This window comes from Xenopus laevis, chromosome 3L, assembly GCF_017654675.1.
Source record: "Xenopus laevis strain J_2021 chromosome 3L, Xenopus_laevis_v10.1, whole genome shotgun sequence".
NCBI lineage: Eukaryota > Metazoa > Chordata > Amphibia > Anura > Pipidae > Xenopus > Xenopus laevis.
In genome coordinates, this window is record NC_054375.1 from 114,882,326 (window position 1) to 114,944,660 (window position 62,335).

Genomic DNA, 62,335 nt, shown 5'->3' on the forward strand with positions numbered 1-62,335 from the left:
AAATCTATCGCCAAGTTGTTGGTGCCATACCATACTGATACAGAGGTATCCCCTCGTAGGAGATCGATGTATGGGTTGAGTTTCTCAGGAGGTAAATCCATCCTGGTTTCCTATATCATAGTTTCACGTGTCGTGCATACATAGTATACTTCATAAAGTAAAAGAGTCATGAATGCGTTAAACCTGTCCCTATGTGGATTCATTGTTCAGGTTTGTTGTCAGGATCACAGGTAAAACAATGTGGCGATAGATACGACTCGATGTTCCTTCATTGCTACGTTTACCGAGAGACAGTACATGCCATGGGACATGATAGGAACGACAAGCAATTACTGACATGATGGACCAGTCCAGGCCTGGGAGTCAAAATAGGCCCTGCTATTCCAAGTACACAGAGGCCCAAACAGCCCACTATATGGTAACTTTCTATGGAACCATACAGTAGCCCTTCTGGCATTTGCCAGAACCCACAGATTGCCAGTCCAGGCCTGGACCAGTCCCTATGTACACATGGCATGGCACCAGTAGATTTCAGACTGCCTTGATTACGCCTACATTAACCCCAGTAACGAAACAGCAATGGAATGCACTATTGATAATTGGTCCGGAATATACAACGGTTCCAGAACCATACTGACGAACCAGCCTCGATGACCAGAGGGTATCTTTGTGAAGAATGATACGGAAAGGGATGCGTGAGGAATGGAGTGTGAGGTAGAGCCCAGGACAAATACGGGTCTGATATTATTACGACGAACCAGTCCCTTTGAGTATGAGGCAGACGTATCAGTAAGAAGGCAGATATTCATTACGACCAACTACCTATGTCAGCCCTTTGAGTACGCAACAGGTGCATTGGTAAGAAGGCATTTTTGCAATAATACTTAAAACTACTCATTTCTGCAACTACAGTTTTTGCCACATATCGTACCAGAACATTAGATCCATGTAGGTACAGACAGAGTTAACAATCCTCGTTTTGCTTAATTTTTATTAATCACTGTATTGGGATGGATCACTATCCATATATAGACGCGTCACCTTTGACTTTTTCCAGGGTCTGTCATATAGATTTGATACACTACTTAACGCTATAAAGTTTCTAATGTGACATTTCCTGTCTTGATACACTATTTGCTACTTTGTCTTAAGGGCCACTTTAGTTGTTACACTGTGATTGATTGTTTCCACACAGTAGCTGTTGATGGAGCACCTTTATAATAAGCTTGTTTTCTCTTAATGTGTAACACATTTGGTAAAATACGTACAGTATGTACAAGTTTAATTTTTATTCTTTATTTTTATGTTTACACTATATCGTGTTTCTGTTACGTCACACCCTCTGCCTGTCAGTGTTCTTTCTGGCCACACCATGTATATATTCCACTTGTTGTATATCCGGTTCACTTTAAAAAAGGTTGCTGTTCCAACTGAAATGTTAGTCTTTGTCCCCAATCAACATTTTTTTTACCTAATTTAAGACCTGTGAGTGCGGTTTCTACAGCTTTCTTCTACTTCATCTTTTGAGGACTGCACCCAGGCAAAATCGATCCACTTTTTCATGAGTGCCGGCATTTAATTTGTTTATATATACTCACCAGTCCATAAAGTTTGGCTGAGTGCTAACCAAAATTATTTAGTAGTAGTCCATATTAGTCCATAAAAGCACTCAGGGCAGCAAAAGGTAAGCGTATATCAACGTGTCTTTAATTATGCATGGTGCATCATGCATAATTAAAGACACATTCATATAGGCTTACCTTTTGCTGCCGTGAGTCCTTTCATGGACTATATATATATATATATATATATATATATATATATATATATATATATATATATATGGGCCCCCACCTTTTTCTTAGAGTGATCTGCCACGAGAGGTGTGACAGCTTCCTGCTACACTGCACTATAGTGTGTGTAAGGAGTGGCCTCTTTCGCCTCTGGATGCTGATCCAGCTGGGTGTGCTCAGAGGGGCTGAGTACACCAGGCCCTGAAGAAGGCATGTGTCCAAGTCGGGGACCAGGAAACCCCGTGAATGAGGGATAGATATACTAGGGCAGACTTGTCATAGTCTCTCTAGGAGAAAAAGGCAGAGAGGTTAGAGAGAAAGAGCAGTTCTGAGCTCCAACATAGGAATGATGGATTGGAGGTATCTCTCCCATGCCATATTGCCTGTAGTATAGGGATACCAGTGGAGAGGGAATCAGGAGAGAATGATTGCCCTGAGGTTGATCCAGAGACCACTACTGGAATATGTTTGCAGAGGTGAAGTGGGATACCTGTCAAGTCTGTCCTCAGGGAGTGTCAGCCTGTGTCTGTTCTAGGTGAGCCTGCCTGCAGATCTGTGTATATGCTGTTGCCTCAACTCCTGCGTGAGTAGAAACCTGATGTCACTTGGCTAGTGCATAGTTCAATAAACCTTGTTCCTATTTTATTAAGAACCTCCTGGTGCCCAAGTCTTTTGTTATTGCACAGTAGCCTGTGGGAGTTGTAGTAACACTACACCACACCTTTAATCTTCCATAGAGCGAAGGCCCTAACCTGAAGTGTTAGAGTCACATGTAACCCATGCTCTATTGCACTAGCTGGTGAATTACATAGAGAGAGAGAGAGAGAGAGAGAGATGCCATATAGCTAACAGTAAAAACCATGGCTGTTTAATTTTTAAGTTTCAAGTAGCAGAGAATAAAATAGCTAGTATGCTTATGCTGTAGCCTTAAGGGTTCCCCTTTACAATGCTGAAAATCACAGTGTAAAGGGAAGTATGAAGATAACACACACACTACTTAAAATGTAAATGTTGTATTTGTGCTTGAAGACAGTACTAAAATTCTGATGAAATCCCACCATCAGTTACATTTTTTTCTCAGGTAAAACAATTTCCAAAATTACCAGAATTGACTAAATTATCATAGTCGATTAATGTGTCAGTTTGCACAGAACTAATTACACTTTTGTAGCATGCTAGAAATCTACAGAAGTCGAAAATATCAATTTACAGAATTGCAGATTGGACTTCAGATAACAATATAAAAGTGTCTTGCTAGAACACATGATGTGCAGACAAAACATCACCTAATGCGCTTATCCTGCTGGATTAAAGAAGACGCTTGTTTCCTTAGGAAATCCCAAGTCTCTGAAATATGTTTGCTTCTTTCTGGATACGTTTGCAACCTGTAGACAATAAAAATATAAAGAATGGTAATTTTATCAAGTCATAAACTAGTGAAGTGTATATATACTAGGGATGCACCGAATCCAGGATTCGGTTCGGGATTCGGCCTTTTTCAGCAGGATTCGGTTGAATCCTTCTGCCCAGCCGAACTGAATTTGCATATGCAAATAAGGGGTGGGGAGGGAAATTTTTGTCGCAAAACACGGAAGTAACATTTTTCCCCTTCCCATCCCTAATTTGCATATGCAAATTAGGGTTCGGATTCGGTTCGATATTCGGCTGAATCTTTCACCAAGGATTTGGGGGTTCGGCCGAATCCAAAAAATGGATTCGGTGCATCCCTAATATATACATACGTAGGTATGTGATCTGTTATCCAGAAATCCATTATCCAAAATGTCAAACAACCCTGATGTTTTTTTTTTTAAGTTTAAATATTTTTATTAAAGGGGTGGTTCACCTTAAAGTTAACTTTAAGTATGTTATAGAATGGCTAATTCTAAGCAACTTTTCATTATTGTTGACCCTAGCAACCAGATTGCTGAAACTGCAAACTAGTGAGTGGCTGAATAAAAAGCTAAATAACTCAAAAACCCTAAATAATAAAAAATTAAAACCTGTTGCAAATTGTCAAAGAATATCACTCTCTACATCATTCTAAAAGTTAATTTAAAGGTATAGTGACAGTGCTCCATATTAGTAACATCCACACCTAAGTTTGTAAAAAATGCACACATATTTGTGTAAAATTGCTTTTAAAGGAATAGTTCAGTGTAAAAATAAAAACTGGGTAAACAGATAGGCTGTGAAAAAAAATGGTTCTAATATAGTTAGTTAGCCAAAAATGTAATGTATAAAGGCTGAAGGGACTGGATATCTAACAAAATAGAACAAAACCCAACTGAGTTAATCAGCAACTTTAAGGGGGGTCACATGGGACATAACTGTTCAATAAGTTTGCAATTGATCTTTAGCATGCAGCTCAGATTCAAAAGCAACAATTATTACCCATGTGCCCCCCCCTCAAGTCACTGATTGGTTACTGCCTGGTAACCAATCAGTGGAATCCAAGAGAGCTGCAACGCAGGAAGTAGTGTTCTGGCAATTATGTTAGTCATCCAGTCACTCCAGCTTTTTTACATTACATTTTTGGCCCACAAGCTATTTTAGAAATATTTTTTATTTTGTACAGCTTATTTACCCAGTTTTTATTTTTAAACTGAACAATTATTTTAAGTATATTAAAAAATTTCCACAAAGGAGTTTTCTGATGGATTAAAGAGAAGTCTGCTCAGTAAATAAGCCTGCCTGGCTGATAGTATTGCCATCTGGCCTGTAATTCCCTGGACTAGCTGTTAAAATGCCTGATAATGCTGGCATTGATATTACATACTTACAAGCAATACTCTCAATCCACCCTTCCAGCTCATTTGTATCCATTCTGCCCCTGATCCATGCCAGATTTGCCTCTTTTATGTCATGCCTCTACTTAAACGTCATCAATCCACTCCCCCCCCCATACGGTGCTACCCCTGCCTTATTTGTGTGGCACTGGGTAAATGTTTGCCAAAAGGATGCCAACCTTACTGGCTGACTCATATTCCCTCCTAATGTTCACATTTCAGAAGTTTTATAAGCAGAGACAAGCACAAGGGAGACATGAAGCCAGTGACCAAATAACTATTAAAACATCCTACCTCCTCTGAAACAGTTGCAGGTGATTCTTATCCCACTGAATAATGTGTTTGGCAGGTGCTACAGATTGGTGTTTTTTAATGAAAGCATCCACTAGAGGGGCACAGTTCAGATTGAAAGCAAATAGAGAACAAGCCTCATTTCTGTTAGCCAGAATGTCACTTACAGTTACTTTCTCTTGCCCTGTCAGAAGATCACAAATACGTAAATTACCAAAGTGAAACGTTATTGGACAACACAAAGGAAAACATTTTCTAAGGAATAAAAATATTTTGAATGACAAAGAAAGGGAGATGGAGAAATATGTTAGACATTTCAGATGGACTGACAACATTTTAAGGGGCTATATGTGGAATTTAGAGGCCATTTTTAAATAGGCCCACATTCTACTTAGTTAACAGGGTCCAGGCGGTCAGTATGTAAGAGGTAAAAAGTTAAGCACCCCCATAACCCATAATAAAATTTGTGCAATAAAACAAGTTCAGCACTTACTTACATTTTGTTTCCTGTAAGACCATATTTGCCAGGAACACTTCCTGCTCTGCTACTGCAGCGGGAACTAATGTAAACAGCTGCAGTAGGAATTTTTACATGATGCACCAATTCCCATGTGCAGGATTAAGAGAATGTTCCTGTTGTCTTTCAGGTAGTTATCCATAGTCTAATATTTTACCAACTTATTGAAACTGTTTATATGCCACTGCAAACTAGTTCTATACTGTCTCCAATACATACAGCCTGCAGTGAGCTACAACAGACAGACAGTTACACCTGCAGTATCAGTGGACATGTTGCACAGTAATTAATACTGATTACAGATCCTTGATGCAGAAATATGTGTACTATTTTATCAAAACCACACTATCATATTTATATGCTATTTGTTATATGTTTTGCTAGAACAGCATTATGTTATATTACCTGTACACTGATTTACTTGTATATAAGTATGTATGTTTACAATGACAATACAACTTGTCGGGCTGCAGGTTACCCACCCCTGCATTAAATGGCTGAAGCATGAAATCATCATTAGTGATGGGGGAATTTGTGGTGAATTTCCGCGTTTCGACCCAATCGTAATCGACGCTGGCGACAATTTGGACGCCGGCAACGATTAACAGACGCCCATTTTGAAGCCAGCAAATTGCCACCGGCGTCAAATTCGCCCATAACTATTTATCATTTCTTGTCACACAGTTTTATAGCAGCCAGATTTGACTTTGAAGGCGGTTTCCAGGAAGAATATGTTACATACCTTTAAGAAAGAGACAGTATTGCTTTGGATCAAGAGCATACACTGGTTGCCAGGGATATGACAGCTGATGGTTCAGTGGAAGCCCAAACTGACAAACAGTTTCTTGTGTTAAAACATCCATGAGCTCCACTAAACCATTACGGAAAAATAGAAGGACCTACAAAAAAAAAATTAAAAATGTTTACAGTAAAAATTATACCCATATTACTATTATCACATAAATCTAGTGGTACATAGGGCACAGCAGCTTTTCTCTACCTGAATTTTCTACACAGGAGGAGAAAAGATGATGTGCTCCCATCTGTTCTTTCTAAAAAATGCATTTACAGGCATGGCATTAACCTTAGTGCACATGGACACGTTTTTGGCTAGAAGGCCCCACCTAACATTAGAGGTCTGGTCCAAGTTATGGCCATTGGATATTTCTTTAGTGATCTTACTATAAAGTCTGGGGTTAATGGAGTGCTCAATGACCATTTCTTTAGTGATCTTACAGGCAAGTCTGGGGTTAATGGAGTGCTAATTGGCCATTTCTTTAGTGATCTTCTTAGCAAGTCTGGGGTTAATGGAGTGCTTATGGCCATTTCTTTAGTGATCTTACAGACAAGTCTGGAGTTAATGGAGTGCTTATTGGCCATTTCTTTAGTGATCTTAATAGCAAGTCTGGGGTGCTCATTGACAATTTCTTTAGTGATCTTACAGGCAAGTCTGGGTGTCAGGGAGCCGGGAGCTCCCTCCAGGGAGGTTGTCAGGATCAAGGAGGAAGCCCTCTTGAGGGAACAAGGTCGCGGTGTCCAAAGGGTTAAACGAAGAATAGTCAGGATCAGGCAAGAGTTCACAGGCAGGCAGAATACAAACAAAGTCCAAAGTCCAGGCAAAGGGTCAAGAAACAGATCAGGAACAAGATTTGGCAATAAGGCACACAGGAAACCCAGGATACACTTTAGGGAAAGTATTCCTATTCTTGGGCGCCATTCTGGCGTCTAGTTGGCGCTTTTATTTTCAAATTTGGCGCCATTCTGACGTCATTGACGCTCTTGCGCCGACGTCGACGCGCTGACGTCATCGCGCCGGCGCCGCTACCCACGTGGCGGCCATGGGCGCCGCCATTTTGGGAGCGACGCCGGCAAGGAGGGACGCGCCGCCCGGAGCTCCGGGCGGCGATCGTGACAGTACCCCCCCCCTCACGGGGGGCCTCCGGACCACCAGGACTTGGCTTCTGGGGAAATTTGGAGTGGAACTCCCTCACCAGACGAGGAGCGTGAACATCACGGTGTCCTTCCCAGGAGCATTCTTCAGGGCCAAAGCCCCTCCACTGAATGAGGTACTGAAGGGACCCTCTGGAGATCCTGGAGTCTAGGATTTTCTCCACCTCGTACTCGAGTTGACCCTCCACAGAGATGGCAGGAGGAGGAGATTGACCGCCAGAGAACCGGTTGGTGATGGCGGGTTTCACCAGAGACACGTGGAACACGTTGGGGATTCTCATCTCTGGTGGAAGCTGGAGTCTGACAGCCACAGGGTTGATTATCTCCAAGATGGGAAATGGACCCACGAATTTTGGACCCAACTTGGGAGATGGTATCTTCAACCGGATATTTCTGGAAGAGAGCCAGACATTATCACCCACCTTGTAGGGAGGAGAGGATCTTCGACGACGATCCGCGAAAGTCTTATGAACAAGAGCGCTCTTCTCTAGGTTCAACTTGGTAGCAGCCCAAATAGCAGACATATGGGCTGCGGAATCGTCAGCAGCCGGGACGTCAGATAGCACAAAGTCTTGGGGAAAAGCTTGAGGATGCTGACCATACACCGACATGAACGGAGACCTCCCTGTAGAGGAATGACAAGCATTATTATGAGCGAATTCCGCCCATGGGAGGAGATCAGACCAGTCATCCTGGCAGAGGGATACGTGGTTCCTCAGGAACTGTTCCAGGGCTTGGTTCACACGTTCAGCTGCCCCATTCGTCTGCGGGTGGTAGGCAGACGAAAATTGAAGTGTTATTCCCAAGTCTTTACATAGGGAACGCCAGAACTTGGCGGTAAACTGGGTGCCTCTGTCGGAGACGATCTCCACCGGGAAACCATGCAGGCGGAAGATGTACTTAATAAAGAGTTGGGATAATTCCACCGCAGAGGGTAACTTCTTCAAAGGGATGAAATGGGCCATTTTGCTGAAGCGGTCTATGACAACCCAGATCACAGTATTCCCACCGGAGGGAGGAAGTTCGACAATAAAGTCCATAGAGAGGTGCGTCCACGGACGAGAGGGAACCGGCAAAGGCTGTAACAACCCGCTGGGGCGGGAATGGCTAGGCTTAGAAGTGGCACAGACATTACAAGCAGCCACAAAGTCCTTTACATCCTTGCGGATATCAGGCCACCAGACTAGGCGCCTCAAGAGTTCAAGGGTCTTGGCCGGACCAGGATGTCCAGCTTGCCTGGAGCAGTGGGTCTGTTGCAGGATGGCCAGGCGAAGTTCTGGAGGGACGAAGGCCATGCCAATCGGAGTATCTTGAGGAGCCGAGGACTGCCCAGCCAAGATCTGGTCGGCAAATTGGGGATACAGAGAGGCAATGATCTTGACTGGTGGAATGATTGGTTCCTGCCTCTCAGGGTCACGGTCCACCGGAGTGAAGCTACGAGACAAGGCGTCGGCCTTCAGATTCTTGGAACCTGGGCGATAAGTCAAAACAAAGTTAAATCGAGAAAAGAAAAGGGCCCACCTGGCTTGTCTGGGATTTAGCCTCTTGAGGGACTGTATAAACTCCAGATTCTTGTGATCTGTGTAAATCTGGACAGGAATTTCAGAGCCCTCCAGGAGGTGACGCCATTCTTCAAGGGCAAGCTTGACTGCCAAGAGTTCTCGATTTCCGACATCATAGTTCTGCTCTGCGGATGAGAACTTCTTGGAGAAATACGCACAGGGGTGCAATTTTCCATCAGTGGAGTGTCTCTGAGAAAGGATAGCTCCGGCTCCGACTTCTGAAGCATCAACCTCGATGCAGAAGGGTAGTGCGGGATTGGGATGTCGGAGAACAGGAGCGGACGTGAAGGCCTCTTTCAATGACTGAAAGGCTTCTAAGGCAGATGGAGGCCACAGGCTTGGTTTACCCCCTTTCCGGATGAGGGCCAGGATAGGTGCAATGCGGGAAGAGAACCCCCGGATGAACTGTCGATAATAATTAGCAAATCCGATGAATCTCTGGATTGCCTTGGTACTCAGTGGGAGAGGCCACTCCTGGATGGCCGACACTTTCACGGGGTCCATCTCAAATCCCTCTGGAGAGATAATGTACCCTAGGAAGGGGATCTTGGATACCTCGAAGACACACTTCTCCAACTTGGCGAAGAGAGAGTTCTTCCTCAGACGAGAGAGTACCTCCTTCACCTGGGAGCGATGACTTTCAAGGTCCTTGGAGAAGATCAGGATGTCGTCCAAGTATACGACTACGAACCTTCCTAGGAGATCTCGGAACACATCATTAACAAACTCCTGGAAGACGGCAGGAGCATTGCATAGGCCGAAGGGCATGACAAGATATTCATAGTGCCCATCCCGAGTGTTGAATGCCGTCTTCCATTCGTCACCCTCCCGGATGCGAATGAGGTTGTAGGCCCCCCGGAGATCCAACTTGGAGAAAATCTTTGCTCCTTTCAGCTGGTCAAAGAGCTCGGCAATCAGGGGCAGGGGGTACCTGTTTTTCACGGTGATCTTATTCAGGCCCCGATAGTCTATACAAGGCCGAAGGACTCCGTCCTTCTTCTCCACGAAGAAGAACCCAGCCCCTGCAGGAGAGGTAGAAGGGCGGATAAACCCTCGCTGGAGATTTTCTTGGATGTACTCCTTCATAGCGGTAGTCTCAGCAGGAGAGAGAGGGTAAGTGCGCCCTCTGGGGGGCATGGCTCCTGGCAGGAGTTCAACCGGACAGTCATAGGAGCGATGTGGGGGAAGGAACTCTGCAGACTTTTTACAAAAACACATCGGAAAATCCCTTGTAAGTGGAGGGCAAAGTCTTTAGTTCCGCAGTGGAGACATTCACCTTCTCGAGGGGTTTTGGCGGAAGGCAATGTTGCAGGCAAAATAAACTCCAACGAGAGATCTGCCCAGTGGACCAGTCTATGGTGGGGTTATGCAGACGTAACCATGGAAGACCCAATATTACTGGAGTAGAAGGACAGGGAATGATGAAGAATGAAAGTTTTTCTTGATGCAGCGCCCCAACTTGTACAGATAGTTCCGCCGTGAACATTGTGACGAATTCAAACTCCAGGGGTTTGTCATCTATGGCGGTAATTCGCAGGGGTGAAGACAATGGAAGCAGGGGAATCTTCATGCGTTCGGCAAAGAAGGCGTCCATGAAATTGCCATCTGCACCGGAGTCGAGGAAGGCCCTTTCGAAGATAGACTTACTTGCCAGATGAATCTGCAAAGGAAGGAGAAGTCTGCGTGAATTTTCTTGATACTTCTCCTGAGGACCTCGAGTGATGCCCCCTACATGAGAAACCTGAGACATACCTCGGGGTACAAAACTCTTGGCTTTGGCAGGACAGGCGTTGGCAAAATGGGAATGCCCACCACAGTACAAACAGAGCCCTGCCATACGTCTTCGGAGTCTTTCCTGCTCGGAGAGGCGAGCTTTTCCTACTTGCATAGGTTCCTCCAGGGGAGACGTGGACACATGAGTCACAGGGACAGCGGGTGCTTGCAGAATCGGCCTTTGAAAGCGCGATCAGTCCTTCCAGGGTGTCAGGAGTCTCTCTGGAGACGAGATCATCTTTGATGCGGATGGATAGGCCTTGGTAGTATACGGCCTTGTAAGCGTCATCACACCAGGAAGTCTCCGCCATCAGTGTTCGGAAGTCTATAGCGTACTCATTGACACTGCGGCTTCCCTGCCGGAGCTGCAAGAGACGGGCAGGGGCGTTCGTGACCCGACCTGGAGCATCAAAGACTATGCGAAAAGCTTGGAGAAAGTCTTTAACATCATAAGTCACCGGGGAATTCTTCTCCCAAAGAGACGTTGCCCACTCCAGTGGCTTGCCTTCCAATCGAGACATCACATACCCCACCTTGGAACGTTCACTTGGAAACTGTGTGGGTTGGAACTCAAATTGAATTTGGCACTGTGTGGCAAATCCCCTGCAGGCTTGTGGATCCCCACTAAAGCGAAGGGGAGGTGGAATGCGAGGCTCACCTGTCGGGTAGCTTGCGTTCATAGAGGCTGCCGCCATGGGGGGATCTCCAGTAGGTGGAGCAGCGGAGGGCGCAGAAGGCACTCGAGCAAGCAGGACATCGAGTGCTTGCCCAATGCGAACCTGCTGGTTTTCGTAGTCCTCCATGCGGGATGCCAGTCCGCGGAGTGCTCGTCACATCAGGTGTGGCTTCCTCAGAAGGATCCATGGCCCAAGAATAATGTCAGGGAGCCGGGAGCTCCCTCCAGGGAGGTTGTCAGGATCAAGGAGGAAGCCCTCTTGAGGGAACAAGGTCGCGGTGTCCAAAGGGTTAAACGAAGAATATTCAGGATCAGGCAAGAGTTCACAGGCAGGCAGAATACAAACAAAGTCCAAAGTCCAGGCAAAGGGTCAAGAAACAGATCAGGAACAAGATTTGGCAATAAGGCACACAGGAAACCCAGGATACACTTTAGGGAAAGTATTCCTATTCTTGGGCGCCATTCTGGCGTCTAGTTGGCGCTTTTATTTTCAAATTTGGCGCCATTCTGACGTCATTGACGCTCTTGCGCCGACGTCGACGCGCTGACGTCATCGCGCCGGCGCCGCTACCCACGTGGCGGCCATGGGCGCCGCCATTTTGGGAGCGACGCCGGCAAGGAGGGACGCGCCGCCCGGAGCTCCGGGCGGCGATCGTGACACTGGGCTTAATGGAGTGCTTATTGCCCATTTCTGCACTGATCTTAATGGCAAGTCCGGAGTTAATTGAGTGCTCATTTGGCCATTTCTGTAGTGATCTTGATGGCAAGTCCGAAGTTAATTGAGTGCTCATTGGCCATTTCTGCAGTGATCTTACAGGCAAGTCTGGGTTTAATGGAGTGCTTATTGGCAATTTCTGCAGTGATCTTACTAGCAAGTCGGAGGTTAAAGGACCAGTAACATCAAAAAATTAAATTGTTTTAATGTAATAAAAATATAATGCAGTGTTACCCTGCACTAGTAAAACTGCTGTGTTTGCTTCCGAAAAACTACTATTGTTTATATAAATAAGCTGCTGTGTAGCCATGGGGGCAGCCATTCAAAGGAGAAAAGGCTCAAGTTACACAGCAGATAGCAGATAAGCTCTGTAGAACATAATAGTGTTATCTGTTATCCATTATTTATCCTGTGCCATATAGTAATTTTTCAATTTCCGCCATTGTTACTCAGCAGCTTGTTTATATGAACTATAGTAGTGTTTCTGAAGCAAGTTTTACCAGTGCAGGGCAACACTACATGATATTTTCATTACTTTAAAACACTAGCATTATTTTGTGTATACTTGCTTCCTTCATCGCTGTGTGTCACAGGCACAGGTTCCCAAACAGTGGGGGTGCCTCATAAAAATATCAGTTACTATGGATCTGTTTTTTACCAATTGGTCTCTTGGTTTGTGTAACTGACCAGTGATCTTCCCAAGCCTACCTAGCTTTACTATTGCATAAAAATATATTACAAAAGAATGACTATAAGATAAAGCTTGACAATATGACCAGGAATGGCAGGGAGCTGCCACAACCCATGTCAGTCTTCTTAAACATGAACAAATAAAGATCTTACAACAATATCAACTACATTCATTCTCCCAGTAGGGGGTACTATTAGGCAAAAAATATGTTGAGTCAAAGTGCATTTAGTAATACATAGCAGATGCAAAACTTACGGCATTAGGAAGGCAGGGAACAGGTGCAACTGTACTGATGTGTTCATCAGAGTTGCCTGAGCTAAGAGAACAAAATAAAATAAACATTTTTTCCGTGAGATTAGTGTTTGAGTTAAATATTGCCACAAATATTTCTAGCAGTTTATATTTTTGTCTAGCTTTGTATTTTCCTTTGGGACTGTAAGTACTTGTGCCCATGGCAATGACTGGTGCAGATTATGTCTGTACTGTCAGTTTCAAGGGGACACGTACTCAGGCGAAGATTTATTAAGGGTCGCTCTGTTTTGTCCAATGAAAAAATTCCAGTTTTCGCGGGTATTTTTCAATCAAAACTCAAATTTTCAGGTTAAAAAAGGATTTATTATACCCCGAAGCTGGAAATAGCTTGAATCCAAAAATACACCATGTAAAACCTGTGGCGGTCATGTAGAAGTCACTGATAGAGGTCCCTTAAACCATTTGAAGATGTCTGTAGCCTTCATGATGTTTGAGTTTTTTTCGTGTTTTTTGTTCAAAAACTTGATTTATTCGAGTTTTTCTTTCGCAAAAACTCAACCAATTCAAGTTTTAGGGTCATTAACCCAGAATTTACTGATTTTTTTTTCATTAAAGTTTTTTCTTAATTTAGAAACCATTCAAGTTGTGAGTTCATTCGAGTTTATATGAGGTATAAAAAAGCTCACAAAGATCTAAAATTCGACTTTTGATAAATGACCCTCTTAATTTCTGCCATTAGTATTCCAGGGGACAGACAAGTGCTCTTGCATCATATGAAATGCTAGGGATCCTACAGGAAACCTAATTCCAAAAATTGGCACCTAAATAGCCGTACATTTGTTACTGTAGTTCTACCTAAAAGCAAACTTGCTGTTTCTTGGGTCCAATAAATATATATATCAATAAAAACACAGAGGTAAGCACATTTGGATAGCAATGTTTCCCATATAAGTATATTTCATAATATAATTTGAAACACCACTAATAATTAGGGATGCACTGAATCCAGGATTCGGCCTTTTTTTTAGCAGGATTCGGATTCGGCTAAATCCTTCTACCTGGCCGAACCGAATCTGAATCCTAATTTGCATATAATGGGGGAGGGAAATCACGTGACTTTTTGTCACAAAACAGGGAAGAAAAATTTTTTCCCCTTCCCACCCCTAATTTGCATTTGCAAATTAGGATTCGGATTTGGTATTTTCCCGAATCTTTCACGAAGAATTCGGGGGTTCGCCCGAATCCAAAATAGTAATAGTAATAAACAGTGAACTGCAGTTTGTATTTCCTTTTGTGAAAACCCACATTCTCCTATGTTTCAGAGGAAGGATCATTAGGACATCCCTACCAAGACACAGGCAGAGTGGATCTATGAAAAGCTCCCATAAATGTGAAATTATTAGCCAAAACAATCCATTTTAGCCCAAATTGAAATTAGGTGCCATATTATTTACCATTACTTATTGAAGAACTCCAGGGGGCTTATTTATTAATGCTTGTACTTCAGATTTGGGAAATGGGAAATAAGAAAAAATACAAGTGATTATAACTCATATTTCATTGATTGCTTTTTTCCTATACCCTTTTAAAAAAAATCGTTCAACCACAATTGTTTTTTTCCCCAAATCTAAAAAGCTAGCCCCTTAATCCAGCGGTGCCATTTATTTAAAAAAAAAAAAAATGTTTTTCTTTTTAAAACGTCAAAGCAAGATCTACCTTGCATAATAAAACAGCCCATATATGTCCCCTTTAAGTACAAGTAGCTAACATTATATTTTCACCATTCTTTTGTACTTTCCATTTTTTTTCCTTCTATAACAGAAGATTTTTGCTGCTAAGAGCGCATTTTACATTCCTATTACGATAAGACATTTTTCTATCATTATCCTTGGCTCCACACATGATGATATGCTATATTCTGGTTGTATGTTTTTATTGGCTTAGGATGCTGACCTTTCTCGAAGTATGGCAAGACTTGTTTCCTTGCCTCCAGATGCTGTAGCAAGGTACAATGAGTTATCAGTGCACCACACTAATAGTTTAACTCTGGGTGTAGCAGGAATGCCATTGGGCAATGGATCTGCATTAACTGCAGGGTAATCTAAGAATTGAAGGCCACCAATTGACCTTTCCTCTGGAAGGGCAACTACGGCCAAAGGGAACCCTGAAAAAATGGGAAATAGTGAAAACAACAATTTATGGAAAATAAACATAAACAACTCAATATTTAAGTAAATGCAAAGAAGAAACATGAACATGAACTCACCAGAATATTTTATGTCCCAAATAGTAAAGGTTCCATCTGCCAAGCTCACAGCTAAGTATGAAAAGCAAGAACTGATGGCTGAACAAGTGATAGCAGCTGCACAGGGCCATACTGTATCAGGCTTTGGGTCAGCATCTAAACAAGATAACAGAAAGGCATTGTTAATTCTTATTTAAATGATTACATTTTCTGGAAGGACAACGTGCACAATATATCACAAATGAAGATTTTCTAAGGGAAAGGCATGAGTCCCATAATTTGAATACAATCAGATATACTGAGCCTTTCTAATAATGGCCTGCCCTAATATGCTTTTTGGGTGCAGAATTTATGCAAATATAAAATATGTAAGACTAGCGCTACAGTAAGATCTACATGGGGGTTTAGATTTTCTAGTAGAGCTTTATGTTGTGTATAATACAGGTATAGGATCCATTATCTGGAACCCTGTTCTCCAGAAACCTCCAAATTACGTGAAGGTCATCTCCCATAGACTCCATTTTAATTAAGTAATTCTAATTAAATTTTTTAAAAAGTATTTCCTTTTTCTCTGTAATAATAAAACAGTACCTTGTAATTGATGACAATTAAGGTGCATTAATCCACATTGGTGCAAAACAATCCTATTGGTTTTATTCATGTTTAAATGATTATTTATCATTTAAACTATCACTATCACTATGGAGATCCAAGTTATGGAAAGACCTTTGTACTTTGCAAAGTGGTAAACATTTACCAAACACACAATTCCCCACATACTAGTGATGTGCAGGTTGAGAAATTCTCTACCCGAGCCTGGCCCTAACCCTCCCCCTACCAATCCGCACCTGGCCCGCTATTGCCCCCCTGTTTATAGACCCGCACCCGTCCTGATGTCACATAAGGGGGGGGGCAGGGGCTGGCTCGAGTCTATCAATTTAGGTGCCAGAAGTTCTAGGTTGAGGGGCAATGAGAGCAGGAGAAAAGCTCGACCAGGACCCGCCCGCGACCGAAGATTTTGTGCAGGAGTCGGCCAAACCCACATGCCGGCCCACACAACACTACAAGATACACAATCTTTAGTTATTTACTTGGATTGGATTCCTTAAAATAACTCTATTTGGTGTGATACCTGGTTTATCCTTTGGAGGTCGGACCAGCAGGTACATAAGTAGATTGTGATTTCCTCGCCAGTGCACGCTTATTGCTTTTGGTATGGCTAAAAAACAGAGGAAATACAAATTTATCCAGTGAGATAAAAGATATGCCCAACATGTGAGTTTCAGTTCTTGTTGAACCATCACTACCAGAAACAGCTGCAGGGATCAATAGTTGGGTTTGGCATTATCACTGGATCTCCTCCTTGCGGCCAGAGGGGGCTTTGCTTTAGGGGTGGGGAGGTCGGAGGGGAGCCCCTGAGACAGCAGCCTCAGTAGGCACCGGGGCCTCCAGCCTGACCGTGTATGTATCTCATAGTTGCGTGTTGCCTTGCAGGGTTACATTGGGTTATTATGTGATGCATTTGTTTTACTACCACAATTTACTTTAATCCCAGTAGGAAGGTAACTTCAAGGGGCAGATTTTTCAAGGGTCAAATTGAAAATTTGAACTTCACATTTTCTGGGTTTTTTATGGTCAACATTGGCAAATTCTACTAGGGAATTATCCAAATTTGATTTGAGTTTCAAAAAATTTGAATTAGATTTTGAGATTTATCATACTCTGGCCCTTTAAGAAATTGAATTTGACTATTTGCAACCTAAAACCTGCCGAATTGCTGTTTAAGTCAATGGGAGACATCCAGGGACCAATTCTGAGTTGTTTGTAGCCTTCCTGACATTTGAGTTTTTTTCACAGAAAAAAATCGAGTTTTCGGGTCGATCCTATTCATCTGAGTTTAAAAAATTTGCTCTTAATATTTTTTTCTTTTTAATTAAATTTTTGAATGGTCGAATTTAGGGATGCACCGAATCCACTATTTTATTTCCTTTGTGAAAGATTTGGCCGAATACCGAACCGAGTCCGAACCCTAATTTGCATATGCAAATTAGGGGTGGGAAGGGGTAAAAAAATTTACTTCCTTGTTTTGTGACAAAAAGTCACCCGATTTCCCTCCCCACCCCTAATTTGCATATCCTGGATTCGCTGCATCCCTAGTTGAATTACAAGTTCATGAGAGTTTATGGAAGTTTAAAAATACTCACATGAATTCGAAATTTGACCTCTGATAAATGTGCCTCTAAATGTTTTGTCTCCCATTTTGAAAAAGATCAAATGCAGATGACAAAACTTCCTACTGTAGCCCTGAAACCACTTCAGGTAACCGAATGCCAATTTACTCATTTCAGTACTCCTTTTGGGACAATTATGTAGTAAATACTAATAAAGATCTTAGCTAGAACTGTATACTAGCCTTGAGCTATATACAGCCTTTGGCATAAGCACCATCTAGTGCTACAGGTACACCATTAAAGTGTTTGAAAAGCATATGAAAAGTGGTAAACACCTAGGGGGTTATTTACTAAAACTCAATTTTATCTCATTGTTTTAATAAAAAAGCTTGACCAAACTCCCATCCCAGATTCTGCCTTACTCATTGATAAAATAACTTGAACAAATCGGATTCATAAAAAAAGTAATAAAATCGAGCAAAAACCCTAATAGTACGGTTTTTTTCAGGCTTTTCTGTCGATCGCTCGATTTTTCTGGTTTTTGCCCGAAACCAAAATTTTTAGATTATCGTCTAAACCCAATGCAAACCACAATGTTCTACTCCCCTTTTTACTAATCTTTATTGATGGCATGCTCATTAACCCTGTCAACTCAGCACACTGTCTGGGGGTAATCTTTGACTACTCTCTTCTTCTCTTATCACATTAACATCACTGTCAAAACCTGTCACTTTTTCTAATATTGCCAAAATCTGTTCCTTCCTTTCACCTGCTACAGCCAAGACGCTCATGCATGCTCTCATCCTATCCCGAATAGATTACTGTAACCTTCTACTAACTGGCCTCCCTAACTCCCATCTCTCCCCTCTACAGTCTGTATTAAACACTGCTGCCAGAATTATTCTCCTCTCATCCAAAGGAGTACAGGCCCCTCCCCTGCTGAATCATGGCTTCCTATAAAACAAAGAATAACTTATAAACTCCTCCTCATTAACCTTCAAAGCCCTTCATTCCTCTGCACCTAACTACATCTCATCTCTTCTCTATATGTTCCTGGCCGAAACCTCCGCTCCTCTCAGAGCAACCGTTGGTTGCACCCCCTACTACTACTACTGCTGTTTCCCGTGTCAAACCTTTCTGTCTTGCGGCTCCTTATATTTGGAATGCCATTCCTGAATCTCTCCGGAGAGAATCCTCCTTCAGTGTTTTTAAAACAAAACGCAAAGACTACCTCTGGGAGCACCTGGATAACACTTGAACTGGAAACTGTCACTTATATGACAGTCACTCATAGTAACCTACAGAGTTTTAATACCCCTCCGAATTGTGTCCGTAATTTACCCTACGATTTAGACTGTAAGCCCCACGGGATATGGTCCTCAATCATTTTGTCTCCTTGACACTGAGCACTTAATATTTATTTTAATTATATTTTATATTTATGTGAATATTTACTACATTGTTACTTAATAATGTAGTGAACCCTTGTTTGTAAGTACGTATTTATTGTTTTGCTGTACAGTGCTTTGCCTTCAAGGAGCGCTATACAAATAAAAATATACATACATACATACATCTTCAAATTGGGACCATGACAGGCCTAAAATGGCAGATTTCCAGATTCAGGATTTTTGCAGCATTGGGGTATAATATAGCTCGAAAAATTTTCAGTTCACAGCATGACATTTATTCAGAAAACTAATGTTGCATGATATCTTCATTATATTCTATAGTTTGATAACAATGAAAGTGTCCATAGCAGGGCCTTAGAAAAAAGCCTCCAACAATTTTTTACCCATAGTATTCAATATAGCTTACTCTTTTCTGATTTCAACATCTGTCATATATAACATATTGTGGAATCTGAGTTTTTAAATAACAATCCAAAGAAAGTTTCCAAAGAAATTACAAAATTAATAATCCAGAAATACACATATAAATGTTATTGTATATGCGCTATAAAGCACACAAACCAAATAACTAGTTTTCTGTCAAACTGCATTCCTACCTGTATGATTACTTTCTGTGTCTGCTTGTAATATTCTTTCTGGCTGGATGAAATGAAACTCTGCATGCCTAAGATACAGAACAAAAACCTTTAAGAAAGTTAAAATGGGAAACATATATAACATATTTTAAAGCTTTGCATCACCAGGATGAAATAGGAAACAAAAATAGAATGAAAAGTCTAATTATGCTGAAAGCACCACTATGCCTGACTATTTAACCAGGTGGGCTAACGGGTTGATTTAATATGTACTGGAATGATAATTGTAAATTGCACAACAATTTTGCTGAAGTTTTCCTTGAAGCAATTACTGTGATCTACTAAAGGCAATGCATTTGGCTGAAATGTATGTAAATTATTTTGTTTTCCTTCTTATTTGACTAAAGGCATCTATCATGTGCAAAACATCATGCAATAGCCACAAATTTGTAAGTATTTCTCCCGTGTACCAAGGCCATTTAGTCGATTATATTTCTCACAAACTTTCCAGACTCTTTTATGTTTATTAGTGCCTCCCATATTTGTAATGATATTCATTTTTCAAACAGCTCTTTTATATTCTTGCTCTAGTTAAATGGGGAGGGGGGCAAATAATACTCTCTGATAAATAGCCCACCACCCTCAACAATTTAAGAAGCACTGTATAAAGTATTCCCGTTGGTGTGGTGCTGTTGGCCTAGGTTTGATTCCTGCTAGGGCACTATCTGCAAGGTGTTTGTTGTCTCCATGGGTACTCTCCCACCAAACAAAAACATACAGGAAGGTTAAGTGGCTCCTGGTAAAAATCGACAGTTATGTGAATGTAGACAAGGTTTTGTTCTAACGATCTCCACATGTGTTACTGCTCATTTTCCTTATTAGGTCACGCCAGCCGGACCGAATGCAATACTTTAAACCAGTGATCCCCAACCAGTAGCTCGTGAGCAACATGTTGCTCTCCAACCCCTTGCTCTCAGTGGCCTCAAAGCAGGTGCTTATTTTTGAATTTCAGACTTTGAAGTGAGTTTTAATTGTATAAAAACAAGATGTACTGCCAGGTAGAGCCTGAGCCTCTTGTAGGTTGCCATAGCCACATAGGGGCTACCAATAGCCAATCACAGCCCTTATTTGGCACCCCAAGGGACTTTTTCATGCTTGCGTTGCTCCCCAACTCTTTTTACATTTGAATGTAGCTCACAGGTAAAAAAGGTTGGGGACCCCTGCTTTAAACGATAAGGTGATCAATAGAAAATTTGCAGCAGAGCCTGCGGATTGTGTGCTCCATCCTATCCCTTATCGTTTACAGTTATGTGAATGTGTCAAGGACTCAAGCTGTAAGCTAGCTCCAATGGGGCAGCGAATGATGCTTGATCTCTGTAAAGTGCTGTGGAGCATGTTGTCGTTATTAAATAATTTTAAATAAATATTTAGATCAAAAACATTATTTGTACTGCAATTTTGTGTTATCTCCCTAGCTATCACATTTCTTATTCCCAAACAACAAATATTTAACTCAATATTAGATTTATCAACTGCATTCATTCTTCCATTATGGAGTCCCAATCAACCTCTAGTATTATCATTGCTGGGCCAAACTTACTGGCCATCTCTCCACACCCAAGGTCAAATTGGGTGGGGGCAAGGGCTTAGTCTATAAGTAGGTGACAGAAGAGGTATGTGCCTAGCACCCCTGCACCATTGCACCCTGTGCACTGCCTAATTTACTCACCTTGCTGGTTCACTTTTGGATGTATTAGCATTTTCAAAACTGAGGTATTTCTGGAAAGAGTTTGTAAATATTGCTTCTTGCTCCTCCCACTGATTACCACTAATGATGTGGTTCTGTCCGATACCAAACACAGTGTTATGCTCATACTTCTGCACTGCTTCCTGTGCACATTTGAATGTACTACCTGGATAAATTCAATAGAAACAATATCTTAGCAAGTCGAGAGTATGCTTGCGCACACATGGGCGTCCGGATGCTTAGGGTGCCCTGTCGGCTTGGCTTGACCATGCTTCTTTGTTTATCTTAAATTGTTTCAAAAGTATCCAAGTGCACCTGATGAGTGTTCTGGGTTCTCTGCCAAAAGCCAATTAAGTTAGAAACTTTGTCTAACTTTTCTCTGGCTGTTCAGTTTAGGAGATCAAAGAGAAAGTCGGGACAGTTCAGTAACAATCCAGGACTGCAGGTTGAGCCGGGACTGTTCCGCTTAAAACTGGACAGTTGGGAGGTAAGGGATGTTAAATTGAATATAGCAGGCTCTTACATAAAACATGTATCCTTGCTGGTTAGTGGCACAGACCACTAAGATTTGATGTTATTTAAATTGGCTGGTGTAATGCAATTCTCCTGTGCATCATCTTCTTCCTGTTTGGTTGCTATTACTGTCCTAATGTATTGCCACAGTGACATTATGGGGAAGGGCAAATGACTTAACAGATGGAAAGATGATGTCAGATGGCTGGGGTGATGACAACATTTAGGGATAGTGTGATGACAACATTTAGGGATGGGGTGATGGAGGTAACACGCAGGCCCAATTCAGGGAAGATATTGGCAGGGTTTTGTTTGGGTTGCAGAACTGAACCAGGCAGCCCATGTGGCAACCCTATGTGTACTTATTCTGTGTACCTACCGGTTACTGGATTTGGAGGTTTAATCTTCATTAAAAGTACTGGTGGTGCAAGTTTTATTTCAGCTTCTGTCTATAATTTAAAGCATACAAATAAAGCAAATGTAATTACATGACAGTGTTTACATTACATTTATTACATTATATATCAATGACAAAATCATTTAAGAGGAATAACTATTATATAAATTCACTAACTGTAGTGGAGGTTGAATAAAAATCACAAATAGTTTGTATTGCTCTTTCCACCTGCAGCCATCACACTCATGATGTGAGTCACTGGCAGCTTTCAGTTGCTCTGACTGGTCGATTCCAGCATGATGTATTAATTATCAAAGCACCACTGACAAACAGCATGGTTGAATTGTTTGTAATCGTAAAAATATGTTTCTCTTAAGGTGAGGAATCACAGTAAAAAACAAATAATATATCGAAAATTGTAAGAGCAAATTATTAAACAATCTTTGGAGGGGGGTACAGGGGCAGATACTAAACAGTTGCACTCCTAGACCAGGGAAGGAACCCTAAACCCCTGCTTCTGACTGTACTACCCTCGAATTCTACACCCCCAGCCCACAGTTCACATCTCAACCATAACCAAACCCTTCCTCCCCCACTGCCCACAACACAGTGAAGGAACACAGGAGTTTCACTGGTCTTCAGTTTCAATTTGTTTTGTTATTATCTAACTTTTTGTTCTTCAGCTCCGAAGTTCAAAGTGAATGCTAGTTAGGGTCCCAGTGCATCCTAGTGTAGGGATGTGTAAAATAGCCACCCCTAGTATTTTGTGCAGGCAGTCCCTCAATGTTATGGACACCTATTTGGGTCAAAAATACAGTTGGGAGGGGTACTGTTTGCTCTTTCTGCTCTGAAGCCATGCTTTCAGTGTCCATTTTGTGCTGGCTCTAGCCTGAGCTAACAGGCTGAGTCTGTGTGGAACCTGAGTATTTTAGGATTAGTAAGAATAGGCTACTCACCATTATAGGTCACTCTAGGAGTGACAGATAGACAGGTTATTTAGTTGAGCAGCTCCAGGCTCCGACGAGGAGAGTCAGAGGGATTAAGATCCCGGGTACTAATAGCCCAGAAGTAGGGACTAAGTGTATAGGAACAGGGTAGATAGATTCCCCTCAGGTTCCACTTAGGGAAAGGCTGAAAGCACCACTGGCGCCCAATTATTAAACCCTGTATCCAGTTACAGTTGCACTACACCCTGCCTCCACTCCGTTGCGAGAGCTCACTCCCTAAGATTACAGGTCTCATCCGGGGCACATATATTGGGAGTGGAGCTCAATAGTGGTGTACGATACACACAATTTACTATAGCGCTACACTAGCAACCAGACAGTTTTTAGGAAAACAGACTGTAAGATGAAAACAGAGCCTCACAATTGATTATTGAGAGGAATATATTCATCTATGAATTGCTGTATTAACAGTTTAAACATAAAAAAACACAATAATTTGTAAGTGTTCTTGGGAACAGATACAACTTTTTTAAAACCATACTTGTAAGGTTTCACTGGGTGCAGTCTGTGTAGCTGGCAAGGAAATGCTTGATAGCAGTACTGTCTGAGCATGTTCCACCTCTTTTAGCCAGGAATCCTTAGGCAATCGATACACTTCTAGCCAACATTCCTCGCTGCCTGTGTTGGGTAATATGTCTTGTTTAGTTACTTAAACTGGGATAAAAGCATTTGCACATGAATGTGAACTATTTTGCTCTGCAACCAAAGAGAAAGAGTTCTGCTAAATGAGCTGGGCATGACAGCAGAGGTTCCATTGAAAACACAATGAACTAGAAACTCAAACATGTAAAAAACACAAAAGTAAGTTTCACATAATTTATTAACCCAAATAAAAGCTAACTTTGTACAAAATAAAATAATTAGTATTCTATTTATCCAGAAAATATAGAGACAGAGGAAAAAACTGTTTCCATTAGAAAATGTTCTGACTGAAATCAGCCAAAACATACTAAGCTTAGGGTGTCTGCCAATGTATCAAGGCTGAACAGTATATTGAATAACAATTGTTGTCAAAATTTAAGTTAATCAAAATAAGTAAAAGGAGCAAACACTGTTGCCAAATAACTGCAGGATGTTAAAGGGGACCCGTCACCCAAAAAAATTATTTCAAATTCTATGTTATCATGTTTTTCAAGCAAAATGAACTTTAATTACACTATATAAATTATTTGATTATCTTGTTTCCATCAGTCTGGGAATTCATAATTATAGCATATGAATGATGAGTGATATCCCTGCAGTAAGCACCAACTATTTGGTTTTTTGGTGTGCTATCATAATTAATGTGGACATGGTTTTGTGGTAATATGGGTGTGGTTTAAAAAAACAGGGAGTGGTCAACACTGGCTTCCATTATCGGCCCACCACCATGTAGACCAGAAAAATTCCGGCCCTAGAACGCTGCACATATCCTTCCAGGGGATACAATCTGTCAGATGTTATCCTCAATTTGACATGTGGATATTTAACTAATTTTAATAAGTACATTTATATAGTTTTATATTTTGAAAATTCCTAAGCTTATCCTCGTTAGTATAGTGGTAAGTATCCCCGCCTGTCACGCGGGAGACCGGGGTTCGATTCCCCGACGGGGAGGCTATGTTTTGTATAATATTATTTTTAACCTGCACACATTTTAAAAAGTGTTTTACACAAAAGAATAAAGTGAAACATATTCGCTTTATATAAGGCTCTATGTCAAATTAGCTTCTGAATAGAAATAAATAGAGAGGAAACATGTAGTTTTTGAATGCAATTTCTTTTTCTATGTTTCAAGTTTTTTATTGAAAATTTTCCAAAAAGTTTTTCACTTATAAAGTTCCATACATCCACCTCGGTAACAGAAAAAAAGGGTCACAAGTCAACCATTTTAACTTCAAGTGTTTGACCTTCACACAATTCGGTGGGGCTATAGGAATACTAAAAAACATATAGAAAAGGAAAAAGAAAAAGAAGAAATAAGGATGGAAAAAAGAAGGGGGGGGGGAGAAATCCATAGATCCCAAACCTTCATGAATTGCCTTTGCTAGTTAATTTTTCCATAATCAATCCTCACCCCTAAGCTTAGCTTCTCAACAGCTGCTCAGAGCCCACTGAGCATGTGAGTGTTGCAAAACTTATAATCATATAATCAACTACAATCTGCAATCTGGGAGATGTTTATGAACATATGCATAAAAAGGCATGTTGAATCTAGTTATGCTTCTATCATCATAATGAAATAGTAATATCAATACAGATGCAGCATAATCAACACGGAACATCGTTCCAAAAACACAATCAGCCAATCCTCGTTAGTATAGTGGTGAGTATCCCCGCCTGTCACGCGGGAGACCGGGGTTCAATTCCCCGACGGGGAGGCTATGATATCTTTTATGCCAACATACTCTATACAATGTTATGTTATAGTCACCCTATGTGCTAAGATATATAAATATAAAAATAATAAAAATGAGAGATACATATGCAAAAAAAGGCATGTTAAATTGAATTATCCTTGTATGATCATAATCAAATAGGAACCTTGATGTCCTCTTCTCCCATTTAGTGATATACCAGTAAACCCCCGATTCTCTAAAGAATCGTTAATGAAAGAATGGTAACAACAGTGAGGCAGCAAAATGCGATGGGTGCTGATTCACTCTGCATCCCCAGGCAGCAACTGGCGACGCTAATTTGTGGGGATGTAGAGTAAATCTGTGCCTATTGCTTGTTATTACCTATCTGCTATTAGAATTCTTAAATTTTGAGTTTATTGGTAGTAAAGTGTTACTGAAAAATTTCTTTATAAACAACATTTTTTGTGAAAATGTTCTCCTGTCCTTGAATGAGTTCTCCCTGGTGAGCTGTACTTAAAATCTTGACTTTAACATCAGATGAACGCTGCACTCTTTTAAATGCAACATAAAGTTGACCATGACCAAACACAGGCTCAGATAGGTAAATGCCGACTTTATCCAATGTTTGTCCTTGTGATTTGTTGATTGTCATGGCAAATGCAGCCTTAATGGGGAATTGTCGTCGTTTAAGTTTAAAAGGTAATTCCTGGTCAGAACTGGTAAGGTCAATTCTGGGAATCAAAACAGTATCACCGCTATGGGATCCTGTAAGCACTTCTGCCTTGATAACATTTTGTCTCATGCTCTTCACAACCAACCGTGTACCGTTACATAAACCTTGCTTAGTGTTAAGGTTTCTTAACAGCATGACTATTGTTCCTACTTTGAGTATAAGATTGTGCTGTGGTAATCCAGCAGGGTTGATAGTGTTTAAATATTCTAATGGGAAATTAAGTTTCTCACTTTCGTCTTCAGAATCAATACAGTCAGTACTCAGAAAGACACAGCTTTGTCCAGGAAGTAATGCAATCACTTGGTTGTTTATCATGTCAACATCAATATTTTTTGGAGATAATATAGCCCGTTTTGCTAAAAATGGCCACCCACGCAGGTACGCAACCGGTTCCCCTCCTAGAGTGACGCTAGCGCCGCCATTAGACAAACTTGCAAAGGAGTAGCAAGATGGCCGACGCTTATACAGACTTTAGTGGGCGGATGACAAACTCGCAGAGGAGTAGCAAGATGGCCGACGCTTATACAGACTTTAGTGGGCGGATTTGGCAGTGGGCGGATGACAAAGTCGCAGAGGAGTAGCAAGATGGCTGACGCTTATACAGACTTTAGTGGGCGGATTTGGCAGTGGGCGGATGACAAAGTCGCAGAGGAGTAGCAAGATGGCCGACGCTTATACAGACTTTCGTGCAGGTACGCAACCGGTTCCCCTAGTGTGACGGTGAGCGCATCTGCCTCCCTAGATCCTAACCTTCCAGCGGTCGCCGCCTGAGTGAGCAGGAAAGAAGAGGCGGCGGGAGGCAGAAGGAGACGGTGAGCGCATCTGCCTCCCTAGATCCTAACCTTCCAGCGCATCTGCCTCCCCGATCCTAACCTGTTCTGATCCTAACCTTCCAGCACATCTGCTAATCGAAGGCCGCATCTATGTCTTTCGGCTGAAGTTGCGCGCGCATCTCATAGATCCTAACCGAAGTTGCGTGCGCATCTGCCTCCCCTCCACTCGGGACATAGATAGGCCTTCAATTAGTATATAGGATGATTTACTGAACTTAAGACACAAGTATAACATGGAACAGCATGCAAAACATAAAATCAACTACAATCTGCAATCTGAGAGATGTTTATGGACATAAGAAAAAACATGAGAAATATATATGCACAAAAGGTATGTAACATTTATGCTTTTATCATCATAATCAACACTGATCAGGACTCAAAACTATCTATCAGCCAGTCCTCGTTAGTATAGTGGTGAGTATCCCCGCCTGTCACGCGGGAGACCGGGGTTCAATTCCCCGACGGGGAGGCTTTCTTTTATCTCGACATAATTTATACATTGTTATGTTAAAAAGTGTCTTACATAAAAGAATAAAGTGAAATATGTTCACTTTTTATACCAGGCTTTATGTCAAATTAGCTTCAGACGATAAATAAATACAGAGCAATCATGCAGTTTTTGAATGTTTGTTACTTTTCTATGTTTCAAAAGTTTTTTATTGAAAATTTTATAAAAAAAAGTTTTTCACTTGTAAAGTACCATACATCCACCTTGTTAACAGAAAAAAAGAGTCACAAATCAACAATTTTAACTTCCAACATCAAATGTTACACATGTGTTTGACATGTGCACATTTCGGTGGGGCTATAGGAATACTTAAAACATAAAAAGAAAAAGAAGAAATAAAGAAGGAAAAAGAAGGAGGGGGGAGAGAAATGAGCTGCACCAACCCTGTTTTAGGTTTATCAATAGGTTAAAGTGGAATAATCAAATCTGCTTGGACAGAGATACTGAATCCATGGATGCCAAACCTTCATAAATTGCCTTTGCTAGTTAATTTTTCATAATGAATACTCACCCCTAAGCTTAGCTTCTCAAAAGCTGCTCAGAGCCCACTGAGCATGTGAGTGTTGCAAAACTTATAATCATATAATCAACTACAATCTGCAATCTGGGAGATGTTTATGAACATATGCATAAAAAGGCATGTTGAATTTAGTTTTTTTAGTATGCTTCTAGTATCACAATCAAATAGGAATCTCACCATGGACTCACCAATCAACACGGAAAAGCACTCAAAAGTAACAATCAGCCAATCCTCGTTAGTATAGTGGTGAGTATCCCCGCCTGTCACGCGGGAGACCGGGGTTCAATTCCCCGACGGGGAGGCTATCTTTTATGCCAAGATACTTTATACAATGTTATGTTACAGTCACCCTGTGTGCCAAGATATATAAATATAAAAATAATATACAAGAAAGCTACATATGCACAAAAAGGCATGTTAAATTTAATTATGCTTGTATGATCATAATCAAATAGGAACCTAGATGGCCTCTTCTCTCATTTAGTGATATATGATTTACTGAACTTAAGACACAAGTATAACACGGAACAGCTTGCAAAACATAAAATCAACTGCAATCTGAGAGATGTTCATGGACATGAGAAAAAACATGAGAAATATATATGCACAAAAAGGTATGTTGAATTTATGCTTCTATCATCATAATCAAACTATGGGTATTCCAGCGCACAGCCCGAGCAAGTATTCAGATTCCGTGGTACTTCTATCCTCTATGGCCTCCTGCTGGTCAGTAGTGTATACAATTACTTAGAGAAGTGAGGAGAGCATACCAGATGCAGATTGCTGCAAGGTGCTTTATTTCTGACTACATGTGTATGTAGCCAGAAATAAAGCACCTTGCAGCAGCAATCTGCATCTGGAAACTTTGGAAACGAAGCGCGACTGCCATGCCACAGGCGATTTTTCATTCTAGCAGGCGGAAGACAGGGGGGAAGCAGTTCGGGGACATTAGTCGCCCCAAAGAAGAGGCGATTAGTCACCGGGCGACTAAATCTCCCCGAATCTTCCCATGTACCCAACCCTAAAAGACAAGGCAAACTCCTTTGAAGATAACAATGTCCAAATCTTGGATAATAAAGACCGCTGGTTTGAAAGAGGCGCAAACGAGGCGATTCATACTTCGCACATTCATTGATGCAAGTTTCACAAGTAACACTTGTTTCTAGGAGTTGCATGATACCTTAGTAATCCTATCACAGTAACTGCAAAGCAATCACAACCTCTGCGTTTCAGGTATTTTATGCACATATGCATAAAAAGTCATGTTCAATTTAGTTATGCCTCAACTAAACATAATCAACAGGGAACAGCACTCAAAATTAATTATAAGCCAATCCTCGTTAGTATAGTGGTGAGTATCCCCGCCTGTCACGCGGGAGACCGGGGTTCAATTCCCCGACGGGGAGGCTATTTTACATAAAAAAGCTTTATACAATGCTATGTTACAGTCACACTGTGTGAAAGTTATAGGGTAGAACTTTTGATATAAAGCATAACAAAACTGGCGTAAAGATGATACCTTTATTGGCTAGCTAAGATAATAATCACAGCACTTTATAAGTGAAAAACTTTTTTTTTTTTTTTTTACAAAATTGTCAATAAAAAACTTTTAAAACATAGAAAAGTAACGTACATTCAAAAACTGCATGATTCCTCTGTATTTATTTCTCGTCAGAAGCTAATTTGACATAGAGCCTAATATAAAGCGAACATGTTTCACTTTATTCTTTTACGTAAAACAGTTTTTAACACAACATTGTATAAATTATGTTAACATAAAAAAATAGCCTCCCCGTCGGGGAATTGAACCCCGGTCTCCCGCGTGACAGGCGGGGATACTCACCACTATACTAACGAGGATTGGCTGGGCACAGTCATGTTGATTATGCTGAGTCTGTGTTATAACTAGATTCAACATGCCTTTTTATGCATAAACATCTCCCAGATTGCAGATTGTAGTTGATTATATGATTATAAATTTTGCATGCTGAAAGCCTCCTAGTGTCTGCAACATTCACATGCTCAGTGGGCTCTGAGCAGCTTTTGAGAAGCTAAGCTTAGGGGTGAGGATTGATTATGGAAAAATTAACTAGCAAAGGCAATTCATGAAGGTTTGGGATCCATGGATTCATTATCTCTGTCCAAGCTTAAAAAAGGGTTGGTGCAGCTTATTTCTGTTGAATTTAGTTATGCTTCAACGCAACATAATCAACACGGAACAGCACTCAAAATTAACTATAAGCTGATCCTCGTTAGTATAGTGGTGAGTATCCCCGCCTGTCACGCGGGAGACCGGGGTTCAATTCCCCGACGGGGAGGCTGTTTTACATAGAAAAACTTTACACAATGCTACATTCACGCTGTGTGAAAGTTATAGGGTAGAACTTTTGATATGTAGCAGAACAAAAGTGGCGTAAAGATGATACCTTTATTGGCTAGCTAAGATATAAGTGCACTTTATAAGTGAAAAACTTTTTTTTTTTAGAAAATCGTCAATAAAAAAACTTTTAAAACATAGAAAAGTAACATACATTAAAAAACTGCATGATTCCTCTGTATTTATTTATCTTCAGAAGCTAATTTGACATAAAGCGAACATGTTTCACTTTATTCTTTTACGTAAAACAGTTTTTAAAACAACATTGTATAAATTATGTTAACATAAAAGATAGCCTCCCCGTCGGGGAATTGAACCCCGGTCTCCCGCGTGACAGGCGGGGATACTGACCACTATACTAACGAGGACTGGCTGGTTGCAGCTATGGAACACTGTTCTGCCTTGATTATGCTGAGTCTGTGTTGAGGCTGCTATTTGATTATGATGACAGAAGCATAACTAGATTCAACATGCCTTTTTATGCATAAACATCTCCCAGATTGCAGATTGTAGTTGATTATATGATTATATAACCCCCCCTTCTTTTTTCCTTCTTTTTATGTTTTTTAGTATTCCTATAGCCCAACCGAAATTTGTGGATGTCAAACACATTTGTAGTTTGAAGTTAAAATGGTTGACTTGTGACCCTTTTTTTCTGTTAACAAGGTGGATGTATGTAACTTTATAATTTTCAATAAAAAAACTATTGGAACATAGAAAAAGAAAGTACATTCAAAAACTGCATGTTTCCTCTGAATTTATTTCTAGTCAGAAGCTAATTTGACATTTACATTGCAGCTATGTTGACACTGACATATATACAGAATTTTGTTTACAAAAAAAACCTGTGAGGGACAAAAGGAGAAACAACACATAAGCATAATTTGTATTGCAAGCAGTGACAGACAGGTAGGTGGGTTATGCAAAGTAGTCCAGACCAGGCACGAATTAGACCTAAGGTTTAAAGTAGATAACAGATTCCTGTAGTAGTTTGTTGCCGCCACAGCATAGGCAGAGGGTGATTTTTTTGTTGGGGGGGGCTAAAGATGGCCACATACAGGCTGGCATGAAGGCTATGGTACATAGGACGATTTATTGGCCATGACAAACCTATAATACTGTAGGTGACAAACCATGCCTAGTTTCCTTTCCACTGGCAGTAATGTTAATTGCTGGTGGGAAATTATATTACAGGCTACTTTAGTGATGCATATGTTTTTCCGCCACAATTCCCATTACTGCTGATGGGAAGAGATGCTTTGTCTGCTGCGTTAGCTACTAATTACTATCTGCAACAAAATGTCCCGTGTGCCATTGCCTTAGCTAATTTTTAATCCTGTGATCTGATAAGAATAAAGTGATGGAACTTTGAAGTATAGAGTCCCAGATAAATAAGATTAAATAAACTTTACTTTAGTTTTGAGATAGTCAGGGGTAGTTTACTGCTTGTAGAGTAAGTGGGTACTGCCCTGTCATTTAAATATTATAATTTAACCCCCATATACATTCCCAAATCAGTATTTAAAAAAATCAACCAATTGATACTTCCCTTTATATGGAACCGTAAGGTACCGAGAATTGCCTGGGAGAAATTGACAGCGGAGAGGGAGGATGGTGGACTCGCCTTACCCAACTTCCAGTTGTATTACATAGCGGCCCAAGTGTATTACCTGCACTGGTGGTATCATCCGGACCCATATAACCCAAATATGGCGCTACATGCAAATATAATAGGGTCACTGGAAGGACTTAAAAATCTTCCCCGTCGGAAAATCTCGGATGCCGGCAGTCTGCCATCCACCATCTCCACTCCTCATAGAGCCTGGACCCAAGTATTGAAAATATTTAAGAAAGGACCAATTCGGCTGAATCCACTATTACCATTATGGGGCAACTCCAACCTACTTCACTTCCGTAACCTAGAGGACTTCCTCTTCTGGCCAAGGCAGGGCATTAAATACCTGGGCGATCTTCTGCAAAACAGTACCTTCCCTTCACATACTGAACTACAAGCCAAATGCACCTCTTAGACCCTCCCACTTTTTCGATATTTCCAAATTCGACACACTTTTAAGGCCCAGTTTGGTACTCTTTCTCCTGTCCTTGCCACAATGACAATTGAAGAAACCCTCATAGCTGAACAAACAGTTAAGTTGGTGTCCAGGCTATACAAAAACCTGCTAGCCAGTGTCCCCCCTCCTTTCCACACAGCTCAGGTACGGTGGAAGACTAACATTCCAGAGCTGACCCAGGATGACTGGGACGAGGCAACAGAAACTATGTATAAAAGCTTAATAGCAATAAGGGATAGGCTGATTCAATACAAGGTGTTTCATCAACTCTATATCACCCCGCTTAAACTAAAGGCAATGGGTAAGACGGACACTGACTCCTGCCCCAGATGTGGAACTCCAGTAGCCAATTTTCTACACATGATCTGGTCTTGCCCAGTGATAAATACTTACTGGTCGCAAGTAATGGCCTCGTTAGCGAACACACTCAAATTCCCAAATATACTCTCCCCCATTGTGTGTCTCCTGGGTGTAGTGGAACACCTTGCACCCACTGTCTGTGCGAGATTAAGGTTTAGAGCGTTATTATTCTATGCTAAGAAATGTGTGATTATGCACTGGATGGGACCTACCCCTCCCACAAAGGACTCCTGGATTAACCTTGTTGATTCAACTATACCCAAAATAAAGCTTACCCATGAAGCGAGAGGCACCGCAGATAAATTTCAAAAGATATGGAGTCCTTGGTGGGAAATGGGACCGGGCGTGCAACCGAGAATTTATCATGCAACCGGATAATATATATATACTTACACTATACCTGTAATGTCTTCCGATGCTAACTTACCCTCAATCTACGCTGTACCAATTGAAAGCAAATAATTATGGACCAGTGACACATGTCTTAACTATGCACATGTTTGTGGATATATTACTTTTATTTTTTCTTGTTTGTAATGTTTATTAAAAGCAAATAAAACATAACCTTTAAAAAAAAAATATTATAATTTAAAATACGTATACTATACACTTAGGGCAGTAGATTGTTGCAGCACAATATTGTCAGCTTAGGCACAGAATGACCACTGTAGAACTGTTGTCCTACCAACACAGGCACTGTTAAGCACAGGCCCACAATCATAACATTTACAGATTTTTGGACATTTTGGAATTCCATACACACATTCTATTGTCCCCTTTCTTTCTGCCTCTGTTATTTGCATTCCTGCACTTTCCCCTTGACCTTTTTTTCTTCTTCTTTTTTTGTTCTTTCTGGCTTCTTTTAATTATTTTTCACATCCCAGTAACTTTTATTCATTCTTATATTTTAAGTTTGCTTTTTTTCCCATTCCTCTCACATCTGCCAGGTTATCAGCAAACTTTCCTCAATTCTAAATTCTCTACATTAATGGCTCTCCCTGTGTTTTCAGATTAACTCCTACTATAACACTTTTCTTTTCCTCTGCACTTGCATTTTTATCTACCCTACGCACTATGACTCCTCTCCACCATTATGTTCTATTTTTCACAAAAACACCCCTGCTCACTGACGTGCTAGTGTAAAGGCTGTTTAAGATGGCAGGGGATGGGTGCTGATGGCAGTCATTAGGTTGTTGCACAGGGCCAGAACCATTGGGGGAGGCCAGTTACTGCATGCCTGGATACTTTATTCATTACTGACCTCAGATCAGGTACTTTCTTTCATCTCTGTTACACCTTCAATGCTGCTGCACTTGCCAACAAATTTTAGGTGCCAGAACACAGAGCAGAAATTGGATTGGCTGGAGGGAGGTGCAAGTTTCATTCTCCAGCCAATCAGATTCCAAACTGCAGTTCCGGGACTTAAACTTAAAGTTACACACCAAAGCGGTAGCAGAAGAAAGAAAATATAGTTGCTACGAATGATAAATACGCAGACACGCAGTAGTTACAGTCCCACCTGACATATAGGCTGCCAGTAGTGTCCCCCACACCAAGCTGGAAACAGACTTTGCACCAGTAGTACGAGATACAAATACAATTTTGTTTTTCTTCTCTTTTTTCTCCATTTGTCAGGAGAGACTGCAGGCAGGTTTGGGAAGGCTTAACAAAAAATTCTGTATATATGTCAGTGCCAAAATAGCTTCTTTAATCAGTTCTGAAGAAGGAACGGCAATGTTCTAAAACCTTGCTGTGATTATCATGTTATCATGTTAGCCAATAAAGTTATTTTACACCACTTTTGTTATGCTTCATATCAAAAGCACTACCCTATAACTTTTTCAACTGTCTAACACGGTACAAAAGGTTTCACCCTGTGTGCTAAACTTTAAGTTATATAAATATAATAAACATGAGAAATACATATGCACAAAAAGGCATGTTAACTTATGCTATAGAACAGTGCTGTCCAATTTATATGGTACAGAGGGACGGAATTTTTCTAATCGACATGGTGGAGGGCCGATAATAGAAGCCAATGTTAGCCACTCCCTGTTTTTAGACCACACCCACTTTAAACCACACCCATTTTACTGCAAGACCATGTCCACATTAATAGCAAACCAAAAAAACAGGTGGTTAGTGCTCACTGCAGGGATCAGGGCCAGAACTAGGGGTAGGCAGAGTAGGCCGCTGTCTAGGACAGGTACATAATACTTGGGGGCAATTTGATGTGATCAGATTTATTTTTGGCTGCTGCTGGCACAGGTAAAAATTGGGGTCAATATGATGGCTGCTGGAGGGCTGTATGATAGATTGCTGCTTAGCTTGCTGGTACAGGTATGGGAGGGCAGTATAATGGATGGCTACTGGCACAGGGGGGGCTGTATTATGGATGGCTGCTGGCAGGGCCGGACTGGGAGTAAAAAGCAGCCCTGGCAAAAAAATCAAAGCAGCCCACACATAAATGCGTGCTGGTCTTTTACTTACACACACGCATATTTCATAAATATACATATATATATATATATTATATAGTGGATAATGTACCCCCTACTGTAATTTATAAAGATATTATAAGTCACAGAGAAGTTATGTGACAATATAAAAGCATACATATCTTTATAAATTAGGGGGTACATTATGAATTATAATTTACTGCAGGGGTGTCCAACCTTTTGGCTTCCCTGGGCCACATTCGAAGAAGAATTTTTTTTCTGGGGCCGCACATGAAATAGATAACACTTTTGATTTCTAAAAATAAAGGAAATACACAGAAATGAACTACAATACCTGTGCAGTAAAAAAAAAAAGTCTAAAAAATAAATGAATATATTTGAAAATATGCCTTTTCAAATTTTGCATATTTTTCCACGAAGCTAAATGGGACAGATTTAACCATCACCAGGGGTGTAACTGCTGTACATTTGGGCCCAATAAGGCCCTAATAACTGGCTCTACTGCTATTGCCCTAGGAATAACTCAGTTCATCAAGTAGCTGGCACAGGTGGAACTCACCTTTCTGCTTTAAACATCCAACACTGAGGCAAAAGGGCCCCATAAAACAAATAGCAAGAAGTGAACTTATAATGGGGACGGGACGTCAGGATCAGTGCCCAAGGCAACCTGGCCGACTACGGCGCTTCCAATTGTTCGCACATGCGCAGAAGAGAACGAGTGACTGCGGAAGAGCGCACAATCGTCATTGAGCAGGAACTGCAGCCACAGATGGGTCCGAACTAAGGGACGGCATCAAAAGAGGTAAGTGCCTGGCGCCCCTCTGCCTTTGCGCCCTAGGCACGTGCCTCTTCTGCCTACCCCTAGTTCCGGCCCTGGTCAGGATTTTGGGGTGTTGTACTTCAAAAACAACAGATTTCCATTACAGATACAATTTACCCTAGGGTAACACAATGTTCTTAAAGCAGGCAGTAATTGTAATACATAGTAAAGTTAAACTAGAAAACAAAGCACTTGCTAAACTAGAACTCCCTAACCCCCCCTCCCAAGTCCAGATTGTGTCTGGTACCTGAGCAGCACAAACATTCTTAGCAGTAAACAGTTTCAGTGACCCCTCTTATCAGCTTCCTTCCCATGTCTATAGCTTTAACCTCCCCTATATGCCTACTGTGCAGTAGCTTTTCCCAGGACCTCACATACTGACCTGACAGATTTAAGATGCAGAGCGCAGGGGCAGGCAATCTCTCTCTCCAAAGGAGACGAGTCACGTGGCTGTGATGAGAGCCGTGACATCTCCAATAACTTTATTCAGCACACGCACTGTCCAGCCAGCCCACGAAGTTCCGGGGGGAGTGCCGTCACTGCTGACTTCTCCTCACTCCCTCACTCGCTCTCTCTCCCCCTCCCTCTGAAAATAACTTCAGCGTGCGCACTCAAAACTATGTGAACTGTGCGCTCCTTGCTCCTAAATTTTAAAATCAGATAAGTGCAGCGCCCGGCCCATTTCATCACAGGATAGAGCGGCCGTTCGGGCAAATGCCCGAACGGACAGATTATCAGTCCGGGCCTGGCTGCTGGTACAGGTACAGGGGGCAGTAAATGAAAAAGTGTTGTACACTTTCTTGCTTTCTTTATTTAAAAACCATCATGGTAAGCAGGTAAATGGTAATGCAGGACAGGGGGCGCTGATTGAAGCTCTTGCCTAGGGTGCCAAACTACCTTGGCCCAGCACCAGCAGGGATGCCACTCATATGGAAACAAAGTTAAGTCATATTAAGATCTACCCTTAAATCCATATGCCTCTTCCTCCGCTGTGTATAATACAGTACCCCAGCATATGATTAACTACCTTAGGGGCCCCTAACAATAATTTTCAAATGCTAACAAACCCCCAGAACAAATACCAGGCTTATGTTCCATAGGGCTCATGTCAGGCAGAGTATGGCAAACACAGGGTGCAAAGAGCAGGCAAAGTATGACACACACAGGGAGCATAGGGAAGACAGAACAGAGCAGGAGACAGGAAAATCAGGACTAGTCTAATGTGTACTATATACAGTGACACAGTGCTGGTGATCCATTAGCATTTTGAAGAAGGTGTGAAAAGGTGAACAATGTGAGCAGTTTCAGTCTGGGTCTTAGGTGTGAACAGTACAGGTCTTTGGGGGTGTGAACAATAGAGGTGTCACAAGTGTGAACAATGCAGGGGGATTACAGGTGTGAACAATACAGGGGATTTGTTTGAATTTGATGTTTAAACAATGCAGGGGCCAGTTAATTTCTGTACTGATACCTTTTAAATTTTACAAATGGTAAACAGACACAGCAGGCAGACTTTGATGTGGAGGGCCATGCGGCCCGTGGCCCGCCAGTTGGACAGCCCTGCTATAGAAGGTAAGCTTCTATCATCATAATCAAATAGGAACCTCAACACAGACTCAGCATAATCAATAAGGAAAAACTCTCAAACACATCATATAGCCAATCCTCGTTAGTATAGTGGTAAGTATCCCCGCCTGTCACGCGGGAGACCGGGGTTCAATTCCCCGACGGGGAGGCTCTCTTTTATGTCGACATACTTTATACAATGTAATATTACAGTCACCCTATGTGCTAAATTATATAAATATAAATAATAAACATATGAGAGATACATATGCACAAAAAGGCAAGTTAAATTTAATATGCATCAGCATAATCAAAAAAGAACCTTGATGATCCTCTTCTCTAGGGAAAAGCAAAATATTTAGCTGCATTTTGCTGTGAAAAACACCCATAGAGACATAGTAAAAGAAGTTGCACAGCTTGAAATTTGTTGGGCGGTTTAAAAATTCCACAGGGAAACACTATTTTCGCATATAATAAAGCTCTCCTTTTAACTATATAATTCTTATGATCTCCTTTTATTTTAACTTGTAAAAAGCCTGTGTTTCATATGTTCTCATACTTCCTCAGGGGCATTGATGTATGAGAACATACAAAACGCATTGGGTTTTATTTATCACCACCTAAAACCTGACGAATTGCTGTTTAAGTCAATGGGAGAGGTCCAGGGATCAATTTGGAGATGTTTGCAGCCTTCCTGAGATTCGGAGTTTGATCGAATTTGAATTTTTCGGTTTGTTTCTATTGTCCGAGATTAAACATTTTTTGTTTATTAATAAATTTTGACTTGTCTAATTTATGGGAGTTTATGAGAGCTCATATGAATTTTAAATTCGACCCTTCATAAATGTGCCTCCCACTGTGAGTAGATTTGATTCTGATTAAAGAATAAATCACTATTGGGTGCACTTTCTCTCCCTAGGGACAAAGGAATATACCTTTTTTTCGGAAATGCATAATATCTCGACTTTAAACTTTACACAATGTTACAGTCACCCTGTGTTCTTACCTTTAAGTTATATAAATTTAAAAATAATAAACATATGAGAGATAGATATATACAAAAAGGCATGTTGAATTTAATTATGTTTGCATTACCATAATCAAATAAGAACATTAATAACCTCTTCTCTAGGGATGAGTAAAATATTTCACTGCAGAGCCATAATAAAATAAATTTTGCAGTTTGAAAATTGTCGCATGGTTTAAAGTTGTTGTGCAAAAAAATTTACCAGTTTTTATTTTGCAAATTTTTGGCAAAGTGATACAGGTTTACCTATAATACACAAAAGCCATGAATATCTTGTAAATTATATCCTTATAAACGGTGAGTTCTGATGTCATTTCTGTCACATGACTCATTGAAACTTGTGTATCATAATAAATAAAGTACCCCCAGTTGTAAAATATGAGGATATTAGAAGTTACCTCCGCGTTCCATGACCTGTATAAAAAAAGATTTTATATGGTCATGAAACTCCTCTGTAACTTATAATATCCTTATATTTTACAAGAAGGGGTACTTTATTCACTATATAACTATTCTTCTCTCATTCAGCGGAATGTAGCTCACTAAACTTTAGTCGTTAGTATAGTTGTAAGTATCCCCGCCTGTCACGCGGGAGACCGGAGTTCAATTCCCCGACGGGGAGGCTGGCTTTTATGCAGACATACTTTATACCAGTGATCCCCAACCAGTAGCTCGTGAGCAGAATGTTGCTCCCCAAACCCTTGGATGTTGCTCTCAGTGGCCTCAAAGTAGGTGCTTATTTTTTTAATTTCTGTTTTGGAGGCAAGTTTTGATTGCATAAAAAACAGATGTACTACTAAACAGAACCTCCTGTAGGCTGCCAGTCCACATAGGGGCTACCAGTAGCCAATCACATCTATTTTTTGGCTCCATACAGGAACATTTTTCATGCTTGTGTTGCTCCCCAACTCTTTTTACATCTGATTGTTGCTCACAGGTGAAAAAGGTTGGGGATCCCTGCTTTTTACAGTGTTATGTTACTTCCCCATGAACAACTGCTAAAACCCATATCATGTACAGTTAATAGTAATAGACTGATATTTGTTGGTAGATTTGACAAGAGAAGCCATAGAAGATATCATTAGGAAATATTGGTCTATCCTACAGTCAGATATAAAATATGGTAGTTTGTTCAAACTATCCCAGATTTGCCTACAAAAGAGGTGCATCACATAGAGATGTATTATGTTCAACACAATCTCTCTGCAGGAACATTTTTTGAGGGCAAACCTAAAATAGGTACTGCAAATGCTGCAGTTTCATTATTAACGGGCCCAACATACACCCTCCTTTGAAATCCCGTTATGGGACTTCTGCCACATGCAAAAGCAAATTTGTGGTGTATGTACTGAAATGCCCTTGTGGAATTCTCTATGTGGGCAAAGCAATACATCCCGGTTAATACACACATAAAAGATGATAAGAATAGTATTCAGAATTTCAAAAATGATTCTTACACTGACACACTTGCATCCAGACATTTTCAACAATAAACACAGCCCCTAACAGTTGAAATAGAAGGTGTTAGAGGTAGTACAGAAGCCTTTAAGAGGTGGTGACTGTAATAATTTACTACTTCAAAGAGAAACCAAGTGGATTAGACACTTGGACAGTGTTATGCCAAAAGGCATGAATGAACAACCTGGAATACATTTTTGCAGGTAATCTGCTGAAGTTCCTTTTCCTTTTAGTTTTGGTTTGTCAATTTAACATTGTAGCACAGAGCAACTGGACACAAAGATTTTTTACCCTATTGTACAAACCAACACACTTTCTTTCTGGACAACTTGCTGTGACAAAACTGCCTCCCTCATTTATCTCAACTGTCCCATTTCCACCCCCAACACTTTACTGGCCCTTGCAGTGGTGCCTACCCTCCCCCATCCTTAAATTGGTTACTACCGATTCTCAAGTACAGTATATTTCCTACCTTGTGATCCTTAAGATGGCCATAGACGCAAAGATAAAGTCTCACAAAAATTTGTTTTGTATGATTTTGTTAGATAGGGTGAAACAGGCGGCAAAATCCATGTGTATCGTGGTTACAGCCAGAAGAAGTTTGTGGTTAAAGCAGTGGAACGCAGTTGTTCAGTCAAAACAAAACTTTTGTTCCTTGCAGGACAATCCTGATTTGTTCCTCAGGTTTGCAAGGAAAGAAAACTCTCAGAGTCAGAAAACACCAGAGTCTCTTACAAAGAATCAAGATAATATAGACCAGGGAGGCCTTTCTCTCAGTCTGCCGGAAAGGAAGATTCCAGAAATTCAATTCAGTGTGCTACAACTTGCCAGATTCCCTACTATGACGTAAACAATATGACAGCAAGTAATAGGGAAACTGATTTTGACAGTAGATTGTGTGAAGTGGGCAAGAGGGCATTCAAGAATTCTACAATTCAACTTCCTGTCCAATTGGAATCACAACTTTTCAGAACAAGACAAGATTATCCATCTGTCCCCATGGACGGTGCACAGCTTGAAGTGATGGATGAGCCAACACAATCTCTGCGTACCAGTATCCGTAACTGTTTCACACTAACAATCGTTAACAACAGATGCCAGCAAGAACAGATGGGTTGCACATATGGTAAATTAGACAGCACAAAGAATGTGGTCTCCAGAGCATAGTGCAAATGCTCCAATTGGAGGGAATTAAAGGCAGTGTATATGGGACTCCTCGCCTTTCAGCACCAGATACATTCTGCAGCTATTATCATAAGGTCAGACAACATAACAATGGTGAGATATCTAAACAAGCAAGGGGGCATGAGATCAGAAGAGTTGTTTGACCATCCTTATTATGGAATGGGCAAAGAAAAACCTTGATTATATATCCGGAATACAGAATCTTCTGGCAGACAGGCTGCGTCAGAACTAACCCAGGGATGGAGAGTGGGAACTGAATCAATGCGTGTTCCTCAAGAAACAGAGGAAGTGGGGTCCATTTTGGTCTTCAGATACAATATGAAACAGAGGAGGTATGTTTCTTGGAAACTGAATCACAAGGTAGAAGTAAGGGACACCTTTTGGAGCTTAAGCAGAGCCTATGTGTTTGCTCTGATACCCATGATTCAGAGTGATCAAAAATATCAAAGACAACAAAGCAGAGGTGGTTCTGATAGCACCCTGGTGGCCGAGGAGGTTCTGGTTTCTACAGCTACTGATTCTAGGGAAAGATCAGCCAGTCCATCTCCCAAAGAGACCAGAACTGCTGACCCAATGAAGCCTGTTGTACCCATGCCCAAGCAGACTAACCTTACCAGCATGGCTCTTGAAAGGGTGAAATTACTCACCTCAGGACTGTCCAAAAGTACAGTGAATACTTCTGGTGGCAAATAGACCATCTACTATACAGAGGTACTTTGTATATGAACCTATGGAGTAAGTTTCTTTCAAATAAAAGAAGGAAAGCTATGTTTTTCCAAGATAAAGTTTTCCTAAAACTGCGGATAAATTCATACCAGGTGGTGTCAGATTTTCATACTTCACAAGACATTGTCATACCAGCATTCTATCCTACTACAGATTAGGAAGCAAGATGGCACACATTAGATGTAGTAAGGTGCCTAAAAATATATCTAGAAAGGATATCTCTGATTAGGTAGACTTACTCTCTCCTGGTAATTCTGAGAGGGCCAAAAGCAGGAACTCAACCACCTAGATGCACTGTTGCAGGATGGATTAAGGAGTGCTTCCAGATTGCGTATATCCAGCAGTCCAACTCCGTATCATCTGTCATCAAAGCACATTCCACAAGGGCTATGGCAGCATCCTGGTCATTCCAGGCCCAGGCCTCAGCAGAAGGCATCTGTAAAGCGTCAGTATGGTTCCTCCTTGCACACGTTCATAAATTACTACAAGTTTGATTTCTTTTCAAATAAGAGTTCATATTTTGGCTCCTTTGTCTTTATGGCAGCAATAAACAATTAAGTATCCCTCCCTTGGTGTTGTTTTGTTATTTACCATTCTTTGACCACTGTCAGGTGGAAGGATCAGAAAAACAGCAAATCCAATCATACTTACCGAGATTTTCTTTTCCTGAAATGGAACATGGCAGTGGGTAGGGACAGCCCACCCTTTTTTTGTCAGAGGAGGCTTAGTCGATAAAGATGGCAGCTGGGGACAAAAGTCAAGCTTTCATTGGATCTTCCTTTCCCAATCACACTGCCGGGTGATGTTGTGATGGCTGATTCAGTTAATGCCTTTAAGAATGGCTTGGATGATTTTTTGGACAGACATAATATTAAAGGCTATTGTGATACTAAACTCTATAGTTAATATAGGTATGGGTATATAGAATTTTAATTAAAAGTAGGGAGGGGTGTGTGTATGGATGCTGGGTTTTCATTTGGAGGGGTTGAACTTGATGGACTTTGTCTTTTTTCAACCCAATTTAACTATGTAACTATGTAACTCATTTGTTGCCCACTGCAATGTTCCAGTCCAGGAAAAGAAAATTTTGGTAAGTATGATGGTAGTTTTTCTGTTACATGCAATACTCGGCAGCTTGCACTCAAACCAGTTATTACTTTTTTTGTACAGCTATACTAAAAACCTGCTACTGCTAATTAGTATAGTGGTATGTATCCCCGCCTGTCATGTGGGAGACCGGGCTTCAATCCCCTTACGGGGAGGCAAAAACCTTTTCATCAAATTCATATATACATGTGTACGTGCACATTAAAGCAACAGCTCAGGCCTCCATTAGAAGAGCAAAGTGAATCTTTAACTTTCTCACATAATTGTACACCATCTTCATCTGGCACTTTGGTACCCCTGTGGATCATTCTAATGCTTAAGAAGGCACCCCAGGAAGACAAACATTTCACTAAAAGGAGTGCTGAACTATTGGCTTCAGTGTCTGTAATAAATTAAGTGTGAGAGAATGTGGTAATTCAGATTTTAGTAAAATTCCATGACTTTTTTCAAAGTTTCTTTATGAAATGTCGAGTTTGTGAGGTTTTTTTATACTTTGAATAAACTCACAACTTGAATGTTTGCTTATTTATGAAAAAACAAATAAAAAAAACTTGAATCAATTGAATTGAGTTTTCAGCGAAAACCACCAAACATCATGATGGCCACACACATCTTCAAATAGTTCAAGGGACCTCTGCCATTAAATTCTATATGGCCTCAACAAGTCTTAGATGGAGTATTTTTGAATACAAGCTATTTCATTCTTTGGGGCATAATAAATCTCGGAAAAAAAACCATTTTGTTTTGTTTTTTTTTTAACCTGAAAAATTCAAGTTTCTACTGAAACTACCCTTGAAAAACTCGAATTTTTCGGGAAAACGCAACTCGACTTTTGATAAATCTGTCCCCTAAAGTCATGCATTCATTAATGTTAGGAATCAATAAATTCCAAACATGGAAACTTCAAAGCTTTTATGTATTTTAATGTAACATCTATGAATATACAGACCCCTAAAAACAGAGAGTGTTAAATCAAATTGCTCTACAAAAGCACAACAGAAAACTTGGCAAAGTGCACAATATATAAACATCTTATAAACAATGAGTTTAAATAAACTTGCCTTCAAGAAGAATCCCTGCATAATCTCCTCCAGCGGAGACCTTAAGTGTTACACATATAGTCCTCTTACTTACATCCTCCTAAGAACAAAGACAAAATCATAAAGTTCATCATATAAAGTTCAACCTTTCCTAAACCGTCAATGTGTTGATCCAAACCGTAATCCCCACCCCCAAAAGGAAGGCAAGCTGCTCATTTAACTTGAAATGGAGAACACTTAAATACCAGATGAGTAACTCCCAGGATAGAATGCTAATAATTTTGTTATTCAAATGTACAATGAATATAAACAAAGCTCTCACAGGTTCATTGATGACTTTTAAAAGATTCAGCCTGTCCTCTGAGAAGTATAACAGACGAGCTATTCCTGAAAAAGAAATACAGAAAACAAATGCATTATTTTTGCTATAGTATAGAAACATTATATGCTATAGTGGTTTATTAATGTTTCAAAAATAACATTAAAGTGCAAGAAAACCTGAATAAAGTTATTGTTTTCAAAGTCAATAGTGCAAAATTCAAGCCGGGAATTGCAAATGTGAACTAAATTGCTGAAATAGTGAGGCCTCATGGTGACAGCTGGTGACATTGCCAGGGTCAGCAAGTTGGTTAAAATCTATGCTGAACTGTTTTAACAGCCATCTTTGTGATATCCTCACATTGAATATGGAAACAAGGAAACGGTCTCAAATCTTATTCATCACATTTTCACTAAAGTAGAAAATGTAGTGCAAAATATGTAGTGTATTGAAAATGCCAAAGGGGGCAATCAACTGGCAAAATATTGTTGCATTATACTTTAAGGCTAAATATTTCCTTATACTAAATATTTTCAGGTAAACAGTCACAAATAAGAACAGTGCTGCCATCTATGGAAGATATACAATTCAAGTTATTTTATTACAAAATGCAATGCTTTTCTAATCTACAGAATCATTATTATTATGCATATTTATAAAGCACCAACATATACCGCAGAGCTTTATAATAGATGGGTGTATAGATTACAAAAATACAACTGGTAACCAATACAAGAAGATGGCTCTGCTCAAAGGAGCTAAATTCTGGGGTTTCAATATTCTCACTTATCATTAGCCTGCATTGTACAATCTATATTAATTTCAAAACTTTAATTGTTAGAAAAACGATTACCCATATCGTCCACTGTGGCGAGCATATATAGCTGATTTTTCACATGGCAAATGCTGAGGCTACAGATTTCTATTTTAGTGTCTTCCCAACCACAAATCCAGTGGCAGTCTGGAAAGCTGTATACTGCTAGCCCCTCAGAATGTCCAACAAATAAATATGTTCCTGATTCCATTGCAGCCAGGCAATTTACTCGCTTGGTAACCTATTAAAGACAAGACAACAGAATACAGTGTGAGGACAGCTGCAAAGAAATACAGAAATTGTACAGCTGTCTTCCCATATTAAAGGAAAAGGAAAGGGTTACTCAGTTTGCTAGGCACTCCCAGTAAATACAATCACCTAGGTACTGTTGCCCTGAGCACTGCGCTGTTGTCTTCTGCCTGTGCCTATGCTAGGGACAGCTGCAAGAGAGATCTAGGAACTCAATACAATTATTACCGAAGTCAGAAATCTTTCAGTAAATATATGCATCAGTTAGTGACTATATTCCTAACTAAAAATCGCACCTAGTGTTAAACTTTTTATGTCCTTTAACAATGTATGGGCCCTTAAATAGTGATAATCCAAAATGGGGCTCTTTTATTTACATTAGGCAAAATTGCCCCAGTTCAGTAACCTTTAGTAACCAAAGATTTTTTTCTAAAGTTCACCTTTTTTCTATAGTTCACCCAGCTTGTAACTTATTGTTTGTTATGGATCACTGCACTGGGTCAGATTTTCACAATGAGAAGCAGATAAACTGCAATTTTACAGGGATGCACACATTTTGCATTAAGGTGGCCATACATAGGCATATTTAAGCAACATATTTGGGCCCTTCAGACCAATTCAGCAGCTTATCAGTCCAGGTATGAAGCACTTCAACAAGCACAACTGAATAATATCTGGTTGAAAATAGGCCAGATGTCAACGGGCAGATTTGATTTTCCCCTCGGACCACATTGGCTCATTGATGCAGTCCTTGCTTAGATGGATTATATTCATTGTAATCCATCCCATATCACCCCAGTTTAGGTTGGCATATCGGGGAACCCTCTGTTTGTTTGGCATATCGGGGGAAACCTCTGTTTGTTAAGCGACCTTGCCAAATAAGCAATCTTATAGTTTATGCCCAGCTTTAGCGCCACTTAAACCCAATTTTCCTCTTTTATGATCCATGTTAAATTCAGAGACTAACTGGCATGTCTTCAGTAAGCATTGAGGAGTCATAATCAAAACATTACCTTTGATAAATGCAATTTTGTTATGCCCTTTAAAGAAATGATCAATAACCTGGATTTCAGCTATTGGAGTAAACACTTCAGTTTTCCTCTTCAATTTGTCTTGCTCTCGCTTATGCTCATTAATGCTGATTATCTCCAAGGCTTGATAGATCAGATGATTCACCACTTTGTCAATCATCCGGAATGGTTGAGGTAGCAAATCTAGAGCTTGATCTGGATCCTTAATAAAGGAGTCTTCATTCTGTTCTTCTGTAGCCCAGTCCCTCTCTGAGCCTGGTGGGATTTCCAAAGGTCCTTTCCTGATGTAAACTGGCATAGTGCTTGTTAACGTAAAACAGAGAAAAGGATGACTATTATAATCAATTACATATGCATTCATTAGCGCTCTGCAATCACATTGTGCAGAAAAAAAATCATTTGTTTGTGTTTGTTTCAAACAGGTAATCTGTAAATCTTCTATAAATCTTCTAATTGGGCATAATGCAAAGTTCTCCTCAGAAAAAAATAAAGAAATAAATACATGCCTACACCACAAATGCCCCCTATTAGAGCAGTTTTTGAAGCAGTGAAGAGGGCTGTGTGCTTCCACAAATAAGCATGTAGTCCTACTGGCTTCTGAATATTCTAATATGGAGCATGCGGTGGAGGCTGGAGGGGAACCAGGTTGTGGGGAACCAGGTGGTGGGGAACCAAAGGCTCCTCTATTGCTTCTAAGGATGAAACATTCTTGTATTCTCCTGTATGTCTCGCGCCTAGCTAGAACCTTCTAGACAGGCACTCCCTGACCTACAGTTATACCCACATGAAAAAAATTGCCTGCAATATGTGTTTATTGAGGCTATGGCAGGACAGCATGCAATTGCACTCCCTGCACCCCTAAAAGTTAGGCCACTGCCACAGGTTTTGTGAGTGCACAGAGTGAGACTATTGTGTGTACTTATGAACAGTCTGTACTACTATTCTGTACTGCTTGCTGGAACCACAACAATCCTGGAACACAGCAAGGACAGAACTGCAACTTTGTGTTTTGACCACCACTTTTTTCCACCAGACAGTAGTGGGCAACCCATGTGACGAAAGCCTAAAAAAATAGAAGTAAACATTCCTGGATGGTTAAAGGGGTGATTCACCTTTAAGGTAACTTTTATTATGTTATAGAACAGCCAATTCTAAGCAACTTTTAAATAGGTTTTCATATTTTTTATAGTTATTTGCCTTTTTCGTCTGATTCTTTGAAATGGGCTCCGCTGACTCCCTTCTAAAAAACAAACGCTCTGTAAAGCTACAAATGTATTGTTATTGTTACTTTTTATTACTGATCCTTCTATTCAGGCCTCTCCTATTCATATTCCAGTCTCTTATTCAAATCAACGCGTGGTCGCTAGGGTCATTTGGACCCTAGTTACCAGACTGTTTTAATATGCAAATTGAAGAGCTGCTGAACTGAAAGCTAAATAACTCAAACACCTTCAATAACAAATAAACAGATTGCAAATTGTCTCAGAATATCACTCTGTAGTCTACATAATACTAAAAGTTATCTCAAAGGTGAACAACCCCTGTAAGAGCTTTGTTACAGAATTTATACTCAGAGACGGGTCCCTACTGTTATTAGATGTACATAGACTGTTACAAAGCTATAAGAGAAGGCATTATAGTTTTACCACATAGCACATTATCCACTCAGCTTTATAAAATACTGTTTATGAGCCAATCTAGCAGGCACAATAATGACCATTGGCCACGTGATTATGGTTGGTTCAATACCTACCCGTTTATCCCCTATAGAACAAATCCCACACAGCGAAAAGGCACAGCCGTAACAATATTTAACATTATTCACGTTACCATTTATGCAGAACTAGACTTAAAGTACCTCTTGACCAGCCTTTCAGTCAAGCCTTCGTCTCTCGAATCGTCCTTCTATAAAGAACAATTACAGCAGCTCTCTCAGAGAGTTCATGTATGTGTCGCCACGGTAACAGGCAGACGCTGGTAACAGGTATACAGTCTCCTCTTCCTTTGTGATGACAGGTCACACCCGTCCCATTCATCCTCCTCCCGCCCGCCTGACATTTTTACTCTTAATTTCTCCTGACTGGTCCCTGCTTTCACATTTATTCACTTCCCTGCGATGCCATCCAAAGACCCTCCTCCATATAGAGTAGAAAGTGAATAGACTAAACAAAAGAAGGGATTACTAGAGTGAATCTTTGAAAAGAGACGTAAGAGAACATAAGGGATAAGAGAGCAGGGCGGAAAGAGAATCAATTATTATGTAGCCCATAAGAATGATGGAGGAAGGCAGTGGCATGACATCACTCAGGGGCGGGGCCACCCATGGATGACGTCGAATTGAGGAGGGGAGGAGGATGAATGGAAAAACTGGAACCTATCAGCAAAAAACTAAGAGATTACTAAACTGGGCCTCACGGGGAGGAGGATGAATGGGGCTGGTGGGACCTGTCAGCACAAAGTAAGAGGAGATCCCATAACTATTATAAGCAATGGGGGAGATCTAATAAGGATTTCTTAGTAATACGAATATTTTAGAGTGGAGGAAAGCAGGGCACACTTTTGATATTCAGGTAGAAAAATGAACAGCGTATAAGAGAGACACGTATTAATGACAGTGAAATGATAGCACCAGCACACATAATGAGTTTAGTTGCACGACGGCTCCTGACTGAACTTTGTCACCACACACCAGTATTACGATGGGAAGGCTGAGAGGGGCGGGCGGAAGCTCCGTTGGAGCAGGTGCTGTTTCCGCCGGAATAAGCGACCTCATTCCAGTCTTTCCGTGACCTGTACACCCCTCGGATTTTTATATTTGGATTCTTGGGAGGGCCCACACTGGTTGTCATGGTAATTCTCTCGCGCGTTGTTTAGCCACTTCTTGTGGTTGTGTAACTTTGGGGAGAATTGTCTCTAAATTGTGGATTTGCAGCATTTGAGAAATCTGAGACTTATACATAATAGGACAATGTTTAATAAGTGTACAAATAGTAATCCTACTCAAAGGATATTACAGTTGAGTGACAAAAAGGGAAATGTGAGTGTCTATCGTTACTTATATAGCGCTATTTATGTACACAGCAGTGTGCAGCAAAACAATACATTAATAGAACTCATTTTCCACCGCCAGTCAGTGGCGCGCGAGCTGCCGGGGCCTGTCCCAATCGCACCCCCTGCTCCCCTGGTAGTTACGCCACTGTGTGGGTGCACTGGCAGGTCCCTGTTCAAGATTGGCTCCCATTTCACCCTCCCCTGTCCCTACCCTCTCCTCTGTCCCTCCCCTTACGGTTCCACTTTTGGTTGCCCTTCCTAATTAAATGGCACGCACTCATGGGGGCTGGGCTGGCCAACCAGGTTGCCTAGGGTGCTCAATCAGCTTGGCCCAGCCCTGCCTGCCCCATAGAGCTTAAAATCTAAGGGGGTTATGTAATAAATGCACTAAGCTTGCCCAGAAGCTGTAACTCATAGCAACCAATCAACAGGTAGCATTTACAGGTCAACTGTTTAAAAGCAAACACCATATTGGTTGCTATGGGTTACTACTCCTGGGCAATTAGTGGGGTAAGTGTTCACAGACAATTCTCCACTGGCAGATAAGTGCAAAGTGTGACAACCTAAGATTTGAATGGTTTGGCCCATAGTTTGGATTCTGGAAAAATTGCTACGATTCGTGCAAATCCTAGATCTGGTTCATCCCTAATTCCTAAGTTTTGTTGAGGTTTCGTGCTTGAGAAATAATGTACAATTTGAACGACATGAGCTTGCATTTCTGCGCAAATTTCTCTCTAGTTGTAAGCCGTCTGCGTTTTGTCTCAGCATAAGATCCTAAAGCCACCTGCAGTCAGAGTATTCAGAAGGACAAGACTAAGCAACCAACCACCATAAAATTGATACACCTATATGAAACAAAAGTCATCCAAACTATTATAAAAAAAAATCATAAGAAGGAAAGCTAAAATAATTTATTTGTACCAAGTTGTTAGGACCCCCAAGTGATTCTAGGACCCCCAAGTGATTCTAGTTGCTTACCTCCTACCCATGACGGCACTATTCATAAAGCGATGGTTCGCCTTGTAGTTAACTTTTAGTATGTTTTAGAATGGGCAATTCTAAGCAACTTTTCAATTGGCCTTCATTATTTATTTATATTTTTATAATTATTTGACTTCTTCTGACTCTTTCTAGCTTTGAAATGGGGGTCGCTGATCCCATTTAAACAACACCTGCTCTGTAAGGCTACAGATATTATGTTATTGCTCTATTATTACTTATTTTTCTCTTCAGGCCCTTTCCTATTCATATTCCAGTCTCCTGTGCATCAATGCATAGTCACTAAGGTATTTTTGACCTTCTTTACAGATTACTAGTAGGCAATAAAAGCATAGTTCCTTTTCAAAGATCATACTCTACATCTACATCTGTTCATTGTGACTACATTTTACTTCTCATTTCTTGCAGGACACTTGACAAAGAATGCAACAGAAAAACTAATTGGTTCAAGGAGTGCCCTGCAATCATACATCAGTGTGTTGCAATCCCATCTGTGCCTGTAACCATGGATTCATTTATTCAGATTACAAACCAAAGTCAGGGAAGAGATCGTTTTTTCAGGTAATTATCTTGTTTTCCAAAACTTTAAAGTCATCTCCTTTCCATCTGCCCTAATGACATCACGCATAGGCTCCATTTGAGTCTACTTGAATAGATAATTTTATTTAATTTTGGGATTTGTTACATACTTTGTACAATGGCATATTTATATAGGTAGCATAATGAAATCATCATACAAGCCATGAGTGCATATTGAGTTCAACACTAACATAGACCATATCAGAGAAAAAAAAAAAGTGTAACGGTCATATTGCAATGTAGTCACACGGCAAAAGCACAAGCATTTCTACACTTTCAAAAGGCAAAATTAATAAAGTTATTGATGTAATAATTCTAAATGGAAGTTGACATACAGCCTCATTCAATTTATGACTATATTAATATGTCTCACTTGGTTTTACAAGTATAATATTCCTTAAATGAGGAGGAAAGTTACAGATGCAAATTATTTCCAATAAATCAAGACAGAATTCTTTATTTATTTTGCAAAATGCTTTAACATACCCAAGTGTGTAGCCTTAATTATTTAAGATCACAGCTGCCATCTTAGTCTGGTGTGATACAACTTCCCTGCCTTTTAGAAGAAATATGAGTATGCGCAAGGTCTATGCGCCTGCATAATGATCTGCGCCAACAGGTTAAAAAAAAAGACTGTCACCCTATACTAAATATTAGAAAAACACTTGTAGCCATGGCAGTCATCCAGACACAAATCTTACAAACAACATTCCTGTATCATGTGACAATGAAAAAGCACTGAATACATTTACACAGACATAGGAAAAATGTAATAAAATAAAGCTAATTTATCATAGTCAAATGTCCATAGGCTATATATAAACAATCAGACATGTAAAATCAAAAAGTAAGCATCTGCACACACATTTTACAGCTCCCAGCATCTGCAACCAAATGCCAGTACAGTAATGAGAAGTTACATCAGTTGTGGACCCCAGTGAGCTCCCAGCAGTGGTTTTATTATTCTAATGTTACACCTCTATTCTATAGTTTGTATATGGAATTAATATAACTGTACATTTGCATTTTAATAGACACAGAGGCTTAGTACTGCAGCATGCATGATAGCATATGTCTACACTTAGACTGCTGGACCTAAATACAGTTCTCTGTTTACACTCTGTATCCTCATTATCATCATATTTCATCTCCTCCTAACCGGTCTTCCTTTCTTCTCAACTCTCTCTCCTCCATTCAATCTTAAACTCTTCTACCAGGATCCTTATGCTCTCTCCTAAAAGGGAACCTGCTCAACCCCAATTAAAATCTCTAGCATGGCTGCCTGTAAAGCAAACAATAGCATATAAAACACTTCTACTAACATTCACTCCTCTGCTCCTCACTACCTTTCTTCTCTTGTCTCACTGTATGTGGTCATCTTCTCTGCTTCTCTCAGAGCCACCTTTTCTTCACACCATCCACATCCACTGCCACCTCTCCTCTCAAACCCTTCTATCTTGCTGCGCCATACCTCTGGAATTACATCCCTGAATTCCTCTGTAAGGAATCCTCTCTCAATCTCCTTAAGAATAAACTAAGAGTCTACCATTTGGATCACTTGAACATTAGCCTAGTCCGGTGCTTGTACTTGTACTTTTATGCACTGTACAACGATGTGGCTCCCAAAATGAACACTTAAGCAACAGATAGTTTATATCATATTAAGTGGCATATTAAAGAATCTTACCAAACTGGTCTACATATTTAAATAAATATTGCCCTTTTACATCTCTTGCCTTGAACCACCATTTCATAATCGTCTGTGTGCTGCCTTAGAGATCACCTGACCAGAAATACTACAACTCTAACTGTAATAGGAAGACATGTTGAAGCAAAATACAGAACTCTGCCTGTTAATTGGCTCATAGAAGAAATTCCAGTGGCACACTGAATGCTGAAAAAAGTGTTAAGTTTATTCACCCAAATACATACAGACAAGGGCAACGTTTCGGACCACTCGGGCCCTTTGTCAAGCCTGGTGTAACAATCATGTAATCAACCTTTTAAAGTGTGAGGAGGGGGTGTGGATAGAGTCTCCTCCCCTTCCCTTCCTAATAAGTGACATCACTACACAGGTGATCATATTAAGACATTTAAAGTGCGATCCAAGTCCATGAAGCTTCAAAGTCCAAAGTTCATTCTTTGGACTTTGCACATTAAAATCATTTTAAAATCATTGATGTAGAGCATATTGGAAAACAATCTTTTTTTGAAAAAAACTATTTTGAAAAAAAAAAAAGATTGTTTTCCAATATGCTCTACATCAATGATTTTAAAATGATTTTAATGTGTATTAACAGGTTTGTGATTCACTAAGGTTACCATTCACTTTGTTTATGATCAGAATGAACTTTGGACTTTGAAGCTTCATGGACTTGGATCGCACTTTAAATGTCTTAACTTTTTTCAGCATTCAGTGTGCCGCTAGAATTTCTTCTATGTATCTACATGACCCACATGGCAGGAGTGGGTTCTCCGGTGTAGCACCTGGTACCACAAAGGGTACATGATCAGGGGTGGAAGCACTCTACCATACTGTTGTTAATTGGCTCATGTGACCTAACAAGTATGGTTTGTTTGGTATGTTTGTGTGCACAGTGAATTGTACAATCCCAAGAGGCGTCCCTTATTTTTTAAAATGGCAGTTTTCTATTTATGATTACCCAATGGCACATACTATTAGAAAAGTATATTATTATGAAAATGGTTTATTTACACAAAGCAGGGTTTTACATATGAGCTGTTTTATGCAATATTTTTTTTATAGAGACCTACATTATTTACAGGGTATAGTTTTCCTTTAACATCGCTTTGTAAATAAAGTTATACATACATACATACATACATACATACATACATATATGAGGCCATTGTGCTCCCTTAGATGTGCACATTGGAGCTCTGAAAACAGAGCTTGCCACCGGTATCCAGAAGGAATTTGATGCTATGTATCAAATGGTGAATCCTAACATACACCCTTTGATAAATAGGCCCCTTAAAATTTGCAAGTAAATAGAGAGCTGTAAAACATTTTACTAGCAAGCTCAATTTTTACCCTTTCTTAAATATACCACCTTGTATTTACACATTTTTGAATGTTCATTAAGTCTAATTGCTAAGAAACTGTGGTCATTTTTCTGGAATTTTCACAAAAGCAACCATAAAATGTTCTCCATTTCCTTTCAGAGCAACTCAGTATGCATGCATGTTGCTTAGGTATTTAGTAGAGAATAAACCTGGGGCACAGAAAGTGGCAATGAAGCTGAAACAGGTGGAATCTAACATGAGTTCTGGGCGTAAATGTAAGTATTAAACAAGTAGATTCTGCATTCTCTAATTCACAAAGCAGTACATATAATTAACAAATAGCCAAAGAAGCCCAGACTTCACATTGGAGCCGTGTTGATAATAATGTATGTATGTACAGGTAGGTCCATAAATATTTGGACAGAATTTTTTTTTTTTAATTTTGGTTCTGTATATTACCACAATGAATTTTAAATGAAACAGTTGAACTGCAGACTTTCAGCTTTAATTCAGTGGGTTGAAAAAAAAGATTGCATAAAAATGTGAGGAACTAAAGCCTTTTTTTTTTTTTTAACACAATCACTTCATTTCAGGGGCTCAAAAGTAATTGGACCATTGACTCAAAGGCTATTTCATGGGCAGGTGTGGGCAATTCCTTTGTCATGTCATTATCAATGAAGCAGATAAAAGCCCTGGAGTTGATTTGAGGGGGGTTGCTCTTATGTGGAAGATTTTGCTGTGAACAGACAACATGAGGTCAAAGGAGCTCTCCATGCAGGTGAAACAACCCATCCTTAAGCTGCATAAACAGAAAAAACCCACAATGTAGAGTCTAGTACATCCAGAGAAAGAAAGAAAGAAAGCACTGGTGAACTAAGCAAATCAAAAAGACCTGGACGTCCACGGAAAACAACAAGTGGTGGATGATCTCATTTCCATGGGGAAGAGAAACCCCTTCACAACAGCCAAACAAGTGAAAACCACTCTCCAGGAGGTAGGCGTATCAATATTCAAGTCTACCATAAAGAGAAGACTGCATGAAAGTAAATACAGAGGGTGCACTGCAAGGTGCAAGCCACTCATAAGCATCAAGAATAGAAAGGCTAGATTGGACTTTGCTAAAAAAAACATCTAAAAAAGCCAGCACAGTTCTGGAAAAATATTCTTTGGACAGATGAAACCAAGATCAAACGCTACCAGAATGATTTTCAGTTTTTTAATTTGTCCAATTACTTTTGAGCCCCTGAAATGAAGTGACTGTGTTAAAAAAAGGCTTTAGTTCCTCACATGTTTATGCACAACCCACTGAATTAAAGCTGAAAGTCTGCAGTTCAAATGCAAGTTTTTTCATTCAAAATGCATTGTGGTAATGTACAGAACCAAAATTAGAAAAAAGTTGTCTCTGTCCAAATATTTATGGATGCATGTGTGTGTGTGTTACTGTAACAGACTTTATATTGAAGTGGTTAAATCATAGTTCAAGATTTAAAACTGAACTATGGAAACAAGTGGCATAATTATAGAGGGGGACCAGGGGGCCCATTGGATGACATGCAATTTCCAACACTACACATGCAAAAGAGTGATTTTTCCATTGATTTCGTACAGGGAGCCCCTCAGTTGCAACCAGTGACGTGGTTGGTGTTCATGTGCGCAATGAGAGTTGCATCAGTGTGAACCAAAACTATTTGATTTAACCTCTTCAATAAAAAAACAATAAACAAAAAAAAACAATAAAAAAATCACTTTTGGAAAGTTCTTTGAGTGCTTTTTAACAAGGACAAAAGCAACAAAATGACAGAAGGTGCACTGTGAGCCACTGCAATTAAGCATGGGATCCTACCATACAAATAAAAGCTTTCACGTGCCAGGCATCAGTACATCCGATACCTGTATCACTTTGTTTATCATAAAGATTATTATTATTAACATGTATTTATATAACGCCAACATATTGCGTAGCACTGTAAAGTAAATGTGATTATACAACTAAATCACATGAATTCTATACATAGAATAAATAGACTATTGATTATTCTTTTATTTTCTTACAGTGTTCAGGCTCGGCAACTTTGTGCATGCTTTAAAAGCTTCAAAAGCATCCATGCAGATTTTAGACCCAATTCCACGCTGCTGCCTAACTGCGGCCAACTTGAATCGTGTCTTCTATTTCGTATGTGACACAGTTCTTTGGGCACGAAGTGTTGGCGTAGTGTCTGGTATCAGCAAGGAGACATGGCTTTACAGAGCAACCAAGTGTTATTACTACTCACTTCTGCTCAATATACTTACAAATATATACGAAATATCATGGCGTATGGAAAAAGAGGCCAAGGAGAGAAAACAGCAAGCAAGTGATACTATTACTGCTGAAAGTGACCAAGACCTGAAAATCCTTTCTGTTTTACCAAAAGGGTTTGAGAATTTCCTGTTCCTGCTCTTTTTAAGTTTCCGAAACCACCCACCTCTTTTGTTAGATACCGTGAAAAATGTCTGTGACCTTTTAAGTCCCCTTGATCGCTTAGAAATATACAGTACCAATCAAGGGGTCATTGGCATTTGTGGCCTTGTCTCTTCTATTGTAGGCATCCTTACTGTGGCAAATCCATCACTAAAGATAAAGCACTTAACATAAAATACTACTAAAGAGTTAAAAAAGCATAGCGAGAATGCAATTCTAGAAACAGAATATGTCAGAGAGATCTAGGTTTACGGTAACTTGATTTTAATTTTATTAATTAGGCATTGAAATGTTTGCAATATCATTTTTTTCAGCACTTTGTACCATTTTAAATATTTTTACTTTACAAAGAAGGTTTGACAGGTATTTATAAATATACAGACTTTTTACATTTCAAAAGTCTTGCTCTGCTACTGTTTTTCTCTTTCTAGTCTTTACAATTTATGCAAAGATGGAAGATGACTAAAGCATAGTGGGCAATAAACAGCTATTTAACGACATACAGCCGACCCTGTGAACCCTGGGGGCTTGGCCTGGTCATGTGGGCTGCTATATTGGACTACTTTGCCTTTCTTCCAGCTACCAACCCCCCATACATACTGTTCAATGAGTGGTGGGACCAATCCCAGCCTTTTCCACACAAATCAATATTTGATAGGTCATTAACATATTGATCAATCATCCTTATTTATTTGGGAAGGACTAGTGTTAGGCCTTTATACACAGGCCAGTGTTTGTCAGTGTATAGGCACCTAGTGGCTTTACTGTGAATTAAATAATTCATCATGCCTGCATATACCTTTAGATTAGGGGCATAAAGGCAAAAATGAACGTTCAGAACAAATTTCTCCCATGGGCATTTAAGAAGTCTATGTAAGATGGCCTTCCTGTAATTCAGAGCTTTCTGGATAATGGGTTTTGGACTTCTGTATCAGCCCATGGCAACCACAGCCCTTTAACAGGGAAGATTTGTGTCTCCAAAGATGCCCCAGTAGCTCCCCATCTTCTTTTCTGCTGATTCACTGCACATGCTCTGTGCTGCTGTCACTTAATAAGCTTAGGAACCCACTCAAAATAAACAGTACACATAGAATAGAAATGTCACAATATAAGGCTGATTAGTAATTAATACAGATAATTACTACATGGCAGCACAGAAAGCAGTGCAATTAGCATCAGAATTTAATAATCAGCCCTGTAGCATCAGCTTATATTTCAGGGAAACCTCATTTTCTGCTTGATAATTTGCAACAGCCTCTAATCTTAGCTTCTCAACAGCTGCTCAGAGCCCACTGAGCATGTGAGTGTCACAGACACTTTCCACGATGGTGACCCCCCTGTGACAAGTTTGAAGTCCTGGGTCATTGCTGCTATTGAGAAGCTGAAACTTTAGGCTGGTGCAATAAAGTCATTAAATAAAATACCTAATTTTTAGCCATATTTATTTTTAGGGTTTAGTTCTCCTTTAAATAAATGTCTTATGGTTTGGTGAAATATTTTCATCTCAGGAAGAATTTATTGCTAGGAATTGTACTAATTTATAATATAGTGTTGTTATTACTAATATGATGTAGGAGGGGCAGTGCACTGATTTGACAATTATACCATATGGTATTAGCATTATGGATAATTATAAGATGCTGCTTTCTCTAATCAGAGAAAAACTTTCAGGGTTATTCCTTGGTGCTTTCATTAGGGTTTTTATCCAACCAAGGATTTGTTTCAATATGATACTCCAATAGGGCTGTAGGGCCCATAACTGCATAGCAGATAACCTCTAAGCTTAGTAGTTAAGTGAAGAAAAAACAGGGGTAAAATAAAATGATCACCTCTCTCAAATAATACAGGGACTTTGCTGCCTATAAATATTTTATATGTGGGTGTGGGTGGTTTACAAATAGATATAACCTTTACATGAAAATAAAATATATTTAGTTGATAGTGTTACTGACCCTGACTGGAGGGCATTGTTGAAGTTGTTGGGTATGAATGATAGGAAATAACTAATCATCCTCTCTTTAGTGTGTAATTTTATAAAATATATATATTTTTGTAACCAACATAACACATCTCCTTTGAATTTCTGTGAACAAATTTATAAAATCTTCTGAAAATATATCTGGTTTCATATTCAAACGTGAGGCACATTATCAACTGTCTGGGTATCTACGGCCCATCTGGAAGACAATACATGCACAGGGTTTAGGCACTGGAGATGTCCATTGCAGATAAATATTAAAGAATAGTTTTAAAAAGCATGGTGCAAAGTCTAGCACCTAAATGACACAAAGAACAAAAACCCAGTGAGAGACTCCGCTTTCCATAACAGTTGCAGTGGCGGAACTACCGGGGGAGCAGGGTGCGAGCGGGCCAGGGCCCACACCCCCTCAGAGCCCCCCGGCAGCTCACGCGCCACTGACAAATGCGGCCGTACGGAGGGGGACGGGGCCCGCCTGCACATCACGCACCAGGGCCCGCCCCTCTCTAGTGACACTACTGAACAGTTGTGTATTCACAATGGAGAATTAATACTGTAGCATGTGTGGGCATTAAATAAATCTCTTTTCTCCATTCCCTTGAGTTTTGTATTGATTGATTTTATTTTAACTGATGTGTGTGTGTGTGTGTTTTTTGGAGTTTTAACCATAATAATATAAAAAACTAAGTATAAACAGAAAAAAGTCTAGGTTAGGAGGCACATTTTTTAGCATTTGCAAATTGTTTTTAAGAGGCCCCTAAGGTGTTATATGATGTGTTGGGGAGTGCTGTGTTATCCACAGGGGAAGGAGGAGTGTATGGATTTAAGACCGTGATCCCCAACCAATGGCTCACAAGCAACATGTTGCTCACCAACCCCTTGGATGTTGCTCCCAATGGCTTTAAAGCAGGTGCTTATTTTTTAATTCCAGGTTTGGAGGCAACTTTTGGTTGCATAAAAACCATGTGTACTGCCAAACAGACCCTCTTGTAGGCTACCAGTGCACATATGGGCCACCAGTAGTCAATTACAGCTCATAATTGGCACTCCCAGGAATCTTTTTCACGCTTGTGCTGCTCTTTTTTTAACATTTGACTGAGGATCATGGGTAAAAAAAGGTTGGGGGTCCCTAATTTAAGGGTATGTTTTAATATGACCTACATTTTTAAATATCAGTGATGAATGATATGTCTGCAGTGGGCACCAGTCATTTGGTTTTTTGGTGAGCTACCACCATTATTGTGGACATGGTCTTAATGTTTCTTGTTGTAACATGGGTGGGAATTATCGCGAAAATGGAAATTTAATATATGCTTTCTCATACTGAAATAAGAAACTTTCTCAATACAGTCAATTAAAAATTATGTACCATTTCTGAAATAATCAAGTTTATGTTCACTATCCCTCTCTTAGCATCTGTTTCTCTTCATTCTCTCTTCTTGCAGCAGTTGGGTGTCAGATAATCATTGACAGTTTGATCCAATATATCTAATAGTAGGCTTCTTTTCCTAGCAGATGTATTAGAGCTCACTCAAATATGATTCCAGTACAAACAAAAACAAAATAACTGTCTTTTGCACAAATTCTGCATGTAGAGAGACATGATGTCTGGTGATTTTAATAGAGTGAGCTCTAATACATCTTCTAGGCAAAAGGAGCCCTTTATAAGAAATATTGGATCTAACTATAAGATATATTGGATCTAACTGTCAATGAATATCTGACACCCAACTCCTGCATGAAGTGAGAATGAAGAGAAACAGATGCTGAGAGAGGAATAGTGAACATAAACTTGATTATTTCAGAAACAATGCAGACTATTTCATTTATTGTATTTAGAAAGTTTCTTATTTCAGTATGCTGAAGCTTATATTACATTTTCGTTATAGTTCCCCTTTAATATAGGATGGGTTTTAAAGCGTTGACAAAGCAATAGGATTTTTTCAGTCACCAACATGGATATATATAGTAGCTTAAATACCATGAAGTATATGGTAATAGCTTATTAACACGCAGAAAATGTTTGTTAAAATGACATTCCTAGTTCCTGGATAACCGATCATATGCCTATATGTATTCTGTATTCTTGCTAGTCGATTTGTATCTGATCCTTACTGCAGAGAGCTGTACTTTATGTACTTAAGGCCACTTATCTTGTGCTCCATATTGTGATAGTAAACATTTCAGTTGTTTTAAAGGGTTTTCTAAGGCCTGTCAACTTTGGTTTGTTTATTGCACTAGATTCTGTTCTATGTCATGGGCACTAATACTGTTTGACTTTACCAATCTAATTAAAGGACTACCCCATGTCAGGATTTAATTATTGCTGTCTCCATTCTAATAGTTTGTTTGCATTCCAACCCAGTCTTATATAGGGTGCTTTTACTCTCAGTTCTAATAAAGTGCAGAAGAGAAACAAATACAAGATGCAACCCTGACCACTGTTATACTGTCAGCTAAAGGGATACTGTTGACATATAATTACTGCATTATATAGTTTCACTTCCTTTTAAATAAACATTTTCGGTCACATTGTAAGCTCAAATTCATATTTATAATTTCTATATTAATGCATTAGTAATGTGTCTGGTTTACCTTGGCCACAGCTCTTATCTCATCCCTCCCTGCAGCTAAATTAGGCAAAGACCACCCCAGGAAGCAATGTTGTATATCTAAATGAGCCGTTTTAGATAAAGGGTAATATCTCCTGCCCTGTGTTTTTTTTTAAAAAAAAATTATTTATACTTTATACCAAGTGTCCCCACCATAAAGTAAGGCACTGTGTGCACTTCAGTATTATATATAGATATATATATATATATATATATATATATATATATATATACACACACAGTGGCGTAACTAGATATTACTGGGCCCCACAGCAAATTATTTTTTAGGCCCCCAAAATGTTTAGAGGTTGACTTGTTTCTCCAATATTTATTGAAATTGTATATAAATTAGGGCCTCGTGGGGCCACTATACCTCCTGGGCCCCCCTTCAGCCGCAGGGTCTGCTTCCTCTAAAGTTACGCCCCTATATATATATATATATATATATATATATATATATATATATACATATATATATATATATATACATATATATATATATATACACATATATATATATATATATATACATATATATATATATATACACATATATATATATATATATATACATATATATATATATATATATACATATATATATATATATATACATATATATATATATATATATACATATATATATATATATATATACACATATATATATATATATATACATATATACATATATACATATATATAAGAGGTCCTCTGCACTAAACCCATTATCAATATATTTAAGACAGAGACATTTTGTGCATACTGCTACTAAAAAATGCCTTACCCTTTAAACAAAACAGGGATTGTTTGTCTATATATTGCAATATATTTAAGCTGGCCAACTACATCAAAGTCATCCCATATCTGGCCAGTCCTACGCTCAATTTTCATCTGATTCATTAAGAATTCTATTGCTTCATTATACATTTTACAAAGGGACTAAGTTTTACCTGCAACTTACTTGCTGCTTTCAAAGTAAAACTCCCAAACTTGGCTGCCCTTT

The 62,335-nt window shown here is 39.9% G+C and overlaps 2 protein-coding genes and 9 non-coding genes across 14 annotated transcripts; 8 read left to right on the forward strand and 3 right to left on the reverse strand.

Annotated features, from left to right (window-relative positions):
• Nucleotides 1-2,790: 2,790 nt before the first annotated feature.
• On the reverse strand, nucleotides 2,791-48,627 carry wdr93.L (WD repeat domain 93 L homeolog). The gene is made up of 16 exons (XM_018253205.2): nucleotides 48,481-48,627; nucleotides 46,654-46,924; nucleotides 45,382-45,583; nucleotides 44,532-44,596; nucleotides 44,231-44,309; nucleotides 23,558-23,694; nucleotides 22,052-22,121; nucleotides 21,142-21,325; nucleotides 19,434-19,501; nucleotides 16,387-16,473; nucleotides 15,276-15,410; nucleotides 14,963-15,173; nucleotides 13,013-13,073; nucleotides 6,133-6,289; nucleotides 4,877-5,057; nucleotides 2,791-3,178 (listed from the first exon to the last, which is right to left on the reverse strand). The coding sequence occupies exons 2-16, from the start codon at nucleotides 46,918-46,920 to the stop codon at nucleotides 3,076-3,078; spliced, it is 2,007 nt and encodes a 668-aa protein (XP_018108694.1). The 5' UTR covers nucleotides 46,921-46,924; nucleotides 48,481-48,627; the 3' UTR covers nucleotides 2,791-3,075.
• Nucleotides 24,601-24,672, forward strand: trnad-guc. Its single transcript has one exon. It is a non-coding gene; the product is annotated as a tRNA-Asp (tRNA).
• On the forward strand, nucleotides 25,365-25,436 carry trnad-guc. The gene has a single exon. It is a non-coding gene; the product is annotated as a tRNA-Asp (tRNA).
• Nucleotides 27,382-27,453, forward strand: trnad-guc. Its single transcript has one exon. It is a non-coding gene; the product is annotated as a tRNA-Asp (tRNA).
• trnad-guc lies at nucleotides 28,242-28,313 on the forward strand. Its single transcript has one exon. It is a non-coding gene; the product is annotated as a tRNA-Asp (tRNA).
• trnad-guc lies at nucleotides 29,347-29,418 on the forward strand. The gene has a single exon. It is a non-coding gene; the product is annotated as a tRNA-Asp (tRNA).
• trnad-guc lies at nucleotides 29,801-29,872 on the reverse strand. Its single transcript has one exon. It is a non-coding gene; the product is annotated as a tRNA-Asp (tRNA).
• Nucleotides 30,259-30,330, forward strand: trnad-guc. Its single transcript has one exon. It is a non-coding gene; the product is annotated as a tRNA-Asp (tRNA).
• Nucleotides 30,686-30,757, reverse strand: trnad-guc. The gene has a single exon. It is a non-coding gene; the product is annotated as a tRNA-Asp (tRNA).
• Nucleotides 37,764-37,835, forward strand: trnad-guc. The gene has a single exon. It is a non-coding gene; the product is annotated as a tRNA-Asp (tRNA).
• A 280-nt stretch (nucleotides 48,628-48,907) lies between the features above and the next one.
• On the forward strand, nucleotides 48,908-57,390 carry pex11a.L (peroxisomal biogenesis factor 11 alpha L homeolog). Of its 4 annotated transcripts, none has more exons than XM_041586844.1 (4): nucleotides 48,908-48,983; nucleotides 51,081-51,233; nucleotides 54,438-54,553; nucleotides 56,333-57,390. In XM_041586844.1, the coding sequence occupies exons 2-4, from the start codon at nucleotides 51,178-51,180 to the stop codon at nucleotides 56,911-56,913; spliced, it is 753 nt and encodes a 250-aa protein (XP_041442778.1). In that variant the 5' UTR covers nucleotides 48,908-48,983; nucleotides 51,081-51,177; the 3' UTR covers nucleotides 56,914-57,390. The 4 variants fall into 4 exon arrangements, with proteins under 4 accessions (XP_041442778.1, XP_018108700.1, XP_018108701.1 ...); XM_018253211.2 differs by having other exon boundaries at nucleotides 48,948-49,080; XM_018253212.2 differs by lacking the exon at nucleotides 48,908-48,983 and adding an exon at nucleotides 49,117-49,472.
• The last annotated feature ends 4,945 nt before the right edge of the window (nucleotides 57,391-62,335 follow it).

What these genes read in the sequence shown, in the direction of transcription:
- wdr93.L (XM_018253205.2), bottom strand. Translation starts at nt 46,920, where the DNA reads ATGCCAGTTTACATCAGGAAAGGACCTTTGGAAATCCCACCAGGCTCA. An exon ending in TAAAAGTCATCAATGAACCT is followed by an intron (nt 44,310 to 44,531) that starts GTGAGAGCTTTG and finishes CTTTGTTCTTAG; the next exon opens with GAGGATGTAAGTAAGAGGAC. An exon ending in ACCTCCAAAGGATAAACCAG is followed by an intron (nt 15,411 to 16,386) that starts GTATCACACCAA and finishes TATCTTGTTTAG; the next exon opens with ATGCTGACCCAAAGCCTGAT.
- pex11a.L (XM_018253211.2), top strand. Translation starts at nt 49,052, where the DNA reads ATGGGGCTGGTGGGACCTGTCAGCACAAA. An exon ending in GTGGGACCTGTCAGCACAAA is followed by an intron (nt 49,081 to 51,080) that starts GTAAGAGGAGAT and finishes CATTTCTTGCAG; the next exon opens with GACACTTGACAAAGAATGCA. An exon ending in GGAAGAGATCGTTTTTTCAG is followed by an intron (nt 51,234 to 54,437) that starts GTAATTATCTTG and finishes ATTTCCTTTCAG; the next exon opens with AGCAACTCAGTATGCATGCA.